The following is a 72,089-nucleotide window of genomic DNA, read 5'->3' on the forward strand; positions in this document are numbered from 1 at the left end:
TTTGTAGACTTAGAGAAAGCTTTTGACAATGTTGACTGGAATAATCTCTTTAAAATTCCGAAGGCGGCAGGGGTAAAATACAGGGAGCGAAAGGCTATTTACAATGTGTACAGAAACCAGATGGCAGTTACAAGAGTCGAGGGACATGAAAGGGAAGCAGTGGTTGGGAAGGGAGTGAGACAGGGTTGTAGCGTCTCCCCGATGTTATTCAATCTGTATATTGAGCAAGGAGTAGAGGAAACAAAAGAAAAATTCGGAGTACGTATTAAAATCCATGGAGAAGAAATAAAAACTTTGAGGTTCGCCGACGACATTGTAATTCTGTCAGTGACAGCAAAGAACTTGGAAGAGCAGTTGAACGGAATGGACAGTGTCTTGAAAGGAGGATATAAGGTGAACACCAACAAAAGCAAAACGAGGATAATGGAATGTAGTCGAATTAAGTCAGGTGATGCTGACGGAATTAGATTAGGAAATGAGACACAAAGTAGTAAAGAAGTTTTGCTATTTGGGGAGCAAAATAACTGTTGACGGTCAAAGTAGAGAGGATATAAAATGTAGACTGGCAATAACAAGGAAAGCGTTTCTGAAGAACAGAAATTTGTTAACATCGAGTATAGATTTAAGTGTCAGAAAGTCGTTTCTGAAAGTATTTGTATGGAGTGTAGCCATGTATGGAAGTGAAACATGGACGATAAATAGTTTGGAGAAGAGAATAGAATCTTTCGAAATGTGGTGCTACAGAAGAATGCTGAAGATTAGATGGGTAGATCACAGAACTAATGAGGAGGTATTGAATAGGATTGGGGAGAAGTGGAATTTGTGGCACAACTTGGCTAGAAGAAGGGATCGATTGGTAGGACATGTTCTGAGGCATCAAGGGATCACCAATTTAGTATTGGAGGGCAGTGTGGAGGGTAAAAATCGTAGAGGGAGACCGAGAGATAAATACACGAAGCAGGTTCAGAAGGATGTAGGCTGCAGTAAGTACTGGGAGATGAAGAAGCTTGCACAGGATAGAGTAGCATGGTGAGCTGCATCAAACCAATCTCAGGACTGAAGACCACAACAACAACAATGTCATGTATGAAAATGATCAATGCAATTAGAGTACGCTCAAACAGAGGTATTGCGATGTAGCAAATATATACAATTCATATTATTGTAACTTTGCTTATTTGAAAACAGCACTTGTGGAAAACATTCCAAACCCGAGGGCTTACTTCATCATCTAAATAATGTAAATACTTATTTTCTCCCACTGAGAGAAATGCACGCAGTGCAACATACGCTTTTCGTGCTGAATCCAAGCTCACAGTCCACGGGATGACGCATGTTACTTTAACAGTTTAGCTATAGTAGCAATCCTTAGTGAATGGGGAGACGTACGGGGTCGTTCAATAAGTAATGCCCCACATTCTTTTCTCACAAAATATTCATTGTTAAAAGTCAGAATTTGGTGACAACATACATCAACCTGTCTCATCCACGTCCTATTTTTCTACGTAGTCTCCATCACGTTCTACAGCCGTAGGCCAACTTCCTGGAGAGATTGTATTCTCTGCTGGTAAAAGCTGTAGGCGTAGCCATGTTTTCACTGCGTGACTGACACTCTCGTAATCTTCAAAGCAGAGAATCTTTAAGCGGCCCAAAGAGATGGAAGTCCAAGGGTGCCAGGCCTTTCTTTGAATCTTGTGGTCCGCTGTGAGCATTCGTGGACCTCATCGTGAGTACCTCTTTGAATATCCGAGAGTCTCCATCATTGCAGACTTCCGATGCTGACCGACAACTGTACCGCCAATTGTCGAGTTGTGATGAGCTGGGCGGCATGAATAACGGCATCCGTACGATTCAGCACGTCTGGAGCAGTGTCTGCTACAGGACGTCCCGAGCGTGGCTGATCGTGGAGCTCTGTTTCTGCACTTCCTGAGGCTGTAACTTTTCTTACCCATGGCCCAACTGTACTCCTATTAACTACAGCGTCGAAATACACTGCACACAAACGTTTATCGACGTTCACCACGGTTTCTTTTTCTGAACACAAGAATTCAATAATACACTACACGCCGTTAAATTGCCACACCAGGAAGAAATGCAGATGATAAATGGGGATTCATTGGACAAATATATTATACTAGAAGTGACATGTGATTACACTTTCACGAAATTTGGGTGCATAGATCCGGAGAAATCAGTACCCAGAACAACCACCTCTGGCCGTAATAACGGCCTTCGTACGCCTGGGCATTGAGTCAAACAGAGCTTGGATGGCGTGTACAGGTACAGCAGCCCATGAAGCTTCAACACGATACCACAGTTCATAGAAAGTAGTGACTGACGTATTGTGACGAGCCAGTTGCTCGGCCGTCATTGACCAGACGTTTCCAATTGGTAAGAGATATGGAGAATGTGCTGTGCCAGGGCAGCAGTCGAACATTTTCTGTATGCAGAAAGGCCCGTACAGGACCTGCAACATGCGATCGTGCATTATCCAACTGAAATGTAGGGTTTCGCATGGATCGAATGAAGGGTAGAGCTACGGGTCTTAACACATCTGAAATGTAACGTCCACTGTTCAAAGTGACATCAATGTGAACAATAGGTGACCGAGACGTGTAACCAATGACAACCCATACCATCACACCAAGTGATACGTCAGTATGGCGATGACGAATAAACGCTTCCAATGTGCGTTCTCTGCGATGTCGTCAAATACCGATGCGACCATCATGATGCTGTAAACAGAACCTGGATTCATCCGAAAAAATGACGTTTTGCCACTCGTGCACCCAGTTTCGTTGTCGAGTACACCATCGCAGGCGCTCCTGTCTGTGATGCAGCGTCAAGGGTAACCGCAGCCACGGTCGCGGAGCTGATAGTCCATGCTGTTCCAAACGTCGTCGTTTTTTTTTAATGTGAGGCATTACTTACTGAACGGCCCTCGTAAAATGATTAGCCCATGAGAACTGGTACTAGTTAGCTACACCAGCATATATTCAGAATCACTGTCTCGGCGATGCCAAAATCCCTACCGCGTGTGCCAAAATAAGGCACACCAACTTGCGAAAAACTCATTTAGTGGCCAGTACACCCTTAGGCAAACACAAACGCCGAAACGCGTAATCTATCGACTGACGCGAGACAGCGCACCTGCTGATTTCTACGGTAGACAGGATTTACTGAATGATTAATTTGGGTGTGGGAAATGATGATGATGAACCTCAGGCTGCAGAAGAAGAAAATGTGCCATGCTGAACTGCCACCAGTTGAAGGTGACAGTGAAGGTGCTAAATAAATTGTGCTACTGCTAAAGACTCATTCTTTGAATGCTGAACTTTCGTGACTGCAATTGTCTGTCACCTTATTTATGTCATTTCATTGTAGGCATTTTTGTTACTGATTTTGTGGAATAAAAAAAAAAAGTAGGCGTGGATCGATTCAGACGACTCTGTTATTTACGCTACTGACGGGCCACGGTAAATGTGGATCCGCTCTGCTGGAATAGCCGGTGGTTGCCCGTGACCGCATACTGCTGCACTTGATTTTTTGACCCTCCCACTTTCATTACTTACTCTATTGCCGTGTTGTCAGCCAGAAGTGATTTCAGGCGTTCCCCAAGGTAGTGTTATAGGCCCTTCGCTGTTCCTTATCTATATAAACGATTTGGGACACAATCTGAGCAGCCGTCTTCGGTTGTTTGCAGATGACGCTGTCGTTTATCGACTAATAAAGTCATCAGAAGATCAAAATAAACTGCAAAACGGTTTAGAAAAAATATCTGAATGGCGCGAAAAGTATCAGTTGACCCTAAATAACAAAAAGTGTGAGGTCATCCACATGAGTGCTGAAAGGAACTCGTTAAACTTCGGTTACACGATAAAGAAGTCTAATCTAAAGACCGGAAATTCAACTAAATACCTAGGTATTACAACTACGAACAACTTAAATTGGAAGGAACACGTGGAAAATGCTGTGGGGAAGGCTAACCAAAGACTGCGTTTTATTGGCAGGACACTTAGAAAATGTAACAGACCTGCTAAGGAGACTGCCTACACTTCGCTTGTCTGTCCTCTTTTAGAATACTGCTGCGCGGTGTGGGATCCTTACCAGACAGAACTGACGGAGTACATCGAAAAACTTCAAAGAAGTGTAACACGTTTTGTATTATCGCGAAATATGGGGGAGAGTGTCACAGAAATGACACAGGTTTTGGGCTGGAAATAGTTAAAAGAAAGGCGTTTTTCGTTGCGATGGAATCTTCTCACAAAAATTCCTATCACCAACTTTCTCCTCCGAATGCGGAAATATTTTGTTGACACCGACCAACGTAGGGAGGAGCAATCACCACCATAAAATAAGGTTAATCAGAGCTCGTACGGAAAGATATAGATGTTCATTCTTTCCGCGCGCTATACGAGATTGGAATAATAATGTGTTTGCAGAGTATCCATGTAGATGTAGATTCTCTATTTCTTTCTTCTGTCGATAAAGAGGTAGCCGCATTAGAAGCTACACCACGTTAGGAGGCTAGGAAGCTGTTTGAGACTATTTTTTTGGGAATTCTTTTGGCTGGGAAGAATTAGAATTTAATAAAATTTTGATATCATTTCATTCATGTTTCGAGCAGCTTTTTTGAATTTTTTTGAATAATTTCAGCAAAAAATAACAAAGTTACGCTGTGATGACCGCTGAAAATTGTGTATATAGATCTACAATTGCGTGCAGTGTAGCCATTCCGATTTCATCTGAAATCGAAAAGGTTTTGATTTTTCATTAATCTACATCTACTTCTTAGGATTTTCTGTCAAGTCAGTACATAAAATTTTACCTTAATAACGTAATTTCTAAGAATAGGAACACGTGCAGGTGAAAATTAAAAAAATTGCAGGCGCTGAAACAATTTACTTAGATTCTCACGATTTGTTCTCTAATTATGCAAAGAAAAATGCCCTTAAAATCAATATATTATCTCACAAGTTGTTTCATATAATTCGTAATTTTATAAAGAATCAGTCTATCAATTTTCATAATGATCGGTTCTACATTTTTTGAGTTAGACTGCACGCAAATGTGAAAAAAGTCATTTTGAGATAAATGCGTTTGTAAAATAAATTCTCGGAAACTAGAAATTCAAGCACGTTAACAATAATGTACAATGCTTACCGATTAATCTGCGATTCTTTCACCGTATAGCAATTCTGCTTCTTCCTCGTGGGCTTTGTTTTGCGCTTGCAGCAGTGCTTTCTGAGTTGTCCCACTTTCCTTCGTTTCCAACGCATTACGTCGATTCTGCCGGCTCACGCGCTTGTTATCCATTTGTTCGGCACAGTTGAAGCTTTGCGTGCCCACTACAATTCCTGCCTCGTTCATGACCATCAGAAGGGATGAATTTCCGGCATCGAATAAGCCCGCTGCTAAATACGATGCCAATTCAACGACCTTTAGTCCGGAGTGCAAGTGTTTAGGAGCTAATGGCCAAATAGTGGAATTAAAACTTTCGTTCGCATTTTGTGTGTGACCACCTATACAACTCTCCAGTAATTCACCCCCTTGATAAATCTTCATACATTGGAAGAATTTCCTTCTGTACGTCAGGGTGCAACGGAGTAGGGTGCGGTTCGTGTTCCATTCCAAAGGCTGTTCGCCTCTGTCACGCGCACCAGCTGTCTTCTCCCCCTGGGCAATACTCGTGTAGAAGTTTTTCATCCATGGTAATCATACTATGTCGTCATAATTGATTTTCTCACGTCTTGCTCGGTTCTATGCTCATAAAATCTAAACGAATTCGTATTTAGCGTTGAAGTTTTGACAGCGTATTCTTGGCTAGTTAAGCTAACGATTCACGCAATTAAAAAAAAAAAAATCAGAATTTTTTGAACCTCCTAATGTGGTTTCCCCCCTAACCGGAACTAAGCTCTACGACAGTACCAAGATTGTCAGATTCTAAGCCTGTATTTTTCCAGTGATCCATCTCGCTTACTCCGGTTTTGCAGTAAGGCGTCAACAGTGTCGTAATAAAAGAAAAGCCCTACAAAGATATCGAACGCCTCGCACTTCGGTAACGTATGCCTAACCTTCAGTGACAGAAGTACAACTTATATCCTTGTTGGTTGTCACCAAACTGCGTTCCTTCCTCACTCCATTTGCGACCGCACACATTTCTGAATGGCACACTCAGAATTATTCAAGCCGAGTGGTCCTTTCAAGCGTTACGCCTGTGCCTGTAGTTCTGCTGGTCATTGCCATTATTGCATGGGTGTGGCTACTGTAAATTCCGCGAGCCATCACCACAATTTGTACCAGACCCCCAGCCAAAGGGTGAATACCGTGGGTAACATATGAGGAGTCACATCACTGGACACCCATGGGCCTCCCAGCAGGTTAAGCTACAAAGTTTTTTACAATTATCCACTCAAGTTTTAAGCAAATTTGTTAAAAACAGTTTATGGGGAAGTAGTTTTAACATACATCTGCATCTACATCTACATCCATACTCCGCAAGCCACCTGACGGTGTGTGGCGGAGGGTACTTCGAGTACCTCTATCGGTTATCCCTTCTATTCCAGTCTCGTATTGTTCGTGGAAAGAAGGATTGTCGGTATGCCTCTGTGTGGGCTCTAATCTCTCTGATTTTATCCTCACGGTCTCTTCGCGAGATATACGCAGGAGGGAGCAATATACTGCTTGACTCCTCGGTGAAGGTATGTTCTCGAAACTTAAACGAAGGCCCGTGCCTAGCTACTGAGCGTCTCTCCTGCAGAGTCTTCCACTGGAGTTTATCTGTCATCTCTGTAACGCTTTCGCGATTACTAAATGATCCTGTAACGAAGCGCGCTGCTCTCTGTTGGGTCTTCTCTATCTCTTCTATCAACCCTATCTGGTACGGATCCCACACCGGTGAGCAGTATTAGAGCAGTGGGCGAACAAGTGTACTGTAACCTACTTCGTTTGTTTTCGGACTGCATTTACTTAGGATTCTTCCAATGAATCTCAGTCTGGCATCTGCTTTACCGACGATCAACTTTATCTGATCATTCCATTTTAAATCACTCCTAATGCCTACTCCCAGATAATTTATGGAATTAACAGCTCCCAGTTGCTGACCTGCTATATTGTAGCTAAATGATAAAGGCTCTTTCTTTCTCTGTATTCGCAGCACATTACACTTGTCTACATTGAGATTCAATTGCCATTCCCTGCACCATGCGGCAATTCATTGCAGATCCTCCTGCATTTCAGTACAATTTTCCATTTTTACAACCTCTCGATATACTTCAGCATCATCCGCAAAAAGCCTCAGTGATCTTCCGATGTCATCCACAAGGTCATTTATGTATATTGTGAATAGCAACGGTCCTACGACACTCCACTGCGGCACACCTGAAATCACTCTTACTTCGGAAGACTTCTCTCCATTGAGAATGACATGCTGCGTTCTATTGTCTAGGAACTCTTCAATCCAATCACATAATTGGTCTGATAGTCCATATGCTCTTAATTTGTTCATTAAACGAGTGTGGGGAACTGTATGAAACGCCTTGCGGAAGTCAAGAAACACGGCATCTACCTGGGAACCCGTGTCTATGGCCCTCTGAGTCTCGCGGACGAATAGCGCAAGCTGGGTTTCACACGACCGTCTTTTTCGATATCCATACTGATTCCTACAGAGTAGATTTCTAGTCTCCAGAAAAGTTATTATACTCGAATATAATACGTGTTCCAAAACTCTACAACTGATCGACGTTAGAGATATAGGTCTATAGTTCTCCACATCTGTTCGACGTCCATTCTTGAAAACGGGGATGACCTGAGCCCTTTTCCAATCCTTTGGAACGCTGCGCTCTTCTGGAGACCTACGGTACACCGCTGCAAGAAGGCGGGGCAAGTTCCTTCAAATGGCTCTGAGCACTATGGGACTTAACATCTGTGGTCATCAGTGCCCTAGAACTTAGAACTACTTAAACCTAACTAACCTAAGGACATCACACACATCCATGCCTGAGGCAGGATTGGAACCTGCGACCGTAGCAGTCGCGCGGTTCCGGACTGCGCGCCTAGAACCGCTAGACCACCGCGGCCGGCCAAGTTCCTTCGCGTAATCTGTGTAAAATCGAACTGGTATCCCATCAGGTCTAGCGGCCTTTCCTCTTTTGAGCGATTTTAATTGTTTTTCTATCCCTCTGTCATCTATTTCTATATCTACCATTTTGTCATCTGTGCGACAATCTAGAGAAGGAACTACAGTGCAGTCGGTCGGAGTGGCCGAGCGGTTCTAGGCGCTTCAGTCTGGATTCAGGTTCGAATCCTGCCTCGGGCATGGATGTGTGTGATGTCCTTAGTTTACTTAGCTTTAAATAGTTCTAAGTTCTAGGGGACTGATGACCTCAGAATTGAAGTCCGATAGTGCTTAGAGCCATTTGAACCATTTTTTTGAGCTACAGTGCAGTCTTCCTCTGTGAAACAGCTTTGGAAAAAGACATTCAGTATTTCGGTCTTTAGTCTGTCATCCTCTGTTTCAGTACCATTTTGGTCACAGTGTATCTGGACATTTTGTTTTGATCCACCTAACGCTTTGACGTAAGACCAAAATTTCTAATGATTAGGACCATGAGTAATAACAAAATAACTATTTATAATGAAAATGTCTGAAAGTTGGTTTCTTTCATTGCCAGTTATACATATTAAGGCTCAGTCTGTGTTCGTATGTATCGCTTATTGTTAATTTACTCCCTGCTAATTGAGAGTCACTTGCGCCCCCATTGACGCGATTCCCGCCTGCGAGTGTTGCAGCCGTCGGCACTCGACACACTCTCATTGGGCCAGCCGTTCCTCTAAGGCCGGTACTACACTATCATATTTATTTGTTAAAGTTGATATGTAAAATATTTACGTCAAATAAATTTGATGGTGTAATAGGGAACTTTGTTAAATCTCGCCAGTCGGAATATAAATATGATCAAATGTAGGGCCTGGCTGTAGATTTGACCATAAAAGTCATTCGTCTTCTGTTCACTGCAATGTCAAATGTAGCCGCTTTGAGCGCTGGCGTCGCTACAGCTGTTTCACGTCTCTGACTTCAAAGTTGGTTTGTTCCTTCTACGCTTCTACTAGGATAGGGGGTGAGCAAGGGACACACTGCATGCTATCGCCCATATAGCGTACCAAACATTAATCGGCCTTCACATATTCCCCCTTCAATGCTTTATAAATCGCTTCACAGACTTCTGGAATTATTTGAGTTAATGTGCAATGTGATATTTGATTGCTGTACCGTAAACTACGAGGAGTAGCTCTCTCCTGTATCAAGATAGCGCAGTGTCACAGTTTGCCTGTCTTCTGCATGTATAGCATTTCTCAAGAGAGTATCCTGATTTTTTAAATGAGAAGCCACTTTACTGATCAAGTACTGACATACACTTTCATCTGTTCGTAAGTAATTTACACTACTGGCCATTAAAATTGCTACACCAAGAAGAAATACAGATGATAAACGGGTATTCATTGGACAAATTTATTTTACTAGAACTGACATCTGATTACATTTTCACGCCATTTGGGTGCACAGATCCTGAGAAGTCAGTACCCAGAACAACCACCTCTGGCCGTAATAACGGCCTTGATACGGCTGGGCATTGAGTCAAAAAGAGCTTGGATGGCTTGTACAGGTACAGCTGCCCATGCAGCTTCAACACCATACCACAGTTCATCAAGAGTAGTGACTGGTGTTTTGTGACGAGCCAGTTGCTCGGCCACCACTGAGCTGGAGAATGTGCTGGCCAGGCCAGCAGTCGAACATTTTCTGTATCCAGAAAGGCCCGTACAGAACCTGCAACATACAGTCGTGCATTATCCTGCAGAAATGTAGGGTTTCGCAGGGGTCGAATGAAGGGTAGAGCCACGGGTCGTAACACATCTGAAATGTAACGTCCACTGTTCAAAGTGCCGTCAATGCGAACAAGAGGTTACCGAGACGTGTAACCAATGGCAACCCATACCGTCACGCCGGGTGATACGCCAGTATGGCGATGATGAATACACGCTTCCCATGTGAGTTCACCGCGATGTCACCAAACACGGATGCGACCATCATGATGCTGTAAACAGAACCTGGATTCATCCGAAAAAATGACGTTTTGTCACTCGTGCACCCAGTTTCGTTGTCGAGTACACCATCGCAGGCGCTCCTGTCTGTGATGCAGCGTCAAGGGTAACCGCAGCCGTGGTCTCCGAGCTGATAGTCCAGGCTGCTGCAAACGACGTCGAACTATTCGTGCAGATGGTTGTTGTCCTTCAAACGTGCCCATCTGTCGCCTCAGGGATCGAGATGTGGCTGCACGATTTGTTACAGCCACGCGGATAAGATGCCTGTCATCTCGACTGCTGGTGATACGAGACCGTTGGGATCCAGCACGGAATTCCGTATTACCCTCATGAACCCACCGATTCCATATTCTGCTAACAGTCATTGGATCTCGACCAACGCCAGCAGCAATGTCGCGATACGATAAACCGCAATCGCGGTAGGCTACAATCCGACCTTTATCAAAGTCGGAAACGTGATGGTACGCATTTCTCCTCCTTACACGAGGCATCACAGCAACGTTTCACCAGGCACATTTGCATATCACAGCATCTTCTTCCTGTCGCTTAAATTTCGCGTCTGCAGCACGACATCTTCGTGGTGCAGCAATTTTAATGGCCAATAGTGTATAAACAGAGGGGTTCAAAAAAATGTGTCCAATGTTTAAAAGTCCATAACTGGCAAACTAATTGACGGAGTTGTCTCATCTTTGGTAGTGTAATAGTTTGTAGCTTGTAGTTCTGGCAATCGTCACACAAGCATTGTGTCGTGTTGTTTTATTTAATCAGATGACAGTCGCCAGATAGTCAGTGTTTTGTTCTTAGTTGCACCTAGTTACTCGAGTAAACATGGGTGGCGCAAGGCTTACATTCGATGAAAGGAAGTCAGTTTCAAAGTGGTATTTTAAGTACGAAAACATTAATGAGGTTCAACGGCAATGGCGAAATGAGTATCAAACAGAGCCACCGACACGTTTAACGATTCGTCGCATTCGAGACAAATCTGAAGCCGAAGGCTGTGTTAAAGATGTACAGAAACAACGATCTGGACGACCTGTAGCAGTAACAAGTCCAGCTAACTCCCGCTGTGTCTTACAACAATTCACTCGCTCACCACAGAAGTCTGTGAGGCAGTGTGCAGGTGAAAGTGGAGTCAGTCGCTCAAGTGTTCGTCGAATTTTGAAGACAGCAAAGTGGAAGTCCTACATCCCACGACTGCTACTCGCAATGAACGAGGACGAACCAGATCGTAGAATGGAGTACTGCGAGTGGTTTACTAACATGGTGGACAACGATGAAGAGTTTACAGAGATGATTGTGTAGTCTGATGAGTCACAGTTCAAACTCAGTGGTACAGTAAATCGCCGCAAGTGCATCTACTTGGCCGCCGAAAATCCGACCGTCCATGCACACATAGCCGTGAATTTGCCAGGAGTAAATGTGTGGTGTGGGTTGTCTTACTGGGGCTTGATTGGGCCATTCTTCTTTGACGGCACAGTTACCGGTGAGGTGTACCTTCAGAAGCTTCAGACATCCATTTTACCTGCCATCCGAGACGTATGGAGACGGAAGAGTTTACTTTCAACAAGATGGTGCCCCAGCCCACTACCAAAATCGTGTTGGGGCGTATCTCGACGAAAATCTACCAGGAAGGTGGATAGGCCGTAGAGGTGCTGTGGAGTATCCACCACGTTCCCCAGACCTAACTCCTCTGGACTTTTACCTGTGGCGAACACTGAAGGACGTCGTTTATCGACAAAAGCCACGCACATTGGATGAACTTGGAGAATCCATCGGACATTCATGTGCAAATATCCAACTGAACACGTTGCAGTCAGTAGTTCGTGCTGCAGTTCGGCGGCACCATTTGCGTGTGGATGTTAATGGTGGCCATTTCGAACACCTACAGTGATATCTTTAAGATGGACTTTAAGCTACACTTTCACCAAAAATGAGACAACTCCGTCAATTAGTTTGCAAGACTTGACTTCCTCCAAAAGCAGCTCTCGTAACAAATTTTGCTGAATGATTTTATCATCTCGACGTAATACCTAGGGTTTCATCCAAGTATGTTTCCTTATTCTCAGCCGCTTTTCTTCCAAATACACGCAAACGATGCAATTGTGCTACTAGCGATTGCGGAGCGTAATAACAAGTTGTCGTCCACCATCTTGAAAATATAACGACAGTGTTAATTAAATGAAACCCTCAGCTGCCGAAAAGTGCTGTTGACATATCTTCATGGGGACAGCTGAAAATGTGTGCCCGACCGGGACTCGAACATGGGATCTCCTGCTTACACTGAGGACCTGCGAAACTCGCAGGAGTGCTTCTGTAAAGTTTGGAAGGTAGGAGACGAGATACTGGCAGAAGCTGCGAGGACGGGTAGCTCAGTTGGTAGAGCACTTGCCCGCGGAAGGCAAAGGTCCCGAGTTCGAGTCTCGGTCCGGCACACAGTTTTAATCTGCCAGGAAGTTTCATATCAGCGCTCACTCCGCTGCAGAGTGAAAAGCTCATTCTGAAATTCGACGGATATTTGATCATGTTTGGCTCCACGTACACGTTCGACTACCGGCTGCTGCACCAACTCCGAGGGCTTTGGAAACTGTGTAGAGAAAAAAAACACTGTATTAACAGAAACTTTCAATTATTAACGACTCGAGTGACACCAAAGGATAACCATTGTAAAGTAAAAACACAAACTTTGTACCCCCTGCTCTTATTGCAGATTTTATGATTAAATTTTTAAAATGAGTATTCAACCCTCAATTAGTTTTAAGACCCCTATTTCAACAAAAAAAAACCCTAAATGACGGTCGTTTTCCGTGTACGTCAAAAGAAAAACTCTATGTGTTTTAAATTGGTAGTTAAGAGTGATTAATGTCAATCACTGTGTAAGAGGTCCATGATTAAGCAAATTGTTGCTAACGCACTCGAGCAGATGGATTGCTCACGCGCTGCCTGCGATATGTAAGCTATAAGAGAATCTGAGACCAAAGAGCAGTGTTGACTGCAGTAGGAACTGTGTAGCAGTAGGAGTAAGTAGTTGCTAGCGAGCAGTCTGGTGTGTCGTGTTGGCTGGGCCGGTCGTGGTGCAGCGATGCCGGAGCCTGAGCGTTATAGTATAAGGTAAAAGCAGCCTCGCGTATATCTAGTAATGTTATGTGAACTCCCATGTAAATCTTTAAAAATGTCCTAATAATAATCTTTGTCATATAAAGTAATTTCTAACAAGCATTCATTTCAATTTAAAGAATTTACTAATTTCTCCAATCCATGATCATTCCGATTGTTGCAAAAGAAAAATCAGTTGCTTCCTTTCATAAATGAGAAATCTATAGGCCAGCATTGCACAGAGCTGTGCCGGAAAATGGTATTGTAAGAGCAGATAGTTGGCGACTTTATTGAGGTAAGAATTTTTGCTTTTTATTCAGAATGATCTTACAGGGCCATGACGCAGCACTGCTGTCGTACAAAATTTACCAGGTTACTGAATTTATTTTTTATTGCGAGGTTTAGGAATTTTTCTGTTTCGAGCTTACATTAAATGGGAAACAAATATTGTGTGGAGGTTAAATGTGAATGAATTTCTGTAGGGAGATTATAAAATGGAACCAATTTTGTTCTGAGGTTACACAAAAAATCAGAATCATTAACCAAATAATATTTATTTATTTTAATTCTTTTTGTGGGGAGGTTACACTTGGCGACAACCGGCCAGGATCGTATTCTTTGTGAATTTCTGAGAAGTAGTCATATATCTGTTCTTATTTACTCAAATGTAGTTTGCATCTGGCGCAACGCATTTACTAATTTGTCACTCTTTCTTTCACAGATCATCGGCAATTTATTGCTCTTTGTTGTAATTGTGTTTGTTCCATTTTTGCTTTGCCTTTGTTTCATTTTTGTACTTAATTTTGATTTGCAAAAAAATGCCGCGAAAAACTTAACAGTACATCGCGATGTGCAATGAGTGAAATAGCCGACTCGAATAGTTTGACAGATAATACTAGCGACACTCAGTGTAATAGTGATAATCCCCTAATTACAGATAATCAGTGCCTACCGATCACTAGTAATGATTTTGATCGTAATGATGAGCAAACAAATTCACTTATGTCCAGAGTAAATGTAACAATTGATGGCGAGGCACGTTCCGTTACAATGAACGCTGTCCAGCTTGACACACCCGATTTGCAAAATTTACGTAACGAACAGATAAATGTTTCTAACGAAAATGAACAGTGTAGTCAGAATACGTTAGATTTATTTGATTCCGGTGTAGTGACCAACAGTGCACATCCAATTGGCAAACCTTTTCAAGAATCAGAGGATGACCAAATTGTTACACAAAATGCGACACATGTAGATACACCATCACACAGCACAGATTATAGAGTAGGTAATTTTGACTTGGATCAAGTTGTAGCATTATTGCTACAATTCAATGAAAAACAAGACAACAAATATAAACAAATTAATGAAAGTCTTAAACAGTCGAATGATAAGCAAGACCACAATTACAAACAACTTAATGAAAAACTAGATAACAATTCCAAACAGCTTAGTGAACAGATTACAGCCGTTGCCGCGCAATGTCATGATACTAAAGAACAATTACGTGAGGAAATTAAGGCTTGTGCTAGGAGCAGTAGTGAAGAAATTAGATCTGTGGCTCAAGAATTAAGTAATACACATGCAGCCACTACTAATTTACTTAGAGATGATATTAGTGCAGTCGCTAAACAATGCTCTGAAAACGCAACACAGTTACGCGACGAGTTTAAATTAATGTCAGCAGAACCTTCACGCACACTGGATGCGAAGGTAGACGTGAAATTTGACCAACAGAACAGCCAAATTGACGAACGCTTTAATCACCACCTACAAAACAGTGAAACGCGTTACCGTAAATTTATACAGGAACAGAATAAAGTAAAGCAACAAGTCATGGAAACAATTACTGCACAGAGACAGGAAGATAAGCGTAAATTGTTTACGAAAGCAAAAACATACGTAGACAACAATATTGCTACAGTATCAGACGAAATCAAACAGTTGAACACCGAATTGCATGATGAAATCTCCGATCTTAAAACAAAAACAGACACACACACATTAGACCTTCAGACAGTGACCGACAGACTTGAACAATTAGAACTAATACAGGATCCTGATGCCATCAAAGAAGACGTTAAGAAATTAAACAGAACCACACGTAAAATACAAGACCGAATTAATGCTTGCGATACTAAAAACGATGATCAGGTAAAAATACTGACTGAAAAATATGATGAATTGGCCAGTCGTGTTGACGTTATCGAAAATAATAATGACACCAAATCAGACGATACTTCACCGATTTCGTTTAATCAAACACCCGAATTCCAAAATTTACAGCAGACGATCAGTGAGATAGGTTCGTCTAATAATACATTACGTAGAAAATTGTCGACTTTACAGCAAGAGGTGACAGAGATGAAAAATATTTCAGCCTTTAACACATCACAGCATACGCCACTTTCCGAACATTTGTCAGACTCACACAGCCAGTATAATTTAGGTAATCTACAGAGAGTACGTGAGTTAGATTCCGAACAGTCACAGACAAACAGATTATCATACAATCCTGAAACTGTTCAGACATACAGAGACGATAACGTTGATTATAAGCAATTTTTATCCGTAAAAAAATTTAAAGTACTTAATAATGACAGAACACAGGTACACGCTTTGGACTGGATACGACAATTTGCTTTTGTATTTTCTCCAGCTTGGCCTGTAATGCAGAAACTAGAATTGGCCTGGATAAGACAATTTGCTTTTGAATTTTCACCGCCATTGCCTGTAACGCAGAAACTAAAATTTAGTTGCAGCCCGTAATTGACCTCAGGGGATTCATTACACTTCGATGAATATGTGCCGTAGCGTGCCCAGGGCCCTGAGCCGTAGTAGTGCTATTTCATCTTTAGTTTTCTGCACTGCTGCCTTCTCTCCTACTATCCTTTATATCTATCAAAACAGCTCTTCAACTATCGATCTATCTAGAATTAAGAAACGTGTAAAGAAAACCCGATATGACAAGTTTTACCGAAAGTGACAATTTTCATTAGACACTCCAGGAATGAATAGAAATAACAGCGTAATTTTAATAACAGACAAAATTGTAATCATCAGTATGTACAACATTTTGAGCAATCGTCAAAATTATCAGCAACCGCATTTTGGTAACAATAGAGGTTTTTCCCCACAACAGCAACAAAACCAGCCGGTTAAAATACCTAACCAACAATGTAATGTGCAAGGTCAACCAAGCTTTAATGTTTCGCCGCCTACACGTATAGCGTCGGCTCCACCAAATAGTAACGCACAGTAACAAGGAAATCAGTACGTACAGAAAACACACCATTTCAACTCATATCGCAATGCACCGTATAGAAATGACTATTATGACAGACGTAAAAGTAATGAACACAATTTTCAGCGTACGTTTAATAACAGTCGGTCTTACCAGCAGCGAAATCATCCGCAACAACAGATTATCATGAATGAACCAGACAGTCGGTATCATCCCGAACGTAATACGTCAGGAAGAAATAACAGAACAGTACAAATATTTGAAATGCCACAGCATCCTCCCGCAAATAATAGCACGTCAGAAAGAATTTGACCAGATACAGCACAGGTTGCATCTTCGAGCAACGTAAGCTATACTTTTGACACACAGCATCTTGTTCACGAATATGTTATTACTTTGGACGACATACGAGACACTCTTTTGCAGGAAAAACCAGTTATTCAAAAAACCATTTCACACCCTGTCATTGAAGTAAAGATTGGCTCATCCAAATTTTCAGCAGTAATCGATTCTGAATCACCTATGTCAGTTATAAATGAGGAAACTTTCAACGAATGTAACAAATAGAATACCTATCCTACATTACCATTAGGCAAAACTAAAGTAAAAGGAGCAGTATCTGGTAAATGAGTAGATGTAAAGTTACAGACACACTTATCGTTTTGTATTGCAGTTCATGTGTTCCACTCAAATTTTTGGATTGTTCCCTTATTGACAACAGACGTTATTTTAGGTACGAATTTTTTGGTACAACACGACGCAATTATTGACTTTCAAAATTCCTATTTAATGTTAAAGGATGAAAATGTACAACTGGCTTTAGAATTTCAGCACTCTTTATCTGCAGAAGAACAAACAATTAATCGTACAGAGGTCATTTCTATATCGCGTTACATAGACTGTCATTTGACATTGTTCACAGATACGTACGTACACAACTATAATTCTCCAGACGAAGGCGATTATGACGTTATGCAGATGATTTCTGATAAAGTTAAACAGAGCAATGCAAATACAGACGACGAACGTACTCAACTACACAAAATTCTTTTACAGCAAGCTCCAGTTTTTGACAACGTCCCTGGTACTATGTCCGGTTTTATGTATGAATTTCAAGTTAAGCAGCACGATACATCTAAAGCCAAACATTATCCTATTCCATACATTCACACGGAACGAGTTAAGAAAGAATTGCAAGCTATGCTTGACCAAGGAATTATTGAACCGGCAGTTAGTCCGTACATGAACCCGCTCCATATTGTTAAGAAAAAGGATGGTTCACTTCGGCTCGTACTTGATTCGCGTCACATCAATGACATTATTATTAATGAAACAGATCGCCCACAGACACTAGAAGAACTACTACAGAAATTTCATGGTACGGCTATTTATTCCACATTAGATTTGAAATCGGGATTTTGGCAAATTCACCTCCATCCGAACTGCAGAAAGTACACAGCTTTTCTCTGTTTTGGTGACTGTTATCAGTTTTGTAAATTACCGTTCGGTTTAACTATTTCTTCAGCAGCATTTATTCGCGGTTTGAATACTATACTTCCGACGGAATTAAAAGACAGAATCACAACGTATGTAGACGACATTCTTATTGCAGAAGCTAACTGGTCTGAACACAATTTGATTCTTGAACAACTGTTACAAACTTTTCACGCACAAGGACTCACAGTTAATCTCAGTAACTCGCAGTTTGGTAAAACTTCTATAAAATTACTTGGACATGTAATTTCAGCAGAGGGCATTACGCCTGACCCGGAAAAACTTCAAGCTTTACGTGACATTACTGTTCCTACGACGAAGAAACAACTACGCAGCTTTTTGGGTTCAATTAACTTTTTTCGTAAATTTATTCATTACTCTGCTTTAGACACCCCTAGATTATGTCAATTGACAGGTAAAAACATTATTTGGTCCTGGGATAGCCAAGCACATTCTGAATCTGTCAATCTGAAACAAACTTTATTGAATGCACCACTTTTATCACATCCAGATCTTACTAGAAATTTTTCCATTGCCACTGACAGTTCTAACACCGCTTTAGGCGTACACATTTTTCAGGAAATTGAAGAAGATGGTTCTACAGTAATTAAAAACATCGCCTTTGCAAGTCGCATTCTGTCACCTGCTGAACGCAATTATTCTGTTACAGAACTTGAAACATTATGTGTTGTATGGGCATTTGCGAGATTTAGGCATTTTCTTTATGGAAGACGCATTACCGTTTACACAGATCATAGAGCTATACAGTTTTTACTTTCAGGAAAATTTACACATGACAGGTTAAGCAGATGGAAACTCTATTTACAGGGATTTAATTTTACAATTGTTCATATTCCCGGTACGCAAAATGTTGTAGCAGACGCACTATCCCGTCTCTCAGCAACAATCAGCAAGACATCGCAACCAACTTCTGCAAAGCAAATTTTAGCGTCATGTATATTCAACAAGTTGCATTTGAAAATTTCATTTCGGCGTCATTACGAGACATAGCACAAGAGCAGAGTAAAGACAACGTGTGGAAAGAAATTATACACCTTTGGCAAGATAGGAATAATGTTACCATTAGAAACCATTACACTGTACGCAATAATATTCTGTGTCGCCGCTCTTACCCTGAAAGCAACAACTGGTTATTATGCATTCCTGACGAGCTTGTTAATAAATTAATTTGGTATACTCATTTAAGTTACGCACATTATGGAGCCAGGAAATGTTTCCTTATACTGAGACAGAACTGTTATTTTGCCAACATGGAGAAACGTATTCGACGAGTTTATGCGTCATGTAAAATCTGCCAGAAAGCTAAGTCAGACACGACTTCACATATTCCTCCGTTACATCCCGTTGTACCTGTTTAATTGAGACACACGGCCACTGTAGACATTTTTGGTCCGATTCCCAGAACTAATAGAGGTTTTTGCTACATCTCAGTCGCTGTTGAACTCACTTCAAAATTTGTTACCTTCACTCCGTTGCGCAAAGCTACTGCTAAATCTGTTTCGAAAGCATTTGTAGAACATTTTCTATTTCATGTAGGGTATGTATTGAAAGTAATTTCCGACAATGGACCACAGTTTCGATCTGCTATATGGACACGTATGTTACGAACAAGAAACTTCTTCGAACCCTTGTGAACGACTAATGAAAGAAATTGGTAAACTATGTAGAATATACTGCTATAAAAAACATTGATTGGGATACACACATACTGTCATTCCAAGATGTAATTAACTCCATAGCAAATGAATCCACTATGCTATCTCCATCTGTTATACTGAAAAATGTTGAACCACCTAACAAAATTAAAGAATTAGTAAACTTTCCTACATCTCGTCGACTACGACACCATGAAATAATTGACATTGCGCTGAACAACATCAAACGTGCCGCAGAGCGCCGGAGAAGACAGCAAGAACAGGTTTGTACATGCCGTGACTTTCACATTGGACAGAAGATATTAGTACGCACACATTATTTATCCAACAGAGGAAAGAGTAGATGCAGTAAATTTGAGCTTCTATGTGCAGGTCCATACAGAATTCGCAGCATTCCTCACCCCAATGTAGTACACGTCGGAACTTTGCGAACCAGAAGAAGTAAAGGCAATCACCATGTCTCCAATATTAAACCCTTTATTGAATGAACATACTTTATGATTTATCACACTGTAATGTCATTTTCTGATTTTTATATGACCAATGATGCAATTATATTTAGGTGACTACTTACTGATGATTATCGTATTTTTTCTCGGCAAGTGCCTGGCAAGGTAAGGTTAGCAGGTCGCTCTTCTTGTCGTTACACATCAGACCGTGCACATTTTTCCAGATAAACTTACAGATTTTATGACCAATTATGCAATTCTATCTAGTGACATATTAATTTTGTCACTTCCTTTCTCCATTAAAGTCTTCAATTCTCGCCTCTATCAACTACACAACATACAAGCTGAACACAAAGAAAGTCATTTCTTGTTATATATCAGACCGTGCACATTTTCCATTTTTCGTGTATGTATGATTGTTTTCCTGTTTTGTTTGTAAGCACTACGAAATCTTTAACATATAACAAACACCAGTTGACTTTAACATGTTTCCTTATGGTATCTCAATATCTTGACTATTCTACACTTTTGGCTACTGCATTATGAGACTGTGTACATTTTTTACACCTGAACACTATGTTTTTGACATAATATGTTTTCTGTCATGCTATGCTGTATGCTTAATTATATCACTAGAAACAAGTTTTTATTTAATGGGTATAAGATGTAAATGCAAGATATTAATCCTTATTCATCATTTTCAAAGCAATAACGTGTGAAAGAAATAAATTAAACAAACCACAGTGGATTACTATGAAATGGGAATTTGACCTTCAGAATGAACGAAAGAAAATGGAATACCTTGTGATGAAGAGTAAATGGATCAGCATTAACAAGCATTAACAAGAATATACTATACACATCATGTGATAGCAGTCTTAATTTTTTTTTTTCAGAATACGAGGCGATTGATGCAGGCTGTCAGACAGAACTACAGATCTTAGTTTTAGTGATGAAATATGCTAGAAATAAGAAACTCTATACTATGAGTAGTTATGTGAAGTAAATGGTAATATGCATAATGAAGTGTCTTTTTGCAGATGATAATGAATGATGATGAATAGTGATGAAGAATATGGTAATATGACTAATGAAGTTTTTCTTTGCAGGTGATGATAATAATGAAGTTATGGTGATATGAATATTGAAGTTTTTGTTTACAGGTGATGATAGTGATGAATTTTATATGGCCACTTAACGCACCACTTAAGTTTTTCTTTGCAGATGAGAATAATGAAGAAGTTGATATATTAGTTAACAGATGCTATGTAGTTATTTAAGTATTTGTTGCAGTTCATTTTGACATTAGGTCTTATGTTGCATGGTATAATGACTGAATGTTTTGGAAAGGACAGCTAGAAAACATACATATTGAGTACACGTTTCATTACCTGTTAATTCGAAGTTCACTACTTTTCAGCATATATGCAATTCTTCTTTCAGCTGAATAATCAATTTTGTATTTTTTCCAGGAGAAGCTATTCATGAAATTAATGTGCTATAAGCAGTTAGTTATTAAACCTGTTCTAGTACTTGCATTTTTTTACCCATTTGTGTGTGTCATTCATGATTGTGATCACATATACTCTACTTATTTCATAACCTTGCTACAGCTGACTCACGACGAATGATGTTACTAATCCTTATTTGCAGCAATAAGTCAAAAGCAAATATTTTCATCCCCCAGTAATTAATTATCGATCCCAATGCAATGCATTGCTAGCACAAAAAGTAGACCTTGAGTAATAGTTATAGTGTGTTACATTTTAAATATGTCCTATGTCACTTGAATGATGAGTTCTGAATAATACTGAACGATGTTTTGTAGTAATGCATAAATGCTATGCCAATAATTTCTGTAAATAATACTTTTGTTATACTTTATAAATGCTATGCCAGTAATTAACTCTCATTTTGAATGATGAGTTCTGAATAATACTGAATAATGTTTTATAAAACTATATGAATACTTTGTAACTGGCCAATGACGGCCAATATTTAGTGTAATCAGATGACTTACGTATACTGTTCTGTAATACTCCATACATAGTACAGAAATGTTTAGTAACTAGGCAATGAGTGCCAACAATTACTCAAATCGGTTGATAGACTAGTGTAATTTTCTATGATAACTAGTATAAGACTTAATGTCCTTCACCTTCTGACCTTAACGCAATATCCGTTTGTCCTGTCCATCCTCATGATCATGGAGCACTACATTTGGATTTTGCACTAATTCTACGTTGGTGAAAAGTATCAATTCTGCAGGCATGTGGTGTTGACACATCATGCTGTCCACCACCTTAAACGATGGAGATATTATGGTCCCACTTGTTTGGTGTACCTAATGTACTACCAAAATGATAACATTGAACATTAATACGACGTTTCAGTGTCTTGGCTACACTGATTAATACTTCAGGGAAGAGAACTTCAGATTGTCTCATTTGGTGTTGTGCTTCTGTAGAAATATATGGACTTTCAGTGCAGCTACGTGCAACCTACTGTGCTACAACCATGATGCAATCATTCCCTTTCCTTTCCTAGTTCTTGTAAAATGGTAGAGATATATACAGTGTGTGTGCACTTTATGTCATTTGTTAAAATGTTTTGTACTCATTATGTATACATTTTGTCATTGCTTGATATGTTCTGTATTCAGTGCATGTGCACTCTATTTCATTTCATGTTCTGCACTTTATATATATATATATATATATATATATATATATATATATATATATACTCTGGGACTGTTAACTTAATTAAGTAGATTTTAGAAAAATTTGTTGCTCATGGCAAGTCCAATTGACTCACCATTGCTGCCAAATTTTTGCCCCCCCCAGTGGAGGGTTATGTAAGAGGTGTATTGCTCCTGCGATATGCAAGGTATAAGAAAATCTCTGACCAGAGAGCAGTGTTGACTGCAGTAGGAACTGTGTAGCTGTAGCAGTAAGTTGTTGCTAGTCTGGAGTCTCGTCTGGTCTGGTCTGGTCTGGTCTGGTCTGGTGTATCGTGTTGGCTGGCCCAGTCGCGGTGCAGCGATGTCTGAGCCTGAGTATTATTGTATAAGGTAAAAAGCAGCCTTGCCTGTATGTAATAATGTTATCTCAAGTCGCATGTAAATGTTTTTAGAACTCTCGTAATAATAATCTTCCTCATAAAAAGTAACTTTTAACAACCATTCATTTCAATTTAAAAAATTTACTAATTCCTCCGATCCATGATCATCCCGATTATTGCAATAGAAAAATCAGTTGCTTCCTTTCATAAATGACAAATAGGTCAGCCAGTATTGCACAGAGCTGTGTTAGAAAAATTTATTGTAAGAGCAGATATATCCGGCGCCTTCAATGAGGTAAGAATTTTTCCTTTTTTTTATTCAAAATGATCTTTCAAGGCCATGACGCAGCACTGCTGTCGTCCAAAATTTACCAGGTTAAATTCACAGTGAATTATAGAAAAGTCATAAGTGAACGACAATTTAATTGAGAGGTTAGTTACATCGTTTTATTACCAGGTTACTGAATTCATTTTATATTGGGACATTACACTGAATGTGAACGACAGAATTATAATTTTTACTGTTGAGAGGTTTAGGAATTTGTTTTGAGCTTACACTAAACGTGAATAACATTTATGTTAATATTTTCTGTTTTGAGGTTACGCTAAATGTGAATGAATTTTGAGCTTAGATTAGATCAGAAAGAATTTTTGTGGGGAGGTTAAATGATAAAATTATTCATATTATTTATTAAATTTTCTGGAGGGAGGTTTCAAATGAGAAAGAATTTTGTAGGGAGGTTACAAATGAGAATTTTCTGTTGGGAGGTTGCAGTAATACGACTTTTTTTACGTTATTGACCACAGTGTGAAATTCCAATTTTTTTTATCAGTTACTCGTGAATGAGAGCCAACCAGAATGAATGGCTGCAGGTTTGATACCTGGGATCTTAACCTACATCACCGTATATTTGGTTTCAGAAAGTCGATCGCTCTGCTGGGGACCTCTACTTGTTAGCTAAATGTGCCCCCACACGACTGTCCTGTCTCACAACAGATGAACAGCAACAATACATCAAGCTGGAAGTTTTGGAGAAAACATCGTAAGAGTTGTAGTATCAGTCAAAACAAATCTTATTAAAGATGAAGCAAACAACAAATGTGATTGTGGTGAAGTCCAGGACATTGAAGATCAACTGCAGTGTCGCAACTGCCCCACAACATGTATTCTTGATAACTTATGGCTTAAGATGAAAGATGCTCTGGGCATGGTGTAACAATACGAGTCAAGATAGATGTAACGGAACTTGAATAGCGTATTTGCCTCTATTGGTTACGGTAGAGAGATCGATCTTTCGGTCCTGTCTGTATTTTCATATATAATATTGCATGAATAAAGGCTGGGCGAGTGTAAAGCTATAGTTAAAAACGCACGCCGCCCGATTTGTTATGATTTGGTCGGTCATAATAATAATAATAATAATAATATGCTTTTGACTACAATTAAAATATAACGGCGATACCTGTTTAGTGTTATTGGAAATAATACGTAGTAAACTAGTAAGTAAGGTAGCCGATCCTATAAAAAGAGGTAAAATTGGGCATATTGAGATGTTTTGCTTTATACCGACGAAGCCGATGATACGGAGTAATTTTTTCGTTTACACTTAGATATAAAGAAGTGCTAATTATGCATTGTGAAAAAAATATAGAGGCGAGTTTTAAATAACTACGGTATAACAAAAGGACATTTAGTTACACGAAATCGCGAATAGCGAAGTGTGGTCATTAAATTGAGTACACCTACAGGGCGGTCAATTCCAGGTTAAATCTATACGCATCTCACGAGGGACGCGGTATTGAGACAGTTTTTTTTTTAATTATATCGCGGAGAGCGGGCTCCAATTTATGAAAAGGAGAAAAACGTTAGCTTATACGCGAACTCTTAATAATAGCGGATCGGAGAGAAAGGTGTCTTACGCCTAACAAACTTTCGTGGAGGCCGGTGGCTAAACTACAAGAGTCAATAACAAAATACCGCATCATTATCATTGACTGTTGGTGTCGAGCAACCAAAACCGTTCATCAAAGGGTTTCGATGGAACTTGGGAGTTAGGGTTCAGGCACTCGCATATACTCCACATCAGAGTGTGAATGCGAAATAAAACTGTGAACAAAGTTACGTTAAATAAAACAGAAGAAACAAGACAGTTTGGTCGTATCTGTTATTATTCCATAAACTAACATTTCTTCTCGTTGTACGAAGCCTTTATAGACGACCGTTATGACAATTTGCTTCGAAGGGATCTCGTTACGAGTTAAGTTTTGGGGCCCCGGTCAAGAGGGGGTAGTTCGTAGTTCCTAACTATTGCAGCCATTCTGGAATCAGGTGCTACCGTGACCGTTGTGTGTTGTCAATGACTTAAGGTTACCACATCTCATGCTCTAAGATCGACGCACCTTTCCACTTGATATAACGGTGCCTCACAGCAACAACAACAAAGACGACGACGATGAAGGAAGATACGGTAGAATGGCTCAACATTGGATGCAAAACTTTATAAGAAATTTCACAAAAAGTACATAAAGTATAAATTTTTTTTCTGGAATTGAAAACAATCTTGCAACAATATCCTGTTCTCTACTTAGATATGTGAGATTAACCTGTGAATTACCAAGAAGAATACTTCAGAGATGAGAAAGGTGATATCACAAGAGATAAATAAATTCATACTTGTGTAGTGCCACCAAACTATTATTAAATATGCCAATGCAGATAAATTAATAGAAATGTAACAGCACAAAAACGAATACAGCAACAGTTGAAATGGAAAATACAAAACTTCGTTACTGCCATCTCAACTTGAGGCACAGTGGGCAATGAACAGGCTAACTGCGCAAGGGAGACACCTACTGGGAACTTGCAATTGGAACTAAGGTAAACTATTAAGAGTCAATGTGCAAGCTAAAATTCACTCCAAATTTCTGTCTTCACTGATGATGAAAGTCTTGTCGAACTGAATGTCTTTTTGAAGTACCCCATATTTCTCTGTCCAATGTTTATCGAAGAAGCGAAACTGGGATCTACAAAAGAAGCATTCTCACCATCAGTTGAACTTTACCACTATACACGATTACAGACTTGTTAATGAATCACGGACAAGTCATGACTAACTGCACCTTTTCAGTAGCTGTTACAGTAGCAACATGCCTCAATGTTCGAAAGAATATTATTTTATCAATGAAAAGCATCCTATAGTGAATGACATTGAAAGGTCTCTGTTGGATTCCTTTCATGTTTAATTTCTTAAATCTGTTGTCATTTACGGAGTAAATTCCTCTCCTAAATTTACTGTGGCGTTTCTGACTATATGGGAGGAGACTGAGTAGTGGAACGTGTTACTTTTACACATAAACAAGAACGATCTGTCACACTACTACACTTTAAAACACAGTTTATATGTAATTCATGTCACACAGTCTCATACGGAACCTACATCCACTTTCTTTTATATACTGTATATGATAAGATACTGTCATCCCCCTTCCCTTCTTTGTGAGAGTATGAATGAGCAAATGTATTTGTAGTTGTATGCTTGAGGGTAGCAGACAAGCCTGTCTGCTAGAGAACAGTAGGACCAACGTCGGAACAGGTAGCTACGCTTCCTAAAAGCAAAGAGGTTTCTATCCTTAGTATGGTTCTGTCCGTCTGTTGTCATGTTCGTATAGGAAGCTGCCCCTCTGGCAACTTCCGTTTGTCTTTGTGAGCCACCCTCAGGAAGCACGCTCGGCAGTAGGCAGTTGCGGTGGGACCGTGGCGAGCGTCTGAAGTGGTAAGATCTCCGGCTAAGCGCGTGTCTGCTAAGTCCGTAGGACAATGGATTTCTTAAGTTCAGCCTAATTGAAAACTTAATACCTTGATTTCAGATTTAGCTCTAAAATATCTAATGCTATCTTAAATTGCACCGGAGTGCAATTCTCGTGTGAAGTTCAGATTATTTTGCGGTAGTTGCTTTGTCATTACTTTGTGAGTAAAGTGGAACCACGTGTTGATCAGTAACTCTAAGTTCATCAATCTTAAATGTGAATGCTTGTGTGATTATAACGTCTCGTCTTGACAATATTTTACAATATAGCAACTTTTCTTTATGCTTTTCTTTATGTTCAACCCACGTGGAGTGTACTTTGCGAGACCAGTACCACGTGCTTATATAACTGTTTGACCCATCAGGTTAATAGTAAGACGTTAGTAACCAGTTCAAGGTTTTTCTTTTGTCAATTGCTTTTCGATCGAATTTATTTTAATTATCAAAATTACTGTGGAGTTATACGCGTTCTGTAAACCAAGTTGACCATGTGGAGCATGTGGTGTAATCATCAAAGTAGCCTTCAGCTATTCTTTTTGGGAAGATTTCACAAAGAGTTAATATGAATTTAGTATACCAGTGTGTGGTAATTACATGATGGACAGGATTGTGTTACGAACGTAATTTCTTTGGGTGAAAACTGAATCTGTTGGTTGTGGTTAATCTCTTCTTGCTTATGTTTCAACGTTCTTTGGGTGTTGTTTTGTGAATGCAGGGTTGTATGCAGTCTCCCAATCTTGGCTCCATATTTGATGTGTTCCGTAAGATTAAAATCTCACATTTTTACAATCCTTAAACAAGGCACCAGCTCAGTTATAACTCACATATAATATGCTGAAATTTCAATGAACAATCTTAAAATAAATTTCCAAATATAAACTGATTTCTTTCTTTTTATTTAAATTCTTTTTATATATAGATATATTACCGGTTGTTGTATGACTGTAAAAGATTATAATCAATGTTAGTGTGATTGGTAATGTGGTAAACCTAGACTAGTTACCTGGTGGAACAGTTGCGCAGTAATGCACGGTTAACTTCTCCCCAGACAGCTCACAGCTTTTAACCCGCTTTTATTCTACTATTAGCACCCGATTTCAGCATAGCAAATTCTTGTAGCAATATTACAACATTACATACAGACATCTAAAGATACAGGGTGGCGCACGAAATGTGTTACCATTTTGTTTTTGAATGTAAACTTTATTGTCAACACAATCTGAAACGCACATATACTACAATGAAGAGCCGTCCACGCAGATTTGTTCTAACTCAGCACATGCTCAATATGTCCACCATTTCGTTTCCTAACTTCCTTCAAACGAACACTGAGGTTAGTGATTACCCTACGGCACATGTCTTCCGTAATTTCACTGCAAGCTTGAAGAATAAGTCTTCTGAGTTCCATTAAATCACGTGGACGTTTCGGGAAAATTTTTTCCTTTAGGTACCCCCAAAGAAAAGAGTCACATGGATTGAGGTCTGGACTATTGGGGGGGGGGGGGCAATTTTGTCCATGATTGAAGCGACCTGGAAACCTGAGTGAAATGATCCGCATGTCGAAACGCTCGTGTAAAATCTCCAACACAGTGTTTGCAGTATGTGGCCTTGCTCCATCTTGCATGAACCACTGCGTGTTGAAGGGCAAGGCAGTAGCAAGTAGCTGTGGAATGAAGCTATTGCGAAGCATGCTCAAATGACGCTCGCTGTTCACAGTGTCTTCAAAGAAAAAGGGTCCAATGAGTCCGTGACTGGAAATTGCTGCCCACGCTGTCACCCTCTGAGCATAATGTTGTTATTCATGAAGCACTTGTGGGTTTTCAGTGGCCCGAAAGCTTACATTTTGTTTGTTAAACACATCTAAATGAAAATGTGTCTCTCCTGAAAACCATACGTTGTTGATTCTTCCCTATCCTCCACCCACTGAGCAAACAGTAGTCTCTGCTGCTTGTGTTCTTCAGTGAGCTTCTGTGCACAGGTCGTCTTGTATGGGTATATATGGAGGTCACTTAAGAACGCGTTGAACGGAGCGTCTGGATATTCCCAGTTGCACTGCTGCCTTTCTACACGATTTCCTGGGACTTCTCTGTACAGCAACTCGTACCGCTTCAATATTCTCCGGCGAACAAACAGGCTTAGGCCGAGGTCGCTTCGCTTCCAATACTGTTCCTTCCTGTACAAATTCATCGTACAAACTGTGGATTGTCTTCTTGCAAGGGACCCATTGTGTTAAACTGTTGTCGAAAACGTCTCTGAGTCACAACAAGGCATTTCGTTTCGTGAAAAAGTAACAATTGCCGATCGTTGCTGTGTCGTCAGTCTTCCATTGTCAGCCATTGCTGCTTACTAGTCTCCTAGCGGCAGTATCGTGAATTACACGTCATTTCGTAACTCATTTGTTTTTCCAAGCTCCGCTGGTACTGCTGTAGAGATCCCAGTGGGATATCTGAAATGCGTCGTAAATTGTGGAAGAAACAATTGGTAACACATTTCGTGCGCCACCCTGTATCTTTTAAAGCTCAAAATGACTTACAAAACTTTGAAAATCACCAATAATAAACTTCTGAGTATACTAGTGCACAGGACTTTGACTAAAATATCCTAAAACTTTAAGTCATTTGTTATTTTCTTGTAACAAAGTCTACACATGTATTTCACAATGATTTGATGTGAACATAAATCTCGGAGCAGCTGGCTGGTGCGCAGTGGATGTGTATCTCGTACTACTGGCAGGACTTGTCACTCAACTGACCATCCGTCGTCACTTTGTCTCCAGTGGGGTAACGTCACATTGTTCTACACTTTCTGAGCCACTAAATTCTATGTCAAACCCAGGAAAGCGTGCATTTAGTTGTCAGACATGCAAAGCTGCACACAGTAGAAACAATATCTAATGACAACCACATCAACCAAAACACGACATCCAGGCTACAAATGCAGGTCCAGGTGCCCTCTAGTGGTCGAACTGGTGCTCAGACAAATTATAAGTGGGCTGTTACTTTTTCGAAGCTCTGTTGTTAAGTTTCCCGAGTATACTCGGGATCTAAAGTTTCTACCAAAATAATAATAAACGAGATAACTCGGGGTTTTGTGTTAAGGATTGATTTACTTATTTTTTACAGTAATTGTTATTCCTCATGTGAACAGTTTACAGGTGAGTCACATCAACAATCGTGCCATTGACCTAAGATAACTGCAGAACGTAAGTCGGCCAACGAATATGAGTGGCCGACAGTTGGGAGAATACTAATAAAGTTTGAAAGTAAATTATCGGTGTAACTGAAAAACGTCGCAACCTCTACACAGTTTGCAGTTGTCAGTTTGTCAAAGTCCTCTAAGTAATATATTCTGTACTACATCTGTGACACAATCTTCCAATTGGAAACTGAAGTGGAATTCACATTCAGAAGACGAAGGCATTCTAACTGGGACCACAAAATTCTGGAATACAAAAAGCTGGGGACTGAGTATAGTGCTAATTACAATTTATCAGCACCAGAAATTTCTGATTCACCAGACATGCACACTAAATCTTTCCTGTATACAGTGATAACAATAAACACTCGAAGGGAAGAGTCAACGTATTACACCCAAAAAATTGTGACATACGAAAAACAGCCAGGTGACTAGTTTTTTTCCAGTTCTACACACAAACACTAACTGCTGATTGGCGCACGTAACTACACATTTAGGAGTCAATTATGTTAAAATTCGTGAGTTATTAGCATTTTCTCCTGCTCTATATAAACTGTGTTTTACCAAAATAGTGGTTTCATTTATAAGTCTATTCTTTAAGGAGCAGAACGTAATACAGCACTGTGTTTCAGAGAAAAATATGAAAATTTTGAATTAGACAGTTATTCCTCTAGAAAAACGAAATTATTCTACACAGTCAGAAGACATGCACAACTAAAATCTTCACAGCCAAGTTCAAACGATATAATCTGGCTATACAGTGAACAGTTAGCTGAAAAATCACAAAATTTTTGTTCCTGTTCTATAATAAAGTTACATAAAAAGTTTATTTATTCTGTTGTACAGTTTGGTTTTGTTAACCTTCGACAGTGTTTGAATCCAAAATTGAGTTGTTAATTGACACCCAATGCAATTACACTGAAGTGCCGAAGAAACTGGTAGAGGCATGCTTATTCAAATACAGAGAGATGTAAACATGCAGAATATGGCACTGTGGCTGGCAGCACCTATATAAGACGAGAAGTGTCCGGCTCAGGTGTTAGATCAGTAACTGCTGCTACAGTGGCAGGCTGGCAAGATGAATATGGTGTTGCAGTCGGCGCAAGAGCAATGGAACACAGCGTCTCTGAGACAGTTATGAAGTCGGGATTTTCCCGTACAACGATTTCACGAGTGTACCGTGAATATCAGGATCCGGTAAAACATCAAATCTCCTACATTGCCGTGGCCAGTAAAAAATCCTGAAAGAACTGGCCCAACTACAACTGAAGAGAATCGTTCAACATGACAGAAGTGCAACCCTTCTGCAAATTGCTGCAGATTTAAATGCTGGGTCATCAACAAGAGACAGTGTGCAAACCATTCAACGAAACATCGATATAGGCCAAAATGGTTCAAATGCCTCTGACAGGGTGTATACGTGGACAAGGAAAAAAAATTCCCAGATATTTCCCGGTTAAAAATACACTTTCTCCCGGGTGAAAAACACTTTTTCCGTGTTAAGTGACAGTCTACTCTTCTTCGGCACAGTAAAACTCATCAATCCTTTGAATGTGTATGGTTTTATATACCGGAGTAGAATTTCCAGGCACTTTAGAAAACGAATTTCAGGGAGGGGGGGAAGGGGGGGGTGGTGGGGAACCACGTTTTGGAAGACCTTTGATGTGCAGCAATATGTACGCTGCATATTTTCGTATTATGAAGGTATAAATTGGAATTCCACCAAACACCGCATGTTACTTTCCGAAACTTTGAAATCGAGATTGCGATGCGCTTTTGTAAGACAGTCATAGTTCATGTCACATGATCTCGTCAGCTGATGGCAGCATAGGACACGTGATGTAGTCAGCCAATAGCAAGATCACTCTTCAGTAGCGCGAACACACAAATAAGGAAAGTTAATGGTTTAAATTAATATACATAGCATTCACATATAATATTTGTCTCCAAGATTAACAAGCTGGAAGAGAAGCTAAGCTTCCACTACTATAGAATGTTGATCTTTTTTGCGCATGTTACACCTTAAAAACATCACACAAATGTGCCAGTAAAATTTTTAATAACGACGTAAATGTCTGATCTTCTGGGCTCGAAATTCTTCTAAATGGTCGTCCTCAAAGAGTTGATTTTTAAATCAGAGTCAGACGCTTTGTGATTTAAGAAATTCATTGTACATTCTCGCACGTAGTTCATCTTGTGTAAAAGGAAACCTGCTTTGAATGTCACGCTTTTCAAACCACCATTCGCAATATTTTCCCGCGACCTATTTCAGCAGTTGCAAGTGAGCGCCAGATAACAGGCGTCAGCGCGCTTGCGCAGCTATGGTGACTCAGGAAGCCCGTATGTTCGTACGTGTAAAACATTAAAAGGTCTTACGTATGTCATAAAAGAAACAAGACATCAGACGATACTTCAAGAGCGTCGGAATTTCGTGAACCATACTAAAACGAAGAATTCGGCTTAAAATGCACATTCGTATGTAAATTTTCTTGGAGTACCAGTACTTTATTATCTCATGTTTGGTTCTTTATTATGGCATAATGCCATACGTGCACTTGAAATGCAGCGAACAGTTGAAACTAGCCAATAGTGTGAAATTAAACACTTCTTTTCAAATAGTGTGCCAAATCTCTTTAGCAAACTGGCAAAATTAACTTCATTGTTCTGTAAGGCGATTAATGCTTGACTGTCACAGAAAGCTGAAAATAAAATCTGAAACTAACAACATATTTTAGGCTTCTGTAATTACGCGAACGTATTTTAATTCATGTGATAGCTCCTGGCCAAAGAAATCCGTTTGATATCATTTAACGCGAGAGCAATAAACGAACAAGAAACAACAAAACCATTGAAGGTAAACACAGGTCACGTGGTGACTCCCCACCCCAACTCAGACTGCTGTGTGCTTCAGCCCCAGATTTACTGTATTTACGAACCGTGACAATATTAAGTAGTGGCGCCCAGCCACACTTCTGTAACCAGAAGCGGGAGAAGATTTTACTCATACGCGACTCAACTGCGCATGCTAAACAGCCCACCCGCAACTGCTCAAACGAATCTAATTTAAGCAGTTGTCACGTCACGCTCATTGGGGCAATTTGTTGTTATAAAGAATTCCAGTCTTCTTAAAGCTTTTGACACACTTTGCTGTTGGCAGACGCTTGTATGAGCACTGTCTTTTTGTTGTATAAGGCACATTTCCTTTGCAATGTAAGTTTTACTTTCAGTTTTTTTCTCTCGTTCACGTTTTGTTGCTGCAGTATTACTCTGCAGTAGCGGGATACAGTGATATCCTTTGTTAGAGTATTGGTTCTTACCAGTCAAAATCACAAAAAATTAACTGAAAACTAAAACAATGAAAAATTCCCGTAATTCTAAACAATTCTCGGGTTTTTCCCGGTTTTCTCCCAGATGGAAAAATTCCGGGTTTCTTTCCGGATCTCCCGGGTCGTATACACCCTGTTATACAGCTGACAGAAACACTTTTGTAGCCAGAAGCGGGAGAAGGTACATGCGCAACTCAACTGCGCATGCGCATGGATCCGCTTGTAACTGCTCAGAGTAAACAGTTTTGACATGTTCATGCTCATCGGATGCAATTCGTTGTTATGAAGCATTGCATAGGCTTCCTAAAGACTGACACATTTTTCTACTGGCAGACGATTGTATGAGCACTGTGTTATGTTGTATACATGGCACATTTCTTTGCAACTTAAGTTTTATTTTTTTTCCTCGGTCATCTTTTATTGCTGCAGTATTATTCTGCAGTAGCGGGATGCAGTAATATCTTTTGTTAGAGTATTATCTAATACCAGTCAAAATTACAAAAAATTAACTGAAAACTAAAACATCCCAGAATTCTAAAAACTTCCCAGGTTTTTCCAGGTTCTCCCGGTTGTCCCAGGTCGTATACACCCTGCAGTATGAGCCCAACCACATTATTTAAACACTGCTACCAGAATAAACACTGTCAACGTAAGTAGCGTTTGTCGTTTGTGGACAGAGGAAAGTTTTGTGTACAGCACGGAAATCAGAATAAAACAAAAAATAAAAGACTGTGGGCTTAAACTTTATTCAAATGCAATAGCCTTTATCACTATACATTTGGATTCACTGGTGCACATGTGTATCATAACTTCTAACAAAAATACTACACAGTTCTATGACTGAGGCAATGTGTGCATGGATTAAGGGTTCCAAAATAAAGCTACGAATGTCTGTGGATGAAGTTTTGTGTGATTTTCAGCTGAAACTTCATATAAGTGCGAACTTTTTGAGGATCTCATTCCTTTTACATCTGGATCTGGAGATATATGTTGTTTAAGTAGATGTTTAAGTAGAAGTAGTGTGCTGAGAGCTGGTTTATTCTTGAGAGGATTAGACACTAAAACGAAATTCACTGCCTGCACGATGACATCTAGATCACTGTACCTGATCAAAGTTAGTTGGAATCTTAACTGTTTTAGCTAAATATGTAGTGTATACAGCAACAACAATAAAGTAAAACTTTATTACAAGTCAATGTAAGGACTGGAAACAGTGTTGAAAGTGCTGAAAGCTGTTTTTGTTGATACGGTTGCCAAATGCTCAGGTTTCCGCTTCTGTGAGTCAGTTATATCTTTTGTCGCACCCGCCAGGAGCAGTGTATTCACTACATGTACTCTATCATCTTTTACAGCAGTGTTGACACTCGCAGCCACGTGGAGTGCAGTCTGCCCCGTGGCATCCTGAGCGTCTACTCGTGCTGACGCTCTCACCAGCATCCATATTACATCCGTGTTCCCTCTCTGAGCTGCCAGGTGTAGGGGCGTCCTCCTATTCGAGTTGACACTGTTGGCATCCAGTCCCGCATCGAGCAGGTGCTTCACAGTGATGGCGTGCCCTCCGTCGGCCGCCAGGTGCAGCGCCGTGTTTCCTCTGCCGTCTCGGGCGTCCTTTGCCACTCCGGCGAGCAGCAGCGCCCACACTTCTCGTGCGCTCCCACTGCGAGCGGCCTCCATAAGTCTGGCCATCATCTTCTGCTTGATCCTGTCTGGCATATTGCTGCAAAACACATGAAATGACATGGGAATACTTACATCTGTACACACACACACACACACACACACACACACACACACACACACACACACACACACACACACACACACACCATAAGCCACTGTACAGTGTCACTTGAGGATCTTAGTGCTGAGTTCTCACTCAGACGGCGCTTTGGCGTTAGGCGGTCTTTTTCCGTGTGTTATCGCTGGCCGGAGAGGAAAGAGGTGGCTGCCTTGGCGTGGAGACAGTTCGGCTCGGCGGGGGTTGTTTGCGTCTGGACGCCGAGTGCGGCCCGATGGGAAGACCGGACCGTGATTTTACGGTTAATAGTGTGGACAGCGGCGTGGTGTGCCGTTTAACTTGATTCGCAAGGGGAGAAAAATCTCGCCTGTTGTAGTTTGCCGAGCCTGAGTTTGAAATACCTTCCATGTTCGGCGGGATGTCATTTCGTCGTCCTGTCTTTCCGTCGCTGGGATCGCTATCCTCGTTTACCGTCCCGTGGATGTATACTGATGGGCTACGCTGTTCTCCCTACTCTACTAGACGCTGGTGACGGAAGTGCGCCGTTCAGCGGCACGTCAGTCAGGATGCTTTATGTCTGATCTTCAAGTGCGTAGTCTTCGAGTGGCACTCCTTACAGGTTGCCTTGCGCAGTTAGATTTGGTCTTGTGGTGCTTCCGCTTTCCGTTAACGAAGGTGAAGCTCGATTCGGCACTCCGTACGATGCTTGGCACCTCAGCAGGTGGGTCGGAACCACCTTCGCGACTAAACGGAAGCCTTTGGACTGAGACGTCTTGTGTTTTGCATATTGTTCATAAACTGTTGTTTTGGTATTAAGTTGGCTGAGGTTTCTTATGGATTTCTCGGCATTTGGTCTGTTGTCCGGCCCGGACTAGGTCTCGTTATTTTAAGTCGGTCCTTGTTTTGGCTTAGTACGACTGCCTGGTGGTTCTGGTAGTACGCCGGGTCGCTGTGGTTGTGTTGCATTTTGTATGGGGCTGTGTGCTCGGAGCCGTGGAGCACCATTTGTGTGAACCGCTTCACTGGGGAGTACTGATCAGCCCATTCTTGGTCCTCTGATGTATAAAATGATTTTATTATTATTATATAAACATTATCACTTAAATGATTTAATTCTTGTTGCGTTAATTGCAACTTGGGTACTGAGAAATTTAGTAGTGTAATTAGGGAAGATTTAATAGTGGCACATGCCCCTTTACCTGTTTCGTAATCTTAATTACTGAAGACCTTAAGTTCATAGTGATATAATGTGATATTCTTAAATTATTCTATGTCATGTTTTCTTTTTTTTAATTTGTTGATCACTAGTGTACTGTTACAAGTATTAAAATGTTTCAGGTTGCTATTACTTCGGTGGAACCCCAACGGAGAGAGCAGTTGCGTGCCTTACATGTCCGTGATTGGCGCGGCCTGGTGTCCGTTGTTTGCTTTGGTGCACCTGAGTTAAGTATTGTGTTGCCTCCTCCCTTGCGGCCCCATCGTGTTCTTCCCATAAACATTTCCTTCAAGGCATTTTAGTTAACTTTATGCTAGTATTATTTTAATTTCTTACATTGGAAAAATTGTGTGCCCCTCATTATGCACACTGTTCGTCATAGCGGAGTTCATGTGCCATTGTAATTTCTTAAAATCCATTCTGTGCCCTTCGTGATACATATTGTTTGTCATAATAGATTTGAGGGTGGGAATCATAATGTCTCGTATCATGACGTGCGTGTGTAATGGAGCAATAAATGGATGATTGTTATTTCTGTTTTTGGCGCCCTTCATGCCTCCTTTCTTGTCCCTGTTGTTGTTGTTGTTGTTGTGGTCTTCAGTCCTGAGACTGGTTTGATGCAGCTCTCCATGCTACTCTATCCTGTGCAACCTTCTTCATCTCCCAGTACCTACTGCAACCTACATCCTACTGAATCTGCTTAGTGTATTCATCTCTTTGTCTCCCTCTACGATTTTTACCCTCCAAGGTGCCCTCCAATGCTAAATTGGTGATCCCTTGATGCCTCAAAACATGTCCTACCAACCGATCCCTTCTTCTAGTCAAGTTGTGCCACAAACTTCTCTTCTCCCCAATCCTATTCAATCTCTCCTCATTAGTTACGTGATCTACCCACCTTATCTTCAGCATTCTTCTGTAGCACCACATTTCGAAAGCTTCTATTCTCATCTTGTCCAAACTAGTTATCGTCCATGTTTCACTTCCATACATGGCTACACTCCATACAAATACTTTCAGAAACGACTTCCTGACACTTAAATCTATACTCGATGTTAACAAATTTCTCTTCATGAAAAACGCTTTCCTTGCCATTGCCAATCTACATTTTATATCCTCTCTACTTCTACCATCCTCAGTTATTTTGCTCCACAAATAGCAAAATTCCTTTACTACTTTATGTGTCTCATTTCCTAATCTAATTCCCTCAGCATCACCCGACTTAATTCGACTACATTCCATTATCCTCGTTTTGCTTTTGTTGAAGTTCATCTTATATCCTCCTTTCAAGACACTGTCCATTCCGTTCAACTGCTCTTCCAAGTCCTTTGCTGTCTCTGACAGAATCACAATGTCATCGGCGAACCTCAAAGTTTTTACTTCTTCTCCATGAATTTTAATACCTACTCGGAATTTTTCTTTTGTTTCCTTTACTGCTTGCTCAATATACAGATTGAATAACATCGGGGACAGGCTACAACCCTGTCTCACTCCCTTCCCAACCACTGTTTCCCTTTCATGTCCCTCGACTCTTATAACTGCCATCTGGTTTCTGTACAAATTGTAAATAGCCATTCGCTCCTTGTATTTTACCCCTGCCACCTTCAGAATTTGAAAGAGAATATTCCAGTTAACGTTGTCAAAAGCTTTCTCTAAGTCTACAAATGCTAGAAACGTTGGTTTGCCTTTTCTTATTCTTTCTTCTAAGATAAGTCGTAAGGTTAGTATTGCCTAACGTGTTCCAACATTTCTACGGAATCCAAACTGATCTTCCCAGAGGTCCGCTTCTACCAGTTTTTCCATTTGTCTGTAAAGAATTCGCGTTAGTATTTTGCAGCTGTGACTTATTAAACTGATAGATCGGTAATTTTCACATCTGTCAACACCTGCTTTCTTTGGGATTGGAATTATTATATTCTACTTGAAGTCTGAGGGTATTTCGCCTGTCTCATACATCGTGCTCACCAGATGGTAGAGTTTTGTCATGACTGGCTCTCCCGAGACCATCAGTAGTTCTAATGGAATGTTGTCTACTCCCGGGGCCTTGTTTCGACTCAGGTCTTTCAGTGCTCTGTCAAACTCTTCACGCAGTATCTTATCTCCCATTTCGTCTTCACCTACATCCTCTTCCAATTCCATAATATTGTCCTCAAGTACATCGCCCTTGTATAAACCCTCTATATACTCCTTCGACCTTTCTGCCTTCCCTTCTTTGCTTAGAACTGGGTTGCATCTGAGCTCTTGATATTCATACAAGTGGTTCTCTTCCCTCCAAAGGTCTCTTTAATTTTCCTGTAGGCAGTATCTATCTTACCCCTAGTGAGACAAGCCTCTACATCCTTACATTTGTCCTCTAGCCATCCCTGCTTAGCCATTTTGCACTTCCTGTCGATATCATTTTTGAGACGTTTGTATTCCTTTTTGCCTGATTCATTTACTGCATTTTTATATTTTCTCCTTTCATCAATTAAATTCAATATTTCTTCTGTTACCCAAGGATTTCTATTAGCCCTCGTCTTTTTACCTACTTGATCCTCTGCTGCGTTCACTACTTCATCCCTCAGAGCTACCCATTCTTCTTCTACTGTATTTCTTTCCCCCATTCCTGTCAATTGTTCCCTTATGCTCTCCGTGAAACTCTCTACAACCTCTGGTTCTTTCAGTTTATCGAGGTCCCATCTCCTTAAATTCCCACCTTTTTGCAGTTTCTTCAGTTTCAATCTGCAGTTCATAACCAATAGATTGTGGTCAGAATCCACATCTGCCCCAGGAAATGTCTTACAATTTAAAACCTGGTTCCTAAATCTCTGTCTTACCATTACATAATCTATCTGATACCTTTTAGTATCTCCAGGATTCTTCCAGGTATACAACCTTCTTTTATGATTCTTGAACTAAGTGTTAGCTATGATTAAGTTATGCTCTGTGCGAAATTCTACAAGGCGGCTTCCTCTTTCATTCCTTCCCCCCAATCCATATTCACCTACTATGTTTCCTTCTCTCCCTTTTCCTACTGACGAATTCCAGTCACCCATGACTTAAATTTTCATATCCCTTCACTACCTGAATAATTTCTTTTATCTCGTCATACATTTCATCTACTTCTTCATCATCTGCAGAGCTAGTTGGCATATAAACTTGTACTACTGTAGTAGGCATGGGCTTTGTGTCTATCTTGGCCACAATAATGCGTTCACTATGCTGTTTGTAGTAGCTAACCCGCACTCCTATTTTTTTTATTAATTATTAAACCTACTCCTGCATTATCCCTATTTGGTTTTGTATTTATAACCCTGTAATCACCTGACCAAAAGTCTTGTTCCTCCTGCCACCGAACTTCGCTAATTCCCACTATATCTAACTTAAACCTATCCATTTCCCTTTTTAAATTTTCTAACCTACCTGCCCGATTAAGGGATCTGACATTCCACGCTCCGATCCGTAGAATGCCAGTTTTCTTTCTCCTGATAACGACGTCCTCTTGGGTAGTCCCCGCCCGGAGATCCGAATGGGGGACTATTTTACCTCCGGAATATTTTACCCAAGAGGACGCCATCATCATTTAATCATACAGTAAAGCTGCATGTCCTCGGGAAAAATTACGGCTGTAGTTTCCCCTTGCTTTCAGCCGTTCGCAGTACCAGCACAGCAAGGCCGTTTTGGTTAATGTTACAAGGCCAGATCAGTCAATCATCCAGACTGTTGCCCCTGCAACTACTGAAAAGGCTGCTGCCCCTCTTCAGGAACCACTTGTTTGTCTGTCCCTATTGGTACGCTATCCTTGTACTTGTGTTGGTAACCCACCACACTCTCAATCTCAGCTTGCAAGTGATTCGAATTGCCAGACAATCCGACTATAAAAATCCTAACAACTTTGTGGTAAGCGATCATGGTATAGAACAATAATTACCTAGTATTGCAAAGGCTTTTGGACCAGATGAGATAACCACAAGAGTCTACACAGATAATGTTTAACCACTTTCTTCCCTTCTAGCAGCAGTTAATCGTTGACCCATGAAGCAACGAATCACTTCTGGCGACTGCAGAAAATAAAGCACTGGCCATTCTGATTTTCAAGAAATGGCATAGAATAGATGCTGTGGCAGATGACGGACTAATGGAGCTGGGTGGCAGCAGAGGGGAGTGGCCCACCTCATGTCAGACCATGTTTACTCAAATCCAAAACAAGGCGAACATATCATCAGTAAATAAAACGCAGGTTGGTGTCCAAGGTCCCATACACATGCAAAATACCGACTTAATTAGTATCAGGCAATGCAGCTGTCAATTCAGAATATATAGAATTTTTGCAAAACACTAAAAGGAAACTACAATACTGTAGAATGATAACCGGCTGTCTGCTACACAATTTTTCTAAATGAAGCTTTTTTCACACATACGCCATGTACCCAGGTGTACTGTAGCTACACTTTAAAAACACAGGCAAGTGTAGTGAAGACCTTACCACTTAATGTTTTAACTAAAGTGTTACATTCTAATAATTATTTTCTGGATGTGCATACTTCTGTTGTATCAAATATTGAGGAAACGTTTCCTCCAAAAATCTCTACAAGTTCATGCCAGATTTACTTCAAATTTTTACACTATTTTTAATAAACATCACACAGACATGCGCTACATATTTCTGTTAGCAGAAATATACAGGTTCCCTGTTAAAACCGACGGCGAAGAAGAGTGTTGCGCTATGCAACAAATATTTACGGTTTCGTTTTTTTGCACTGTCTTACCAGAAAAACGGGACATAAGGAAGAGTTAATTTATGGTTTATCAACTGGTTATTGGACTACTGCTGTGTGCTCTGATTGTCCTTAACATTGTGACGACCTGTTCACGGGTTAGAACTATGCAAAGTAATGAATTTGAAGTTCATACTGTTTCACCCAGGAGTTGGACAGGCTCTTGTATTCCATATATGATCAATCCCGAGAGATTTAGCCATTCATTTTAAGCCGGAACAAAAATGAAGTAAATAATTACATTTATCACCTAGTGTTTCTAATCGAGCTTTATGAGAAATGAAATGAAGTGAACACGAATCTCTGGACACACTTGAGCACACGTATGTGCAGCCTGGATTTTCACCAGTCTGACGGGTATTCCTGAGAAGATTCAAATGAAAGTCAAAGGTAATTTCCATGGCGGCTACTTTCTTCATTTGGCCTCCTACAAGTTAAAAAGTTATAACTTAATTTTTTACACTGCTTTACAGCAAATGAAACTGTCATGGTGTTCCAAATCGTAGAGTTATGTTTAACAAAAAATAATGTTTTTTCAAATACTGAAATAAGAAAAATATTTTACTCGGAATAATTCGGCCTTATTGTGTGACTCAACATAAATGCACCTATATATGCAGTATTGGTAGCCATCTATAGCCTTAATCACAAGGAACAAAACCAATAATAGAGGAAGGTTTAGCGTGTGTGTGCCAAATAGATTTATTTAAAAAACTGCGACAACACTAAGGTGTGGCCACAGGATATTGTGTATATTGAGAGGGTGGGCAACAAAAGGTTATTCTACGAGTGGTGGGCAAATTGTGTGCTCATAAGTTATTTTACAGAGGTCTCAGCAAAACCAGCATTGGATGTGGTAGCCTGAGAAATCTGTTTTTCAACTGGGCTGGTGGGATACTAATGTTCAGTAAAGGCTAAGGAGAAAATGGTGGTGTGTTGCTCTAAGAGTCTGCATCTGAAAAAATCTGATGGCTGGTTCTAAGCGAACGTTTGAAATAGAAAGGATGCCAACTATCTAATTGTAAATACTTGTCTGTAGGTTTACTGTGAAGAGAAGTGTGTACTGACCCTTGCTGAGGACGAGATCAACATGAAGGAAAGTTGCTTAGGACTCAGAGCAGGATCATATGAAATTTAACTGGGAGACTCCAAAAATTTTTGAGGGGCCAGCTTCACCATGATTCCATATGGCAAAGATGTCGTCACCAAATGTAAGCCAAACAAGGGGCTCAAGGGTTATTGATTGCAGGAAAGCCTTCTCTAAGTAAACCATGAAAAATCAAACAATGGAAAATCCAGGATGGAATGTAACAAAACGAGAGAAGGAAAGTTGCTACCCACCACACAGCGGAGGTGCTGAGTCGCGACTGCGTCTCTGCTGCATGGTGGGTAGCAACTTTCCTTCTCTCGTTTTGTTATCAACCATGAAAAAGTTATCCTAGAAAGAAGCTATCCTGGACCCTACAGTCACGCTCATGATCTGCTTGAACATCTGCCCTTGAAAGATAAATTAGTTCTTCGTAAGTACAAAGTTGATTAATGTGAGCAGGAAGGACGTCATATGATCAGAATCAAATGAGAGGTAGTTGAGGTAGTATTCAGCAGCAGACAGGTCACATACAGTGGGGACACTGGTAACGAGGGTCGTAGCACCAGTGGTGACAAACAAGGTGGTTAGAGAGAATGGGACACACAGATTTCAGATTATCTAGGAAATGGTTGGTCTCTCTAACACAGGAGGGAGGCTGCTGTCGTTTATCAACCAAGAGAGATATGTTCAGTTGTTGCTTTCAAGCCATCAACGATGGGATAGCCAGGGTGATTGGGTTTGTGGATGTTCAGAAAAAGGTAGAGGATTATCAGCTACGACGAATGGGCACAAACAAAGAGTGTATACTGGCAGCATACAATATCCTACTGCAGAGCGTTCTCTTCAATATAACTGTTGTGACCTCTATGCCTGTTTCACCACATGTGCCATCTGGATTTTCCCCCTTTCCCCTCATGATACCAGATTCTCAGAACTGTGTAGGTAGGATCTGTTAGAATATGTGCTTGGTTCTCACCATCCATCTATCCTTTAAGTAAATTTCTTTGGTATCGGCATTTATTTTCAACAGCTATTCCTTTTCTTCATTTTTAGTCTTCTATATGACAATTTCTGACCTGGCTATCTCCCCTCCTCCTCCTCCATCTGTCTGCCACCTGTAATGTGCTTAGGTTTCCACTCTTACTAACTCTTGCACAGTGCTTTATCAGTACTTTGTTCCTCATTACCCAGTCTTCCATCTTTAAGCTCTCAGGTTTTCAAACCTTGGATGGTGCTGTCCCCAACAGTCTTTCCTTCTCATCCCTCTGAGTCTCCCCTGACAAGGTTCTGGGCGACTTTGCTCAAGTTTTCCTATTTCCTAAACTTTGTCAGTCCTTATCTGTCATTCCTCTTCCTTTCTCTTCAAGCCTTCTGCCAGAAGGAGTAGCCACTGGCTCTGGAAGTTCGCAAATTTCCTTAAATTTTATACATTTTTCCTCCTGCCACCGCTTGGTGAGTAGGCTTATCTATCGAATTATATTCAAATATATTAAGTATGGTGTACCACAAGGCTCCATTCTGGGACTAGTCCTGTTTTGGGACTTCGTAAATGACTTGCAACCAGCCAGCTGAAAAATACACCATCTTACCAGACGATTCAAACATGCTCTTAAAAGTAGCGACCAAAGAAGCATTACAGAAAGAAGATATGCACTTCACATATTACAGATTAATTCTGTACAAATAATCCGATAACAGGTACACAAAAAACAGTTACTACGAATTAGCACACATTTGGAGCAAGTATCCGTTGACCAACCTATGGATCTATTCCCCAGAAATCTAGAAAATTGAAGTGCAATGAAACTTCTTGGAAATAGATTGAGGAGGATAGATTTAGGTAAGTCCAACAGAGATCTACGTCTACATCTACATGATTACTCTGCTATTCACAATGAAGTGCCTGGCAGAGGGTTCAATGAACCTTCTTCATGCTGTCTCTCTACCGTTCCACTCTCGAGCAGCACGGGGGAAAAACGAGCACTTATAATTATTCTCTGCAAGCCCTGATCTCTCATTTTATCGTGATGATCATTTCTCCCTATGTAGGTGGGTGCCAACAGAATATTTCGCAATCGGAGGAGAAAAGTGGTGATTGAAATCTCATGAGACGATCCCGTCGCAACGAAAAATGCCTCTGTTTTAATGATTGCCACTCTAACGTATCACGTCTGTGACACTATCTCCCCTATTTCGCGATAATACAAAACGATCTGTCCTTCGTTGTACTTTTTCGATGTCATCCGTCAGTCCCACCCAATGCGGATCCCACACCGCACAGCGATACTCCAGAATAAGGCGGGCAAGCGTAGTGTAAGCATTCTCTTTAGTAGACCAGTTGCACCTTCTAAGTGTCCTGCCAATGAATCGCAGTCTTTGTTTTGCTCTACCCACAATATTATTTATGTGATGGTTCCAGTTTAGGTTATTTTTAATTTAATCTCTAAGTATTTAATTGAATTTAGAGCCTTCAGATTTGTGTGACTTATCGCGTAATCTAAGTTTAGCCGATTTCTTTTAGTACTCATGTGAATAACTTCACACTTTTCTTTATTCAGGGTCAATTGCCACTTTTCGCACCATATAGATATCTAAACCATTTTGCAGGTCGTTTTGATCATCTGATGACTTCACAAGACGGTAAAAGACAGCATCATTTGAAAACAGTCTGAGACGGCTACTCAGAATGTCTCCTATGTCGTTAATATACATCTGGAACAATAGAGGGCCTATAACACTTCCTCGCGGAACGCCGGATATTACTTCTGTTTTACTCGATAACTTTACGTCTATTACTACGACATGTGACCTTTCTGACAGGAAATCACGAATCCACAATACTCTGTAGGCACACAGAGTGAGGAAAGGTGTCGAAAGCCTTCTGCAAATCTAAAAATACGATAATTTGACATACCCTGTCGATAGCACTTATTACTTCATGAGTGTAAAGAGCTAGTTGTATTTCACAAGAACGATATTTTCCGAAACCGTGCTGACTATGTGTCAAATCGTTTTCTTCGAGGTACTTCATAATGTTCGAATACAGTATATGTTCTAAAACCCTACTGCAAATCGACGTTAGTGATATAGGCCTGTAATTCAGCGGCTTACTCCAACTTCCCTTTTTCGGTATTGGTGTGTTTTGAGCAGTTTTCTAGTCTTTAGGTACGGATCTTTCTGTGAGCGAGTGGTTGTATATAACTGCTGAATATGCAGTTATTTTATCAGCATACAGTGAGAGGAACCTGACTGGTTTACAATCTGGACTGGAGACCTTGCCTTTATTAAGTGATTTAAGCTGCTTTGTTACACCGATGGTATCTACTATGTTTCTCATCTTGGCAGTTGTAAATATAAGCAATAAACTTAATACCATTTGTTACTGTATAATAGTCCTCTCAAGCTGTACATCAAAGAAAATAATAATTGTGTACTGTGGCAGCAGAATCTGTATTGCAACATGCTGCAATCTTTTGGGGGAAACTAATGCTAGCAAGTGTCGTTTCAGAGCCGAAAGGAGAACTATAGGAGCTGTGGTGAATGCAGTTCGTAGAAGTGCATTGGAGGCTCTATTTATAAAAAACCATAGCCTTCCATCCCTCTGCTTATAAATTTGCCAAGTAATGTACTTTTGGTAACTCTGGTGATATGCAGCCTGTAGTTAGAGAAGAGGGCATTCACTCACCTAACACAAGAAACAAGGAAATAAATGTCCAAAATTCAAATACAGTATTAAAACGAAATGGGCCACTGCAAACTGGAATCGAGCTGTGCAACAGACTACACCTTCACTTGGAATTGATAGACATTTCAGCACTTAAAACAAGTTTTTATGACTACCTAATTCAGAAGTGTTATGATGCAGCTGATAAAGCAGGTTAAGAACCTAAAGGTTGACATTATCACTGTAAATGGTGAACAGAAATGCCTCCGAATTTTTATGCTGATCTGAGGTATTACATGTTACGCATATTACTCGTCTAATTCCCAGCTTCACTGACGCAAGCTGCAACCCTCTGCCACTACAGGGTTCCAAATTTTATTTTTTTAAACATTGCTGGGTGTAACGTAATTATGTTTGTTCGTGACAAACAGCATGCTGCAATCTAGTTTATAACCACAGAAAACGTACCTACAATTGAAATCCATAGAAAAATGGAAGCTGTGGACAGTGATGATTATCGACATCACTAATGCATTACGGACTCGCTACAAACGCTGGGTCTCAATTTCTTTTTTTTATGTATCGTGAACTTACTAGTTTGCACCTGAAGACGCAGCTGTAGCTGAAGATGCATCTTTAAGTGCCGTGAAACTGATAGTGCATAATACTAAAAGAATCCTACAGCTGAAGTGGTTTTACTTCTTGACATGCCACACTGTGCTTGCGGTTGCCCACACTGTAAAGCGTTTTGCATGTGTGGCGGAGCTGAGAGTGGACGACCGCATGCGGTAACTGCTGAGACTATTTAGAATTGGCTTGATGAACTACTGGATAATACAGACACAGCTATTAGAAAAGTGTGGTATATCACAGAAAACTAATGTATGGTGAGTCCCTTGAATGCTCACTCCTGACATGAAACCTGTCAACAACTTCCTTTGGCTTTTAAGTGGGAGGGCGATGAGTACCTTAAAGCTGGTTTTACCAATTTGACTCAATGTCAAATTGCTGATGTCTATACGATCACGACTGTTCACAGCCTTCATTCTTCTGTGGATTTCAATTACAGGCACGTCTACTGTGGTTAGAAACTCTACTACAACAAGCTGTTTCTCATGCACCGTCATAGTTATGTTGAACACTGCATGTTACGCACTGCAATTTGCAGCCCTATAGTGACAGAAGGTTACAACTAGCATCGGCGAAGCAGGAAATTCTACTGCGAAGTGTATTTATTTATGTCTGGAATCTAATCCCAAACGCCTGGATCGATTCCAACCTACTGTAGCGCAACAATAGTTGGCCTCATGTGTATAAGCACTGGGGGGCTTATAACTTCCTTATAGAGTGAAGCTATTGGCAAAAATGTTTGTTTATCCCATCGTATATAGGCTGTCCTGGATGCCAGGTTCATCGTGTGGAAATGCGGCATACCTTCTTGACATTTTTTGTAGGGCAACTTACACGTCAGTGGGTAAAAAAAAAAATCAGTTTTCAAGCTCCTGACGTGTATGCTGCACGACACCATAGACATGTTGTGAAAAGTTATGTGCCTTTCTATCTATGTTCAGCAGGGGCTCCATGTACAGATGGCCACACCTGCTGAAAGGCTGTGTGACAGAGGGTATGCACAGAGGAAAGGAGGCAGGTTGAATAATGGGCTGAGAGAGGGTAGGAAGGAATGGGGAATGGACAAGGGGGGGGAGACATGGGAGGAGGATATGAATAGGGAGATGGTGCAGGAAATATATACAGATCGCAGGGAGTAGGACGTGATGCAGACAGGGAGACAGAAGGGAGAATATGGGGAGTGGGTAGAGAAGGTGTGGGTGAGGAGGAGATGAATAGAGAGTACGAGGACATGGAGATAGACTAAGGTAAGGGTTTAGGAGATGCAACAAATATGTAAAACATGTACGTGGACAAAGCCACAGGATAAAATCTAGAGTTCACGAAAATGTAAGAAGCATAAAGGTTGTACAGGACCAAATATTAGCAAAGCCGATTTCAGGCTAGCATCAGGTTTCCTAGATTGTTTCAACCTGAAAGTGAAACGGGGCAGTTGGTACCAAAATACAAAACGACCAAGGAGGATGAGCTACACAGACTTAGAGGAAGCATATCTTGAGTGGATGAGGCGCCTGCAGCCAGCACTACCAGTTGAATGGGAAACGAATGTTTCCAAGTTTTATATTTCCAGTATTAAGGAAAAATGAGCACGCTCTAACTCCTGCTGACTTCGGACCTAATGTCGTATTCAGCCAATGGTTCTTTTAGCTCATCACAGTCAATCCTCACTTCATTTATGTGTGATTTTCATGGAAGAAGTTGCAATATCATGTCTGTGCCGGTGAGAATCCCACACTACATTCGTAAAAATCCATGAACACAGGTTATCTATCTACGTGTGTCCAATTAGAGTCGATGATTACATACTAGAGCCATTTCTTCTTCTTCCCCACTTAATGGGCCAGTGTGCACAGTATTGTCAGACATGTTACCACAGTTCCCAGAACATATCCCACTTGTTATTCTTCAATGGATGTGGTTACAATACGATGGAGCCCCACCTCCCTTCAAACACTCATTTCCACGAACATCTGGATCAGACATTCCCGGAAAAAGGAGATAGGCAGACAAGATACTGTTCCACAGCAAGCATGTTGACCTGACCTCACTCCACTTTAATTATTCCTGCGGGGCCATGTGAAATGTCTTTCATAGTAGACACCTACCGAGCCCGAAGACGATCGCCATGCAGACAATTCTTTACGCCTAGAGCGCTGTTGAAACGACACAGAGGATATTAGAAGTGGTATGACATGAGCTTTGTGCAACAATGCCATGCCTGCAGTGACGGTGGGGGGTCACTATTTTGAACAACTGTTGTAAATGTAGCAGCTTGTAAAACATGTACGTAAATGGAATTCTTCATTACTGTACCATCTAAAGGATTTTTAGCGCCTGGAATCAAATTTAATTGCACCATTGCATGTCCACCAATACAGGCAATTATGGCAGGGTACTGGTGAGAAGTCAGTTGGAATATTTTACGTCGTCATCACGGTTCGAAAGCGGGCGCTCTTAGTCGGAGCGCTACACGAGGCCATGGCAGAACTCAGGTACATTTTGGCTTGTACATTTCAACTTCGTTATTTCTGGAGTAGTGTCTCTTAACTGATATTGATACGTATACCCTTCTCCATAAACATAAGCTCTGAAATTCGTACTTTAAGAGCTGAGAGCAATTTTTCATCATTACTATGAAGAAACATCTATTCTACAGCACGTTCTTTGTTATTACAATCGACCTACAAAATGCATTTCACAATGAGGGAAACATTCCTCTTATTATCCATGGATCTCTAAAGTTTGTCAAATGTTTTTCCACTGTAGCAGTATCTTTCCAGTTACAATTATAATGGAGGCAAGATATCAGAGCAGATTTTCCATTAATGTACAGACCGGAGTTGGACTAACACGATCTACAGAAGGAGTTGACTGGTGCAATGTATAGTTCCTATTGAATAACTTTCCTGTACTGCTAGACCAACTCTGGAGTTTTTCAGAGAGCGCATAATTCCCGAAGACGTCTGGCGCGAAGAACAGCACCCTAATGTGAATGGACGCCTTAGTGAGCACCTGCTTTGGCGATGGCTCACAGTTGCAAGTCGTATGCAACAACAAGCACATTACATTAGCAACTCCGCTGTTCCACAGTAGGAGAATGTGTTATTTGTCGACTGCATTCTGTTGCAGTAAGTCATTCGAAATAGCGAATAGCTTGCACTAGGGATGTTTTCCACAAAAGCGAAGAGGAACAAATCCCCACAGTTCTTAAGGTAATCATTTCTCAGCTCATGCTTCCTGAACATATGTTCCTTGTTTTGATCCAGACTACTATCCTTCAAAATGGTAAACTTTTTTAAAGCGGGGACGCACGGGCGCGGGGGCGCGGCGGCACGGACACACACACACACACACACACACACACACACACACACACACACACACACACCTGTATCCCGATGTCTCTGTGGATGGTGGCCGTGGCAATGCTGCCGCCACCAGACTGGAGATGTCTGCTGCAGCCTCTGCATTCTCCCGCAGCAGTTGCGCCCAGTCGCTGCCGGCCATCACCTCGGGGTGTCGCGCTATGAATTCCACAGCGGCGCTCCTCAACTCTGGACAGCGGTGCAGGGTGGCCACCAAGGCAGTAGCTGCAGCATTTTCTACGCTCAAGTCCAGCGCCATTCGCGACGCGCACCGCCGTTTAAGTAGGGGCAAGTCGTACTTGTCGGCGACTGCCAACAGTTGCGCTGCAAATCTTTCCAGTTCCGGAACTGTGTCTGTATAGATGAACAATAGCATCTGCTGCAACACAGCCTTCTGCACATCAGTGATTTTGATAAGGCGACTAGTAGCTTCTAGCATGTTGTTCCGCAACATGGCATCAAAGACGGGACTCCTCGCTGCCAGAATGACACTGTGGGCCGGCAAGTGAGAGTCGCCCACCACGAGAGTCACATCTGCACCTTTGCCAGATTCCAGCAGTGTGCACAGGTCGCTTCCAAAACTGCCCTTCTTCGACTTTGATTCTGCCATTACTACCACGCCTGAAACACACACGGAACATCTATGGAATTTCCAGTCGCGCTGCAGAGGAAATAAATTGTGGTTTGCTTCTACTAACACACAGAAAACGTAGGTCAGCTATGCAGCTAAGATCAGGTAAATAGCAGATACTGGGCACACAAATCTAGGGGGTTTGTGATCGGCCCTGGGTAAACACTGATGTAAGGCATGTTTACACTGAGCTGAACTGGATGCTCCAGACACTGGACAAAACCTCACATGAGTGCTGTTCCAGTTGATGCTATCGGTGGGTGGGGTTACACTACACATGGCCTGCACCTAAATAGGAAGGGGAAAGGTAAGTTAGCTTCTCTATTAGCAGATACCGTAAGGAGGCCACAGTCTCACAACGTATGATCCCTGTGGTTAATGATATCAGGCAGACAAGTTTTATAGGTTAAAGCCAAAGTCCAGACACAATAATCAATAAAAAGTAAAATAAAAGAAGTTTCATGTACAGAAAATAGGGATAAAGCTAACGGCTGTATCAATTTATTTCACCAAAATGTCAGGGGAATCAAAAATAAAGTAGATGAGCCGTCAGTGTGTTTAAATGATTTCGAAAATAAGAGTGAGAGTGACATAATTTGTCTCAACACCATATAACTTTGAGGAAGGAAAGAGTCACTATCAGTGGGTATAATTTAGCATCTTAAGCTAGCAGATCTAACATAGATAAAGGAGTAGTTGCCATTAAACAAAACAAGCGAATATGTACAAAATTGTAGAAGTAATCAAATTTTATGTCTGTCAGCACTTTGACGTTTGTGCATGTGAACTATAGCTAGATAATGTAGTGTTGATAGCAAATCTGTGTAGGTCCCCATTAGGAGTCTGGGAGCTATTCATAAAAATTTTCGACTCATTATGCTGTCTGTCAGACAAAAATAATTTATTAATCTGTGGCGATGTCAATGTAAACTTTCTGAGCAATTCTGATAGGAAAAGAACTAGAAGTGTTTTTAATGACATAACTTAGAATTAGTGATCATTTTCCCTACACATATAGCTCAAGACAGTAGCACTAATAGATAACGCATTTGGACAGCAAGAGGATGTCAAACTAACACATGCATTCCCTGTTATAAATGGATTATCACATCATTATGCACAACTTCACCCGGTGTACAGTTCAGAAACTAATAAGTAAAAGTGTAAGGCTAGTCAGTCCGGTATCTTTAGAGCACTTCAGAGAAAGTTTAAGAAATGTTAATTGGGGAGATGTTTACCGCGAGCCAAATGCTAATGATAAATGCAACATATTTCTTGATAAATTGATATCCCTTTTTGAACACTGTCGCCCAAAAAAATTACTGAATTTAACACCAAACAGTTTGCTTAGAAACCTTGGATTACTTTAGGTACCTGTCTCCTTTTTTAAATCGAATCTTATATTTTTTTATAACTGCGTCTAATAGCTTGAAAAGGCAGTTACAGTAATACAGCGTTTGTTAATGTTTACGTCGAAATCTGACGTAAAAAAATTCGAGAAATGTCCTAAAATGTGAGATACCGTAAGGCAAGCCAGCGCTCCGAGGATAAAACTATTTCCCCTCCAACCAACATATGACCTAGATACTGGTTCACCTACGGATGTTTTATATAAACGTTTTAAGCTAGGTTCTAGCGTATCACAGAGGGAAAATGATTTCACATTTATGCATATATGCATCCTCCCACATTTTCAGGAGCTGAAACAGGGAAATCGACTTCATTTTTTTTTTAAATAAAGAGGTCTTATGCGCTTCAAAAACCAACTACTGCTTTCAGTATCTAAATGTGAAGAGGAATATTAGACCAATCTTTTCCTGTACATGGCTGTGCGCATCTTGGAGGTAAGCTACACGTTACCTGACAACTGCCTCTACCTACACTGCTCTAAATTATGTCTTAGGGGATATATTCGTTGAACTAAGCATTCTATTAAAAATTCTTTCGTGACCACGTGTACGCCGCGAAATAAATAATAATCTTAAGGGAAGGTTCCATGCTGAACGGAAGCGCTTAATGAATGTTACCAGATACGTGCAGTACACGCTGTAGACTTATTTGACACTGCAATGCAATTTCGTACACACGTATATGAAATAATTAACCAACAATGATTTAGTAACCATCCAAACCACATAAATTTTACCTTCCAGAGAAGTAACTTTATCCTAAAGCATGTGTTCAAACTGTAGACTATGGACTGAAAAGCACAAGGCCAGTTGCCGTTCGAAGGAACGATGAACAGGCGTAATTGAAGTGGATGTTATGGTAGAGTATGTACTGGCCATTCGACGATACAAATTGTCTGACGTAGTTTGGGCTTTGTCATAGACTGCATCTTTGAGTGCTCCCAATAAAAAAAAAAAAAAAAAAAAAAAAAAAAAAAGGAGGATTCATCAGGGGACCTCGCAGACGATTTGACAACAGAATTTCGTCACATCCAACATCCAGGAAAGTACTCATTCAGTATGTGTGTTGCAACACGGAACGAGTGAGTTGCACGACCGTCGGGTTCCACCCACACGCACTGTCGAGTATACAGCGGTATCTCTTCTACAGGAACCGGCAGAATGTTCGTCAGAAAGAGTGAGTACGAGAGCCCATTTAGAACGCCTGAGATTAATTAAGGCCCCACAACGTAAATTACTATGATGCCACGCCATACTTTTACGCTACACGTCCGTCGACGCAAATTTACACGAGAGTGGTTAGTAGATGTTTCTTTATCGGCCAAAAAACATGCGCTGGAAAAACGTAGAGTCCTTACCCAGTTGCTGAACGACAAACCGACAAAATTCGGTACGACTTTCGACATCATGGTCGATTAACTGCTGATGTGGCAGATGATTGGGATGGAAATTCCGTCGATGCAGGATGCTAATGAGACTACATTCCTCGCAATAGCCTATGTCTCGTACAACTGTGCGAATTCATTAGCGCCGTAGCCATACCAGCTTCTTCTTGTTCTCCGGCAGCTGCAGTCTTTTTTCTTGTCCTCTTTTTGACGTTCAAACAGCCTGTCCGCACTAGCGTCTTAATTCGTACAATTGCTTGGGACGTGGGACATTGGCGATCCGGATAGGCAGCTCTATACCGCTGTAGCGTATTATTTTACATTGACCATATAAAAGCAGTATATCCAACTTCTCCGTATTGTAACATGTCTACACGTGACGAATGTTGAAGGAAAAATGATGGTCCTCCAGGGCAGACAAGTAAACTGGTAAACATGTTGACATTCTGACGGTGCAGCACGAGAGCTCTGCTTGACGTTATTTGCACCGCTAATGGCGATTCCGGCCACTGTGCTCACACATTCTAAAAAATTTACCGAATTTTTTATTAACAAACTCTGTACCACAGTAATTCTCTTCAAGACAATGCAGTTATAAAATTCAGTTATAAAAAGTATACCAAAACTCTACCATCTGGTGAGCAAAATGTATAAGACAGGCGAAATACCCTCATACTTCAAGAAGAATACAATAAATCCAATCCCAAAGAAAGCAGGTGTTGACAGATGTGAAAATTACCGAACTATCAGTTTTATAAGTCACGGCTGCAAAATACTAACGCGAATTCTGTACAGACGAATGGAAAAACTGGTAGAAGCCGACATCGGGGAAGATCAGTTTCGATTTCGTAGAAATATTTGAACACGCGAGACAATACCCTACGACTTATCTTAGAAGCTAGATTAAGGAAAGGCAAACCTACGTTTATAGCATTAGTAGACTTAGAGAAAGCTTTTGACAATGTTGACTGGAATATTCTTTCAAATTCTAAAGGTGGCAGGGGTAAAAAACAGGGACCGAAAGGCTATTTACAATTTGTACCGAAACCAGATGGCAGTTGTAAGAGTCGGGGGGCACGAAAGGGAAGCAATGGTTGGGAAGGGAGTGAGACAGGGTTGTAGCCTCTCCCCAATGTTATTCAATCTGTATATTGAGCAAGCAGTGAAGAAACAAAAGAAAAATTCGGAGTAGGTAATAAAATCCATGGAGAAGAAATACAAACTTAGAGATTCGCCGACGACATTGTAATTCTATCAGAGACAGCAAAGGACTTGGAAGAGCAGTTGAACGGAGTGGACAGTGTCTTGAAAGGAAGGTATAAGATGAACATCAACAAAAGCAAAACGAGGATAATGTAATGTAGTCGAATTAAGTTGAGTGATGCTGAGGGAATTAGATTAGGAAATGAGACACGTAAAGTAGTAAAGGAGTTTTGCTATTTGGGGAGCAAAAGAACTGATGATGATCGAAGTAGAGACGATACAAAATGGAGACTGGCAATGGCAAGGAAAGCGTTTCTGAAGAAGAGAAATTTGTTAACATCGAGTATAGATTTGTCAGGAAGTCGTTTCTGAAAGTATTTGTATGGAGTATAGCCATGTATGGAAGTGCAACGTGGACGATAAATAGTTTGGACAAGAAGAGAATAGAAGCTTTCGAAATGTGGTGCTACAGAAGAATGGTGGGTTTAGGTGGGTAGATCACATAACTAATGAGGAGGTATTGAACATGACTGGGGAGAATATGAGTTTGTGGCATTAACTTGACTAGAAGGGATCGATTGGTAGGACATTCTCAGGCATCAAGGGATCACCAATTTAGTACTGGAGGGCAGCGTGGAGGGTAAAAATCGTAGAGGGAGACCAAGAGATGAATACACCAAGCAGATTCAAAAAGATGTAGGCTGCAGTTGGTACTGGGAGATGAAGCAGCTTGCACAGGATAGAGTAGCATGGAGAGCTGCATCAAACCAGTCTCAGGACTGAAGACTAACAACAAGAAGTATACAGTTCCATTGAAAGAAACGTATCACTTCAATATCTCCGTTGATACGAGCGCTAAAAACATTAACCAAACAAAAATATGTGCGCCCCTCGACGATCAAACATTTGCCGAAAACTGCGTTTCGATGTGAGTAATCAGTTCAAGAAATAAAAGGGGTGTTACGTCTTATGTGACTACCCTGTATAGTTCATACAATAAATGACAATCCTCTGAATAATCACTAGACTCATTTTCAGCCCCTAAAACTTCCATTCGTAAACATGTTGAGATCTACCAAGGGATTCCCTTTGATGTCCAGATACGTATCAGGTAACGCACCAGTTCCTCATTCCCTGCAGGTTCGAGTGACATCCACACAATGCCCAACAGCACTCAAAAGTAACTGGAGTGTAATTTTATATTCCATCTTTAACATGGATTTTGATCTTTTGATATGTCCAATGTTCATTCAAATATATCTTGGAAAATCACTGATTTTTGAATATCAGTATAGGAAAGGATAAAGACAAATTAGCTGGATGTCAATACACGCATAAAAACATTTTTTTTTCATATTTTAGAAAGATTCAGATGTGTCAATGGGCCGCGCGGGATTAGCCGAGCGGTCTGGGGCGCTGCAGTCGTGAACTGTGCGGCAGGTCCCGGCGGAGACTGGAGTCCTCCATCGGGCATGGGTATGTGTGTGTGTCCTCAGGATAATTTAGGTTAAATAGTGTGTAAGCTTAGGGACTGATGACCTTAGCAGTTAAGTCCCATAAGATTTCACACACATTTGGACATTTGTGTCAATGGTTTTGTAAACAATACGGGCTTGAAAAATTTTCGAAGTATCGATGTTGAAGAAGTATGCCAACATTTAAGTAAATGTAAGTAAATATGGAGAGAAGGTAGCAGACCTCCATTAAGAAATCCCTAGAGCGAAGAAAGTCCCATCTTAACCCGTGTGACAAATTGGATGCAGAACATCTACAAATGAGGAAAACATTGCCCAGTCACTTTAACTCTTACTTATCCAGGTTCCGCAGTATGTATTTGTACCTCAAGCCAAACTTGATCTGGTTCCGTGTGTTGTTATAACAGCTGTTTTCATAAAGCACTCAACAGACGCATCTCAACATAGTTACCGCCCGTTTTGTCATCTAAAATAATTGGAAACGATCACTCAGCTTTAGAACGTAGATGTTTTTTGCTCCGATCAGTGCTGATGTCGGGAAAGAGCTGCTTGTTGTAATGCGCCAAACCGTCTTAATGCCGGAAAAAACGCATCACTTGATTGTACCACCTCAACTTGGTATCTACACCACTAGCCATTAAAATTGCTACACCAAGAAGAAATGCAGATGATGAATTGGACAAATATATTATACTAGAACTGACATATGATTATATTTTCACGCAATTTGGGTGCATAGATCCTGAGAAATCAGCACCCAGATCAACCACCTCTGGTCGTAATAACAGCCTCCATACGCCTGGGCATTGAGTCAAACACAGCTGCGTTGGCGTGCACAGGTAAAGCTACCCATGCAGCTTCAACACGATACCACAGTTCATAAAAAGTAGTGACTGACGTATTGTGACGAGCCAGTTGCTCGGCCACCATTGACCAGACGTTTTCAGTTGGTGAGAGATCTGGAGAATGTGCTGGCCAGGGCAGCAGTCGAACATTTTCTGTATCCAGACAGGCCCGTACAGGACCTGCTACATGCGGTCGTGCATTAACCTGCTGAAATGTAGGGTTTTGCAGGGATCAAATGAAGGGTAGAGCCACAGGTCGTAACACATCTTAAATGTAACGTCAATGCGAACAAGAGGTGACCGAGGCGTGTAACCAATGGCACCCCACACCATCACGCCGGGTGATACGCCAGGATGGCGATGACGAATACACGCTTCCAATGTGCGTTCACCGTGATGTCGCCAAACACGGATGCGACCATCATGATGCTATAAACAGAACCTGGATTCACCCGAAAAAATAACGTGTCGACATTCGTGCACCCAGGTTCGTCGCCGAGTACACCATCGCAGGCGCTCCTGTCTGTGATGCGGCGTCAAGGGTAATCGCAGCCATGATCTCCGAGTTGATAGTCCATGCTGCTGCAAACGTCGTCGAACTGTTCGTGCAGATGGTTGTTGTCTTGCAAACGTCCTCATCTGTTGGCTCAGGGATCGAGACGTGGCTGCACGATCCGTTACAGTCATGCAGATAAGATGCCTGTCATCTCGACTGCTAGTGATACGAGGCCGTTGGGATCCAGCACGGCGTTCCGTATTACCCTCCTGAACCCACCGATTCAATATTCTGCTAACAGTCATTGGATCTCGACCAACGCGAGGAGCAATGTCGCGATACGATAAACCGCAATCGCGATAGCCTACAATCGGACCTTTATCAAAGTCGTAAACGTGATGGTACGCATTTCTCCTCCTCACACGAGGCATCACAACAACGTTTCAACTGCTGTCTGTGTGCGAGAAATCGGTTGGAAACTTTCCTCACGTCAGGGCGTTGTAGGTGTCGCCACCGGCGCCAACATTGTGTGAATGCTCTGGAAAGCTGATCATTTGCATATCACAGCATCTTCTTCCTGTCGGTTAAATTTCGCGTCTGTAGCACGTTATCTTCGTGGTGTATCAATTTTAATGGCCAGTAGTGTATGTTTATGTGCTAGGAAAATGACGAGTTTGTTAAGTTGTTTATATAGGTTTCTTATATTTGTGTTAAAATGTTTCAGTTGTCTGACACCTTATGATCGAGGAAAGTTGTTTCCTGTCAAGTCGGCGAGCTTGCAACGCCCAGCCGATGGCTGAACTACGGCGTGCGTCAAAGGAGTCGTGTGAAGTTAGCACCCCTTTTTCGAGAAATATAACTTTTTTTCACAGTTCTTGTTAGATGTGCCATAGTTATAGAGTTCTTTCCATAAAATTTCAATAGTTCTGCAAGATGTAACGAAGAAAACAACAATACTCGAAAAAATTTTCGTATTGAAAACATAATCTGAATTTCCGCAAAATGTAAATAAGTACAAGAGTTCTGAGCACAGTTCTGAATAAAGCTCCAAGAGTTCTTTCGAAAATCCAAGTAACATTTTTTTGTGCAGCTAATAGTTTACGAGATAATTGCATTTTAATGAGGAGATCTTTTCACTTACTGTGAAGTTGGCACCCTTTTTTCAGAAATGTATATTATCTTCAGAGTTCTTGATAGATATGCCATAGTTCCAGAGCTCTTTGTACAAAATTTCAATAGTTCTGCAGAATTTAGCGACGAAAACAATATTCGAAAAATTTTTCGTATCGAAAACATTTTTTGTCAATTTTCACAAAAATTAAACTTGTACAACAGTTCTGAGGACAGTTCTGAACAGAACCCCAAGAGCTCTACCGAAAATCCCAACAACATTTTTCTATGGCGATAATGGTTTGAGATAAATTGATTTAATATGGGACACACTTTCTTTACGGAAAATATAAATATATTCGTACAACAGTTCTGAACACCACGTGATGAGTTCTATCGAAAATCCTAGAGAAATTTTTTTGTGCAGGTAATAGTTTAAGAGGTAATTGCAACTTAATTAAGAATTCCATAAGAGCTCCTCCTGTGAAGCTGGCGCCCTTTTTTTCAGAAATATATATTTTTTCAGAGCTCTTGATAGATATGGCATAGTTCTAGAGTTCTTTGTACAAAATTTGAATAGTTCTGCAGAATTGAACGAAGAAAACAACAATACCCAAAAAAATTCGAGTAGCAAACATTCGTTATTAATTTTCGCAAACAGTAAATTCGGACAACAGTTCTGAACAGAACCCCAATAGTTCTATCGAATATTCTAATTACAATTTTTTGTGCAGCTAACACGTTACAAGATAATTGCAATTTAAGGAGGGAACCTCTTCACTTACTGTGAAGTTCGAATCCTTTTCTTCAGAAATATATATTTTTTCAGAGTTCTTGATGGAAATGTCATAGTTCTAGAGTTATTTGTACAAAATTGGAATAGTCCTGCAGAATTTAGCGTGAAAAACAACAATACTCGAAAAATTTTTCTTATCGAATACATTCTTTGTCAATTTTCGCAACAAGTAAATTCGTACAACAGTTCTGAACAGAACACCAAGAGCTCTATCGAAAATCCTAATAATATCTTTTTGTGGCGATGATGGTTTATACGGTAACTGCTTTGATGTTAGACCCACTTTCTCCACAGAAAAAGTAAATTCGTTCAACAGTTTTGATGAACAGTTCAGGCTAACACCTTAAGACTTCTATCGATAATCATAACATTTTTTGTGGTTATAATAGTTTGTATGGTAATTGATTAATTGTGGGGCACACTTACTCAAAAAAAAATTATGTCTGTTCGTATGCTCTGATGCCAGCTCTGGATAGCATTGTGAGAGTTCTATCGAAAATACTAGTAACATATTCTGTGCAGGTAATTTGTTCCGTAGTAACTGCCTTTATTAAGGAATGCTTATGAGCATGTCCCGTGAAGTTTGAACCCCTTTTACGATAAATATAAATTTTTTTCACTGTTCTTGATATATATGCAATAGTTCTAGATTTCCCTGCTCAAAACACGAATAGTTCTAGAGAATTTCGGGAAGAAAACATTAACTCGGCAAAATTTTGGTATGGTAAAAAATTATTTGTCAGTTTGGAAAAAATAAATTTGTATAACAGTTCTGTTGGCAGTTCTGGATAGCACCGGAACAGTTGCATTGAAAATGATAAGAACATTTTTGTGGCGATAATACTTTATACAATAATTGTTTTAATCTGATACTCACTTTATCTAATATAGCAAAATTCGTAGAATAGTTCTGATGACAGTTCTGAATATCACCCACAGAGTTCTACCAGAAACTATAGTAACATTCTTTGTGACGATGACATTATATGAGATAATTAATGTGGGACTCACTTTTGTCATGTAAAAGTAATAAATTCGTACGAAAGATCTGATGGCATTTCTTAATACGACCCTAAGAGTTCTACCGACAACTGTAATAACATTTTTTGTGGGGATAACAGTTAATGGGATAATAGCATTTTCGAGAGATCCACTTGGTCTACATTATAATAAATTGGCACAACCCTTTTGCTGACAGTTCTGAATAGCACCGAAAGAGTTCTTTTAAAAACCCTCATAACATTTTTATGGTGCCAGTAGATTATGAAATAGATTGTGTGTTCACTCTGCAGTGGGTGTGAGCCGATGTGAAACTTACTGGCAGATAAAAACTGTGTGCTGGACCGGGTCTCTAACCCCAGGCTGTGACGAAAGAATATCGTCACAATATCTTTTCGTCCAGGAGTGCTTCTTCTGCAATTTTCGTAGGACAACTTCTACGAAATTGGGAACGCAGGAGATAAAGTACTGCTGGAAGTACAGCTATGAGTACGATCGTAAATTCTCACTTTTATTTTGGAAAACCGAAAATCGAAAACCCGGATGTATATTCTACTAAATACAAAAAGTTTAAATGTTCAGCACTATACAAATGCCAGTACACCTTCTTAAGACTGACTGTAGTAACTGTAGGTGGAAGCGTGGGATGTGCACGCTTAGATGATTCAAGGAGAGAAGGCTCGTCAGTGCAAAACAAACAGATGGCTGAAAGAGCAGATACATTCACATGCGCCACTAACCAGATGGTGCCACACCTGTCGAGAATCGCACCAGAGGTACAATGAGCTGTGGTGGAGTGCTGTTGGCGTGGTTACTATGCAACTTACTTGATGGGCATCAATACACCGTTATATTAATGTACAATACTTGAGAAACAATGTCATTCACACACTCTGAGTTCCTTATCACTCAGTACTAGACTAAATTACCGGCCTAGTGATAAGCAGCCTATGTACCTCACCGACTACACATCTTCGTGTTATAAGAAAAAAAGAGAAAAATACCAAGGGACACAAAATATGAATCCGGATAAACCGGAAATCCGGATTACTGAGGACCAAATAAACGAGGTTCTTATTTACAAATTTCGAACTTCTTATTAACTTTAATACTGTATCCCCTCAACATTATAACACCTCTATCAGTCATGTATTGAATTAGGATTTAAACATACTACTTAGTTCGTTTGTACGATATATTTAGTAAATATACTTACATTTCTATACATTGTAAAGACTTTTAACTCTCGCTGTAGTGTAACTCATCAAACTTCCACACTTCCTTTCTAACTAGAACAAATGTTTCCAACAATATTAACGACAGCAATTTCAAATTTATTCGTTACACACAGCACATGTTTTTATGTATCCTAGTGGCTGGTGATGTTGCCACATAACTGTCATCCATGAGGGTCCTGGGCATATTTTTAGCTGTTAGTGGGTCCAGGATGTCATGAGAGCTCAAAACAATTACTGTTTTACGTAATATAATTCATCTGGTTCTTCCTGATTCTAAAAGTATACACATCATGTGTGTGTTTCATTGTTGTATGATTCAGTATCGACGCTAATGCTCTCTTGATGAGATATGAGCCGATTGCTCGTTTTTATCCACTGTGCCCTTTCGTATTTCATTTCAGCGAGTAATTTATTTGTTTATCAACGTAGTAAGTAGTACAAAGCTAATCCAGAATGTAAACTGCACTTAAATTCTGTTTGAACTGTTTAATAGTCAGTGTCCGCTGTCTGAACGTCAAATTTCAGATTAATACACTGCGCGTGGTTGCTTTATTTTATAGGAATTTTATTATTGTAAGTGGGAAGTACTAGATAGTGTTGAAGAAATCCAAAGCATATTGTTCGAAGAGCATAATATTATTCGAAATTTACCTGTACCAATAAGTGCAGCCAAAGCAGCATTTGTGATGCTGTAATTACCTCATAGATAACGATATTTGTCTATTGTAGTTTTGTACTCCAATCAGAATTTTGAGAGCATCAAAGCCTCATTTCAGCGTGAGAGAGGGGTAAAATCAATAGATGATATTGAACTGAAAGCCTTCATGAGTCTCTTGTTTTTAATTGTTGTTAACAAAAGTAGCAGATAAAGCCTGGAAGATCTGTGTGCAACTGATGGTGATGGCATTGAAAAATTTCACCTCGCAAATGAACTTAAAACGTTTCAAATTTATTCTGGAGAGCCTTAGATTTTACAGTCGCGCTATTCGTGATGAAAGGAGACAATTAGACAAGCTAACAGCTATTCAGGAAATATTTACTGTGTTTGTACGCAACTACCACAAATCTTACACCCTTGGAGAAAATGTTACAGTAGACAAGAAGCTGGAAGGATTCTGTGGAAGATACAGTTTTCGCCAATATGTATCAATCAAAACAAACGAGTATGGATTCTTAAGTGTGGATTCTTAAGTATTTTACCTGTACAATTTGGAAATATACGCTGTGTTGCAACCAGAAGGATTTACCAACTGAGCAATAAACATTTTGATGTTGTTCTGTGACTGTGTAAACCTATGTATCAGTCAGGTCGAAATGTGAAAGCGGACAACTGGTTTACTAGTACTGGAATGATAATAGAGCTATGAACGGAGAATTTTTCTTTTGTTGGCATGATGAAGAAAAACAAGCGTGGAGATTTCTCTAGAGTCTGCTATCAGTAAAAGAAGGGATGCCCACATTTCCTTTTTTGACTTCCACAAGACTGAACTCTAGTTTCCTCCGTACCTAAAAGGGGAAGTGAGTGATCCAGGCATCACGTTTGCATGAAGATAATTCGATAGATGCTGACATTGTAGATAAACGAAAGCCATCCACCGTAAATTTTAAAATAGCGTTAAGTGTGGTATTTTCACAGCGGATAAGCCGAATGCTTTGTACAACGCTGCAAGAAAAGTGCGCCGCTGGTCAATGGTTGTATTTTTGTAATGATCAGTACAGTTGGAATCTATGCACAAGTGATTTATTGTGGCAACAGTAAGAATTGTATCAGAAGGAAAGGGTTCCTGAATCAGCTATGTTATACAATGTTGTTTTCTTCGCTAAATTCTGCATAACTATTGAAATTTTGTACAAAGAACTCTAGAACTATGGCATATCTATCAAGAAATCTGAAAAAAGTATACATTTCTGAAAAAAAGGGTGCGAACTTCACAGTAAGTGAGAAGATTTTCTCTTTAAATTGCAATTATCTCGTAAGCTATTAGCTGCACAAAAAAATGTTACTGGGGTTTTCGATAGAACTCTTGGAGTTCTGTTCAGAACTGTGCTCAGAACTCTTGTCCTTTTTTACATTTTGCGGAAATTGTCAGAGAATGTTTTCGATACGAAAACTTTTTCGAGTATTGTTTTCTTCGTTACATTTTGCAGAACTATTGAAATTTTATGGAAAGAACTCTAGAACTATGGCACATCTAAAAAGAACTGTGAAAAAAATGTATATTTCTCGAAAAAAAAAAGGGGTGCTAACTTCACATGACTCGTCAAAGGTAACTTCCAAGCAGCTGGCCGCAACGAACGCTTGCTGGTGACTGCATAGAAGAAACACTTATTGTTAAAGCGAGAGCGTGATATATCTGTTCGCAGACAGTAGTTCTTGGCTTGTCCTTCGGGAATTTCAGCAGTAGTTGTATCCGAACATCACTCGAGTTGTAAACCTCGGGAGAGATGTGATGAGGGCGGCTCCCTCGTAGGAAACGTTAATTAGTCTGCAATGTGGTCAGGACTCAAATGTGTTCCAAGCAGTTATTGGTCGTTTAAAAAGATTTTTGAAGAAGATTATCAGCTGATGTAGAAATTGATTATTTCGTCGCTTTTGGTAGAGCGTAGACTCGCCTGGTACATGAAAAGCTCAGACTTACTGAAGTGTGAGATTAGTTTATGCTAGTTGTGGTTAATGGTGCTTTCTGCTGCTTAATAGCCCCGAGATGGAGGGCGAACCGTGTTTCAATGTTTTTGTGAGGTTTTACGTTGAATGGTTTATGTGAAAGGACGTGTTCACAGAAAGTTGTTTATTTTGTGGTTGAGGATTAAAGCACGTACTAAGGGACAGTAGCACTGATTGATTGACTGACAGAGGGGTTATGGGACCAAACTGTGAGGTCATCAGTCCCGCGATTCCACAGTCAGTAACAGGAGAAAATGTCTGCTAAAAGTGGAGGGATCGTGTCAGCCAGTCAAATTATAAAATAATCAACATTAAGCACACAAAGTAGATGCATAAAAGATGAGACCAAATCTTTTTTTTTTTGTTCATCAGTCAACTGACTGGTTTGATGCGGCCCGCCACGAATTCCTTTCCTGTGCTAACCTCTTCATCTCCGAGTAGCACTTGCAACCTACGTCCTCAATTATTTGCTTGACGTATTCCAATCTCTGTCTTCCTCTACAGTTTTTGCCCTCTACAGCTCCCTCTAGTACCATGGAAGTCATTTCCTCATGTCTTAGCAGATGTCCTATCATCCTGTCCCTTCTCCTTATCAGTGTTTTCCACATATTCCTTTCCTCACCGATTCTGCGTAGAACCTCCTCATTCCTTACCTAATCAGTCCACCTAATTTTCAACATTCGTCTATAGCACCACATCTCAAATGCTTCAATTATCTTCTGTTCCGCTTTTCCCACAGTCTATGTTTCACTACCATATAATGCTGTACTCCAGACGTACATCCTCAAATTTCTTCCTCAAATTAAGGCCGGTATTTGATATTAGTAGACTTCTCTTGACCAGAAATGCCTTTTTTTCCATAGCGAGTCTGCTTTTGATGTCCTCCTAGCTCCGTCCGTCATTGGTTATTTTACTGCCTAGGCAGCAGAATTCCTTAACTTCATTGACTTTGTGACCATCAATCCTGATAAGTTTATCGCTGTTCTCATTTCTACTACTTCTCATTACCTTCGTCTTTCTACGATTTACTCTCAAACCATACTGTATACTCATTAGACTGTTAATTCCGTTCAGCAGATCATTTAATTCTTCACTTTCACTAAGGATAGCAGTGTCATCAGCGAATCGTGTCATTGATATCCTTTCACCTTGTATTTTAATTCCACTTCTGAAACTTTCTTTTATTTCCATCATTGCTTCCTCGATGTACAGATTGAAGAGTAGGGGCGAAAGGCTACAGCCTTGTCTTACAACCTTCTTAATACGAGCACTTCGTTCTTGATCGTCCACTCTTATTATTCCCTCTTGGTTGTTGTACATATTGTATATGACCCGTCTCTCCCTATAGCTTGCCCCAACTTTTTTCAGAATCTCGAACAGCTTGCACCATTTTATATTGTCTAACGCTTTTTCCAGGTCGACAAATCCTATGAAAGTGTTTTGATTTTTCTTTAGCCTTGCTTCCATTATTAGCCGTAACGTCAGAACTGCCTCTCTCGTCCCTTTACTTTTCCTAAAGCCAAACTTGTCGTCACCTAGCGCATTCTCAATTTTCTTTTCCATTCTTCTGTATATTATTCTTGTAAGCAGCTTCGATGCATGAGCTGTTAAGCTGATTGTGCGATAATTCTCGCACTTGTCAGCTCTTGCCGTCTTCGGAATTGTGTGGATGATGCTTTTCCGAAAGTCAGATGATATGTCGCCAGACTCATATTCTACACACCAACGTGAATAGTCGTTTTGTTGCCACTTCCCCCAATGATTTTAGAAATTCTGATGGAATGTTATCTATCCCTTCTGCCTTATTTCACCGTAAGTCCACCAAAGCTCTTTTCAATTCCGATTCTAATACTGGATCCCCTATCTCTTCTAAACCGACTCCTGTTTCTTCTTCTATCACATCAGACAAATCTTCACCCTCATAGAAGCTTTCAATGTATTCTTTCCACCTATCTGCTCTCTCCTCTGCATTTAACAGTGGAATTCCCGTTGCACTCTTAATGTTACCACCGTTGCTTTTAATGTCACCAAAGGGTGTTTTGACTTTCCTGTATGCTGAGTCTGTCCTTCCGACGATCATATCTTTTTCGATGTCTTCACATTTTTCCTGCAGCCAATTCGTCTTAGCTTCCCTGCACTTCCTATTTATTTCATTCCTCAGCGACTTGTATTTCTGTATTCCCGATTTTCCCGGAACATGTTTGTACTGCCTCCTTTCATCAATCAACTGAAGTATTTCTTGTTACCCATGGTTTCTTCGCAGCTACCTTCTCTGTACCTATGTTTTCCTTTCCAACTTCTGTGATGGCCCTTTTTAGAGACGTCCATTCCTCTTCAACTGTACTGCCTACTGCGCTATTCCTTATTGCTGTATCTATAGCGTTAGAGAACTTCAACCGTATCTCGTCATTCCTTAGTACTTCTGTATCCCACTTCTTTGCGTATTGAGTCTTCCTGACTAATGTCAGGAACTTCAGCCTACTCTTCATCACTACTATATTGTGATCTGAGTCTATATCTGCTCCTGGGTACGCCTTACAATCCAGTATCTGATTTCGGAATCTCTGTCTGACCATGATGTAATCTAATTGAAATCTTCCCGTATCTCCCAGCCTTTTCCACATATACCACCTCCTCTTGTGATTCTTGAACAGGGTATTCGCTATTACTAGCTGAAAGTTGTTACATAACTCAATTAGTCTTTCTCCTCTTTCATTCCTCGTCCGAAGCCCATATTCTCCTGTAACCTTTTCTTCTACTCCTTCCCCTAGAACTGCATTCCAGTCGCCCATGACTATTAGATTTTCGTCCTCCTTTACATACTGCATTACCCTTTCAATATCCTCATACACTTTCTCTATCTGTTCATCTTCAGCTTGCGACGTCGGCATGTATACCTGAACTATCGTTGTCGGTGTTGGTCTGCTGTCGATTCTGATTCGAACAACCCGGTCACTGAACTGTTCACAGTAACACACCCTCTCCCCTACCTTCCTATTCATAACGAATCCTACACCTGTTATACCATTTTCTGCTGCTGTTGATATTACCCGATACTCATCTGACTAGAAATCCTTGTCTTCCTTCCACTTCACTTCACTTCACTGACCCCTACTACATCTAGATTGAGCCTTTGCATTTCCCTTTTCAGATTTTCTAGTTTCCCTACCACGTTCAAGCTTCTGACATTCCACGCCCCGACTCGTAGAACGTTATCCTTTCGTTGATTATTCAATCTTTTTCTCATGGTTACATCCCCCTTGGCAGTCCCCTCCCGGAGATCCGAATGGGGGACTATTCCGGAATCTTTTGCCAATGGAGAGATCATCATGACACTTCTTCAATTACAGGCCAAATGTCCTGTGGATACACGTTACGTGTCTTTAATGCAATGGTTTCCATTGCCTTCTGCATCCTCATGTCGTTGATCATTGCTGATTCTTCCGCCTTTAGGGGCAATTTCCCACCCCTAGGACAAGATAGTGCCCTGAACCTCTATCCGCTCCTCCGCCCTCTTTGACAAGGCCGTTGGCAGAATGAGACTGACTTCTTATGCCGGAAGTCTTCGGCCGCCAATGCTGATTATTTATCAGAATTTAGGCAGTGGCGGGGATCGAACCCGGGGCCGAAAACGTTTTGATTATGAATCAAAGACGCTACCCCTAGACCACGGGTTCATGTCCCAAACCTAAAAAACTGGAAAAAAGGGGCGGTCACGGGGTCACAGACCGAAAAGAAGCCCCAACCAGCATCAACCTGCCCCTGCTCCAAGACTAAAAGAGAACCTTATATCTGGAAATAAAAACAATTTTCACGGAGGAAACTGATGACTAGTTCACCCATCAGGCGATAGACTGCTACTATTAAATTTAAGGAATCAGGAAGACTATACTTGAGACGAAGGGCCGAAAGAAGGGGACATTCCACCAGTATGTGGGATATCGTCAGTCTGGCTCCTCAACCACATTGCGTGTGTGGGTCGTGATGGAGGGAACAATGGGTGAGCCGGGTATGACCAATGCGTAAACGGCGTAAAATAGTGGACTCTGTCCGAGACGAGTCGAAAGAAGAGCGTCAAACTGCAGTAGGCCCCATGATTGTGCGGAGTTCATTACTATGGGTAGTAGTGTTCCAAATGGCATTCCACTTTTGGGCGAAGAGAGATTTGACGTAGATACCCATATCCGCAGCTGGAATCGTGAAAGGAAATTGGTTGGGGGGGGGGGGGAGGGTGTTGAGTATCTGCTTCTCCAGGCAAACGGTCAGCCAGCTCATGCCATGGGATGCCTGCATGAGTTGGGGCCCAGAGAAAGGCGACTGCCTTAACGTATGCAGTCATGTAATATTTTGTCAAACGTAATATCTTGTATAGACACCTTTTATTAACCTAACACGATCCACATTACGAAGTGTCGTATTCATGATCTATGGAACAAGTACTAATCTAATCTAAAGGAAAATAATTCCCGAATTTTCCCGGATTTCCCGGTTAAAAATACACTTTCTCCCTGGTGAAAACACGCGTTTTCCGTGTTAAGTGAGTATATTTTCCCTAATCAATCCTTTTAATGGTTATGGTTTTATACATGGGCGTAGAATTTCCCGGCACTTTAGAAAACGAAACTCGGGGTAAAACACACGTTTTGGGAAATATCTTTGATGTGCAGCAACATGTACGCAGCGTATTCTCGTATTACGGAAGTATACATTGGAATTCCACCAAACACCGCATGCTACTTTCCGAATCATTGAAATCGATATTGCGATGTGCTTTTGTAGGCCAGTCACGGCTCATGTCACGTGATCTCGCCTCCAGACGACAGCAGATATTCAGAGCATAGGACACGTGATGTAGTCAGCCAACAACAACGTCACAGTTAAGTAGCACGAACACACAAACAGCGAAATTTAATAGTTTAAATTAATATACATGGTGTTGCTCTAATAAAAGCAAAGCTTTCACATGTAATATTTGTCTCTAAGGTTAATAAGCTGCAAGAGAAGTTAAGCTTTCGCATGTAATGATCTTTTTTGCGCGTGTTACACTTTAAGATATGTCACACAAATGTGCCAGTAAAATTTTTAATAATGACATAAATGTCTGATCTTCAGGGTTCGAAATTCTTCTAAATGGCTCGTCATCGAAGAGTTTATCTATAAATGAGAGTCAAACGCTCTGTGATTTAATAAATTCATGGTACATTCTTCCACATAATTCACCTTACGTAAAAGGATATTTACTTTGAAAGTAACGCTTTTCAAACCACCATCCGGAATATTTTCCCGCGACCTGTTAGAAAGAGGTTCGTTCCTGCAGTTGCCAGAGAGCGCAGGTAACAGGCGACACCGCGCTTGCGCAGCTATCATGACGTAGGAAGCCCGTATGTGCGTACACGTAAAACATTAAAAGATCACACATTATGTCATAAAAGGAACAAGACATGAGAGGATACTGCAAGAGCATCGGAATTCGTGAACCATATTAAATTGTGCACATTTAAAGTGCATACTTAATGTCCAGATCCCCAATGAAGTAGACATCGACTTGATATGAAGCATTTCAGTGTGGTTTTCGGGATTAAAATTTTCTTGGAACATCATCAGTACTGTATTATATCATAATTCACTTGATAGCTCCCGGCCACAGATATCCGTTTTGTTTTCATTTGACGTGAGAGTAAACGAGGGGGAAACAGCAGAATCACTAAATGTAAACACGGGTCACTTGGAGACTATCCACTATAACTTGACTGCTCAGCACATCAGCCCCGGATCTACGATATTTGCGAACCGGGTCACTACTAAAAAATCGAACTTTCAAAAATATGTTCATCTTGTAGCGCATATCTTTCTGAAAAGTCTGAAACATAAAACATGTTTTCGAGGAAATGTTAAGACGTATTATACGCTCTGTGGAATTGAAACGTGTATATTTTGTAATGCGTGTCATCAAACTATATTCAGGAGAGTGCAAATTGAGATGTCCTGTGGTGCCTCTCCTGCTCCTAGTCGGTCGGTTTGACAGCCCGCCCCTCTTAAAAAAATACTCATTAATAGCGGACGGGATTATTTGTAATCGGGAGAACAAGAACTTTTCAGAAAATTTGGACTCTTTATTGCCTATTAGCTAATAACTTGCTGTTTTGTGTGATATAAAATTAAATATAAGATACATGAAACCAATGAAGACAAGAGATAAGCAAGACATTACACATTTCTTCAGTCCTTAGCTCCCAGCATTTTTTCTCTCTAATCTTGCTACAGCTTTACATGGCGTGCTTTCCTTTCTGGGAAACAATCGTCAAACGTTTTGCTACATGAAAAATCGAAATGTCGTTATCTAATACAGAAAAAGCTGTTAGAATAAGCTGTCAATACAAGTAATACCCAAGACTGGTGTGGTTTCTGATCCGATTACGTCTATTTTATCACTGTGCTAGATAAAACAAAATAGGCCTCTCTAATATTACAACAATTTTGTAACACATCAAATAAACGAGACTGTTTTGGCACAAATGGAAATGTTTTTAACAAGACAGAATATAATTCACGAATTACGAATATCAAATGCCTATTAGGCATACTACGAGCAAAAAGCTTTATGTTAGGAAATAGTTTCACGTTTCATTCATACGCACCAGTCTCTCAAACATGAGATCGAAAAGTAGTATTACGAAATTTTTATATAAATTTGGAATCGTCTTTTTCTTCCATAATTTGTGTGATGTTCCCGTTCCTTCTCCTTCCTCGTTCTAACAAACAATCTTGTCATCGCCAATTCTGTAGCTATTCCTGCCATTGTCAAAATTTGTTCGCCAATTAACTTCACTAACCCTGCCAGAATCACAGGTTTAGTTATCCCGCTATTATATTCCGGTTACGCGCTATTACGTTGTCGTACAACTCGTTTATCGCGTTACTTCCAAAATAGAAATTAAGCGGCTGCTAGCCGGGGCTACAACTGATCCTTACTAGTATAGCGATCTGGCCAAATATTTCCTGTCAAAATTTCATTTTCTTTGATACACCGAGACGATAATAAGTACTTTTTCTCACCTGTTATTCCTGTCAGTGGTTTACTTCCATTTTGGTAGTCTGAATCTATATATTTCGCTAGTAATTATAACACTGATCATTCGCAAACCCAATCAACCACATAATAAGACAGCGATTGGCATTGATCGGTTCGGCTTTACTCCACTCAGCTCGTATAGCCTCGTCCCCTTTTGTCTGCGGACAGTTTATTTCTAGATGCGACGAGGATTCACCTTACAGAGACATCACGCAATCAAAAATCAACTTATGATTCACTCAGAAATCGACTTAAAATGTGTTCACAAATGTTCAAAAACCAACAGGGAAGCTTTTTAAAATGATATGAATAATCGAAAGACAAACGTGCGCTGGATGCTAGGCGCTTTGTGAAACAAGTTTTTTTCCACTCCAGAATATGAATTTGGCGCCCCCTTTCCCCGCTAGCATCTAGCTGCTTGCTGCGACTGCTTGCACAGCCAACAGCCACAATCCTGTAGCCAGAAACGGATCTAATGTGAACAGTTGTGACTTCACGCTCATCGGAGGCAGTTTGTTGTTATGAAGCATTGCATAGTCTTCCTAAAGCCTTTGGCAGATTTTGATGTCGGCAGACGCTTGCATGAGCACTGTGAGTCGTCGTTGTACAAGGACCATTTCCTTTGCAGTTTAAGTTATTTTCGTTTGTTTTTTCTCGTTTATGTTTTTTGTTGAAGTATTATTCTGCAATACCGGGATACAGTAATATCCTTTGTTAGAGTATCGATTCTTACCAGTCAAAATTAGAAAAATTTAACTGAAAACTACAACAATGCAAAATTCCCGGAATTCTAAAAAATTGCCAGGTTCTTCCCGGTTTTCTCCCAGTTGCCCCGGGGCGTATACACCCTGTATCTTTAAA

The 72,089-nt window shown here is 40.5% G+C and overlaps 1 protein-coding gene across 1 annotated transcript; it reads right to left on the minus strand.

Moving 5' to 3' along the window:
- Nucleotides 1–34,632: 34,632 nt before the first annotated feature.
- LOC124719712 (CARD- and ANK-domain containing inflammasome adapter protein-like) lies at nucleotides 34,633–50,078 on the minus strand. Its single transcript, XM_047244916.1, has 2 exons — nucleotides 49,928–50,078; nucleotides 34,633–35,164 (listed from the first exon to the last, which is right to left on the minus strand). The coding sequence occupies exons 1-2, from the start codon at nucleotides 50,044–50,046 to the stop codon at nucleotides 34,633–34,635; spliced, it is 651 nt and encodes a 216-aa protein (XP_047100872.1). The 5' UTR covers nucleotides 50,047–50,078.
- Nucleotides 50,079–72,089: the final 22,011 nt, after the last annotated feature.

This window comes from Schistocerca piceifrons, chromosome 11, assembly GCF_021461385.2.
Source record: "Schistocerca piceifrons isolate TAMUIC-IGC-003096 chromosome 11, iqSchPice1.1, whole genome shotgun sequence".
NCBI lineage: Eukaryota > Metazoa > Arthropoda > Insecta > Orthoptera > Acrididae > Schistocerca > Schistocerca piceifrons.

Excerpts from the sequence above, each read along its gene's own strand:
- LOC124719712 (XM_047244916.1), bottom strand. The coding sequence starts at position 50,046 with ATGGCCGGCAGCGACTGGGCGCAACTGCTGCGGGAGAATGCAGAGGCT. Across the intron at positions 35,165-49,927 it reads ACAGAGACATCGGGATACAG|CAATATGCCAGACAGGATCA; the intron begins GTGTGTGTGTGT and ends TGTGTTTTGCAG.